The sequence below is a fragment of the Pelodiscus sinensis genome, chromosome 19 (assembly GCF_049634645.1).
Source record: "Pelodiscus sinensis isolate JC-2024 chromosome 19, ASM4963464v1, whole genome shotgun sequence".
Lineage (NCBI taxonomy): Eukaryota > Metazoa > Chordata > Testudines > Trionychidae > Pelodiscus > Pelodiscus sinensis.
Genome location: NC_134729.1, coordinates 25,258,781 through 25,312,372, shown reverse-complemented (window position 1 = coordinate 25,312,372; position 53,592 = coordinate 25,258,781). Strand labels below are relative to the sequence as shown.

The window sequence follows — 53,592 nt, the reverse complement described above, 5'->3', positions numbered from 1 at the left end:
ATAAAAGTAAAGTGAGCCAAATGTGGTCCCAGCAGAGCCGGGCCCAGTAAGGCTGGCTAATATAATTAATCCTAGTATTTTATACCCTTAACCAAACAAGTCTGACGTCAGGGCAAGAAATCAAAATGAACTTCAAAGAAGCATTATCAGCAGAGAAAGAAACAGGTTTAGAGGGAGTTCGAGCTTCAGCTCAAAATAGTTCATTAACACATTCCAACAGCGCATCTTTCTGGCCTCTCCCCACCTCGGTGAAGGCCTGTTCACTCCCTCTAGTATACGCGCAGACACAAGAAACTGAAATGGCTTTTGTTATACCGAATGGCTTCTAGCTAAATATTAAATGGTTTCTACATAGTCAACATGCTAGTCAACTAGTCGCTTCCTCCCCCTTGCTGCCTCTGTCAGAAAGAAGCAGCAAAGGGGGAGGAGTGTAGGGGAGCTTCAAAGTGGCAGCGCTGCGTGGAGCCTGGGACCAGCTGGGAGTCCCCAGCTGGCCCGGGCTGCATGCAGCGTTTCAAAGTGGCAGTGCTGTGTGGAGCCCGGGGTCTGCTGCTTTGAATCGCTGCATGGAGCCCGGGGTCAGCTGGGGACTAAGGTGGAGGGAGCCATGGCTAAACTATTCGATTAGCCAATTAATTGAACTTTACATCCCTATTCCATAGAGATTTTGTGGCCCACTATGATTCCCACCAAAGCTTCTTTGGCATGAATGTGGCAGTGATGAAGCTGCCTTGAGTCGCTCTTCTACCTTGTATTTGGCACTGCCCAAAGCTGCTAGAGTAATGCTGTATTAGACACAGCAGCCCCAGCAGTGCATAAGAGGGCCCACTCACAGTAGTGATGTTTGGGATGATGTTGCTGTGTGAAGAGATCACCGCACTATGTAGACTGTCTACTCCAAAGGAACAGCCATGGCAGATGCGTTTATAATGCTGGAGCCTGATGTGATGGGTTGGATCACAGCAATCCTCTTGGCACTGTCACCCAATGTACTGGTCATATTACTGAGCCAGCCTGCCTGCCTGTCCTTTGGGGTGCCTGGCAGCCTGTCCCTGCTATTATTCAGAGACACAGCTCGCCTCATTGACCTGCCCGCTCTCATCCAGCCTGATATTTGACCAACAGTTCAGTGGGCACACAGCATGGCTGCATTGGAATGGCAGAGGCCTTTGAGCCTGCAGAGCAAGAGGCCAGTGGGCATGTCAGGAAATGGGCCTTGGTGGGAATGGCCAGATCCTGAAGAGTAAGCAAAGATCATGCGGGAAGGCCCAGGGCATGCAGCAGAGATGGGGAAGCTCTAGTGCCTTACCAGGAACTTGAATCCTGGCAGGGCTGGCTCTAGGTTTTTTGCCACACCCAGCAAAAAAAGTTTGCCCCCCCCCTTTTTTTCACAGACGCATGAGTGTCGTGGGGCCTAGTGAAGCAGGTGCAGAGCGTTACTGTGGGTTAACCCTAGCTTGTTCTGGTTTAGCTACAGCTAACAGGATGAGAGTATCCACGTACCACGTTGCACTAGTTTAGTGGGTTTAGTGTCACACTTGAACAAAACCTGTTCACCTCTGTGTGGAGACTCCAGCATCATTTCTCTGGCTCAAGAGTTGTGTTGTTTTGTTTGTGACTATTTCTCTAGGCTCTAGCATGGTCCTATGCTTCTTGCCAAAGAGGTTATTGTGGCTGTAAAAGTCAGTCCAAGCGCCTGACTGCCTGCATGGGGTATTTGCATCGTACTGGCAGGAAGCTAGTGTGTGGTATATAACTAAGCAAACCCCATTTCCCAGCCAGAGGCTGTTGGGGCTAGGTCAAATCTTGCCAATTGAATAGCAGGTTAAGAGAGCTCATCAATTTCATGCCACTGCCAGTCCACTGAGTGCATGGCTACCAACCCAGCAGCATTGCTGCTCTGCAGCGTGGCACCAGCACTGATCCAGCTGTGGTCTGGCACATGCCAAGCCTGTGTCACCCTGGATCGGTCTCTGGCCGCTGGCTCCAGGCCAACTTGGGCAGGTGCCTGGAGAACTAGTTTTCAGAGACACACTATTGCTCATTCTAAAGCTGAGCCAGGATTCTGTTACCCCTTTACAATGCGTGTGGGGTTTAGACATAGCTGCCACTCTGCAGCCAAGGCCAGGCACCTATCCCAAGGGAGCAAGAGTCTGTTCACAAGCAGGATGGGTGAGAAAAAAGGCAGCTATTTCCAGCAACACTTGGAGCTTTGTGCCCTCCCAGGAAGCTGCGCTCCAGGATCCAGGACCCAGGACCCTCTTGTGCTGCACAAATAACCAGGACCCTCTTGTGCTGCAGCCTGGGGGTGGAAGCTGCCATGTAGGCACTTTTCATTACTTGTCAACAGGACACAGCATCAGATACCAGGTGTTACTACAACCAGGAACTTGGTGCTGGTCCAGGACCTGGGCATTTCCCAACCACTGCAGAACAGGAATGTCAGAACCTGCCGTTTCCTGAGTAGCACTGCATGCAGTGTCCTCGCTCTCCTCACCAGAGGGAGCTCTCCCCTTTCAGTTGGACTTGACAAAAATCAGAATTCAAAGAACCCACTGGAAAACAGAGGAGGGGCGATTCCTAGGGACGTCCCATTAAGTACCTCCCGTTCCTCATCAATGTATAGCAAAATAGGGGTCTCTCTCAGAGAAAGCTTATCACCTGTCTGGGAAGCCCAGTAACACTCCTGCTTTGTGAACCATCTCTGCCTGTGGGCCTCATCCCTCCCAGTGGGAAGTGGAATGGCACCATAAGGTAGATCAGGCCCAAGGAATAAGTGAGAACGAGGATAGAATCACAGAGCACTAGAACTGGAAGGGAGTCCAGTCCAGGGCCAAGCACCATCTAGATCATTCCTGACAGGTGTTGGTCTAACTTACTCTAAATAACTTGTCATGAAGATTCCACAACCTCCAACTTAACCACCCTGAGAGGCAGGAAGCTTTTCCTAACATCCAACCTAGGGATGTGAATGAATAGTTGACTACTCGCTCTCCCCCTCTCTCCCATTGCTGCCTCTATACGAAAGAGGCAGCAAGGGCAGGGGAAGAGGACGAGATGCTTCAAAACAGCAGGGCTGCGTGGAGCCCAGGGCCAGACCCTGAGCTCCATGTGATGGTACTGCTTTGAAACGCTGCATGGAGCCCGATGCCGGGCTCCCAATGGGGTTTCAAAGCGGCAACGCCACATGGAGGTGGGGTCAGTTGGGGACCCCGGGCTCCATGCAGTGCTGCCGCTTTGAAATGCCATGGAGAGCACAGGGCCAGCAAAAGAGAAGGCACCCTTATCAACTAATCAAATAGTCAATGCAATTTGCATTGACTATTTGATTATCCCATTAACCTAAATTTAACATCCCTGGTCCAACCTAAACCTCCTTGCTGCAATTTAAATCCATTGCTTCTTGAAAACATTTTTCTCCCTCTTCTTTGTGACACCCTTTTAGGTACTTGAAAGCTGCTGTCATGACCCCTTCAGAGTCTTCTCTTTTCCAGAATAAACACCCCAGTTTTCAGTCTTCCTTCATAGGTCATGTTTTCTAGACCTTTAATCATTTTTGTTGCTCTTCTCTGGACCTTCTCCAAATTTTTTCTGAAGTGGTGACTAGAACAGGACACAATAGTCCAGCTGAGGTCTAATCAGCACAGAGTACAGGGGAAAAATAACTTCATGTCTTGCTCACAACACTCCTGTTAATACATCCCAGAATCATGCTTGCTGGGCAGGTAGCAGCTTCTTCAGCTGGCTTTCAACCTTCCCATAGCTAGAGATTGTTGTGGAAGGCTGGACTGTCTGCTGCCTTTGCTCTTTTGACTGTGGTCATGCCAAGAGCAAATTTCTGCACATTAGGCCCACCATGCCAGACAGTAGCTCACACTATGAGGAAATAAAGGTTGGTGCAGGAAATAAAGGTTGAGTATCAGTGGAGAGTAAAGCTAGAACGTGTATTCCAACCATTATAGAAAGAAATCCAAACATGAACAGATGAGGGTGCAGCCATTTCACTGTTCTTTGTATGTATAAGCATTTTACTTCAATCAACATTGCGCACAGTAGAAAGCATGTGGCCCTGACATCTTAAAACTTCCCAGGACTAACTGGCTGCGTCTAGATTGGCATGATTTTCTGGAAACGCTTTTAACGGAGAAGTTGTCCGTTAAAAGCATTTTCGGAACAGAGCATCTAGATTGGCATGGACGCTTTTCCGCAAAAGCACTTTTTGCAGAAAAGCGTCCATGCCAATCTAGATTCACTTTTCCGCAAAAAAGCCCCGATCACCATTTTCGCGATCGGGGCTTTTTTGCAGAAAACAAATCTGAGCTGTCTACATTGGCCCTTTTGTGCAAAAGCTTTGCGCAAAAAGGACTTTTGCCTGAACAAGAGCAGAATAGTATTTCCACAAGAAGCACTGATTTCTTACAGTAGGAAGTCAGTGCTTTTGCGGAAATTCAAGTGGCCAGTGTGGACAGCTGGCAAGTTTTTCCAGAAAAGCGGCTGATTTTCTGGAAAAACTGGCCAGTCTAGACACAGCCAGTTAGTTTGGAATGACTCTAATACCTTGTTTTCCCCCAGTATCTACCCAAGGTATTATTTCAGAACATGAGAGGGCATTGCTGAGGCACGTCACATGGCTTGGACACTCCAAAGGGCATTCTCCGCCAAAAAATAAAAAATTCTGCAGGCTTTGTCAATAAATAAATGTGGAGGTTCCAGCATAGCAGGGGGAGCACAGGATGCTGGCTGCACGAAGGTGGAAGGTCACTGTGCAGCAGCCCCCCCCCAGGACATGGACTCAGAAGTGAGGCTGCACCTTGACAGCAGAAGGCCTAGCCCTGCCCCAGAAACACCCTAGGGCCACAACCCTTTGTGCCAGGTGCACCAGGTTGGGGCAAGTAGGCTCAATTAGACAGGACCAACTGTGAACGGGCAGAATTCGTCTCCCTTGGCCCTCTGCTTGAGCCCCACATCTACACCCTCCTGCTATTGACTCCAAACTGATTGCACCCAGACCCCTCCAAGCCCCACTCCCCCAGCACCTAGACCCCTCTACTGAGCCCCAGCAACCGTCAAGACCTGGAACCCACCCAATGAACCTCTGCGCATCTAGATCCCTCCACCCTAGCCACCATCCCCACCCCCACACACAGCTGCCTGCACCCGACTTGTCCCACAGAGAATCCTCATTCCACACCTGGATTCTTCCCTCTCCCCTCACACGTGGGGCACAGAGAGGGGCATGGCCCCAGGCTCCGGCCTTGTGCTGTCAGGGTCAAGTGCAGCCTCAGAGTCCATGTATTGCTCCCTCTGCCATGCTGGAGCCTCCACATTTATTTATGGACAAATACAACTTGAGGAATTGTGGGCAGAGTTTTAAATGTTTGGTGCCGAATGCCCCCAGAAGTAACACTGAAGAGAACGTCAAGTGCCAATCAGCTAAACAGATCAAGCTTCATTAGTTTCACTTAGTGTAGAACCTGTTTTCCAGTCATCCTTGTAACTCTGAGCCCTCCCCAGTTTTGTCTTTAACATGCAAGCACCAGAACTGACCTAGCATAGTTGGGACCAACAGCGCACCTGCTGCCCACCCACTCCCCCACTTCCTCATTAACAGTCATCTGACAACTTGAACCACACACATACAATGTTTGTAGGGTTGGTGAGGGGTTTTATTAAAAAGACAACATCTGCAGAAAGTCAGATTTTAGTAAAAAAACATTAGCGCTGAAAATACACAAACTACGGATGATCTTTTCCAAACCCAACATTTATAAATTATACCACATTACATTTAAATACTGAAACAAATTAAACAGTCACTTCATTAAAAAGCTCTAGCATTCTACAAATAACTATTTACAGTATTCAGCAGCTAAGAACTCTAGCAAGTCAGTCAATATGACTAATAGGGCAGGATACTTGGGAACACCCAAGAGGGAACCTTGGCCTGTAACAGTTTTTCAGTGATCACCACCTTACATAAGAAGGGCCATACTGGGTCAGACCAAAGGTCCATCTAGCCCAGTGTCCAGTCTTCCGACAGAGGCCAATGCCAGGTGTCCCAGAGGGAATGAACAGAATGGGGAATCATCCCTAAGTCCTCTATTACCCATTCCCAGCCTCTGACAAACAGAGGCTAGGGACACCATTCCTGCCCATCCTGGCTAATAGCCATTGATGAACCTAGCCTCTATGAATTTATCTAGCTATTTTTTGAACCCTGTTAACATCCCGGTCTTCACAACATCCTCTGGCAAGAAATTCCACAGGCTAACTCTGCACTGTGTGAAGAAATACAACTGAGGCACACATTCCCTCCTCCCCGCCCCTCCTCCAGCACACCTGCACCCGTCTTTTAAGACTCTGGGAAATCCCCAAGTCCAGTCTCTGAAGAGGTTAGACTCATCTGTGCAATATATAGGGGCAGCATCTTAGGTGAGGTACAGGAGAGTTCCCCCCTTCAGACCATTGTTTCAACGTCAGGCCACAGCCAGGAGACAGAGCTTTCTCCCCACTGGAATTCTGGAATCTTTCAAGGAAAAACAAACCCTTCCGGAGAAGATGAAGGAGCAGCACAACTCTTGCTCAAGGGCAGAGAGGCAGGGCTGTGCCTCATATCATTCTAGAGGCAGTTCTAGCTGATTGAGCACCACTACTAGGCCCCTTCAGGATTCACAGAGCCCACCTGGACGTCTAGGATCCAGTCTGGCTTCCTGGTCACACAGGCGATGAACTACTGGGTAGAATCCTGAGGAGGAACCTGTTCTTCCTAGGCAGGGAGGCCAGGAAGGAGGCATTGCATGTGATCTTTGAGGGTGAACAGAGCTGGATGGACCTCAGTCCTCATTCCTCAAGGGACCCCCAGAACCTTCCCCGGGGAGGACACAGTCCACTGATGTCTAGGGACCTGAGGAGAAGGGGACAGGGACAGCTAGGCAGGGGTCAGAAGAAACAAGGGGTCAGAGAGGAGTTGCGTTTGCTGCCTCCTTCTTGCTGCTACTGAGCAACTGACCAGCCATGGCTGGAGATGGGTCAGGAAAGGAGGTCTCTAAGTCAGCTGTTCTGGAGGGTATGGGATGGTGGTTTGGCCAAGCCTCAGACCTAACAGGGAGCTATCCTAGAAGATAAAGCTGACCGTGGCAGCAGCCTCCCAGCTCATGGGAGCTTTGTGAGCTTCCTCCTGGTGGGAATCCCAGGGAGAGGAGGGGAAGGAGACATGGGCCCCCGAGTACAGCTGTTGTAACTATGATGGAAAAGCACCCCATACACTTCCCCTTTTCCCAGCATCAGCGCTGGAACCACACATGCTCTTATCAGCAGAGTTAACTGATCAACAAAGATGGACAGAAAGCTTTGGACACCATTGACTAGGGCAGCAGCACAGATGGCCTGTGACTGCTCCCCCAGCTTGTGCTCCAGAGTGACCCTTCTCCCTGTTCAGCATTACTCCCCTCTCCTCCCCCCCCATTCTGGGAGCTCCCATCCTTTGTGTCCACTAGACCCCAGTAACAGAAGTGGCTGTATGTACAGCAGGAGCCAGCTGCTGCATTGCTCCATGCTAGACTCTGCCAGCTACAGAGCTGCTAGTGTGTGGGAAAACTCCTTGCTGGACTGTCACAGAGGCTGCATTTCTGGTTTCTGTAAACATCAAGTGACAGATGTACATCTGGGCTCCTTTGAGGGAGCAAAAGTCGTCAAGTCTTTCATGTGGCAGCTGGGTTAGGATTCTGTCTCCAGGTCTGCAGGCCGGATTTTCAGGGTGGTAGATTTCAGTGGGTAATATCTCCCTTTCCACGTCTTCCAGAAGATGCCCTGTTTCCTCTCGTGCCTCTGGCGGGGGATGGAGCGGAAGTACTTGCCATTGAGGTTGGCGTGGCCACAAGTGCTGAACCACCAGCCTCCTAGAAGGAGGGAGGGAAGAGGCAGATTTCAGCCAATGGGAATTTTCACAACTAGAAAGTCCCATAGTAACAAAAGAAAAATCACCCCAGATTCAGAGCTATTGCTGCATCCTCCCTTCCTCTTTGAGCACAGCCTGCTCATCATCACCACCCTCAGGGCTTTGGAAGGCTAAAAGACCGGATGTGACAGGGATTTCAGAGGGTCTCTGGTGTGTCAAGAATTCGAGCTCAACTTCCAGGCTATATGGCCATCAGAAAGGCCAAATGAAGGCCACTATTTCTGTAGCCCTGTGGCTGGCCTACGGAGGTCAGGCAGACCCATCGACATGCTACAGCGGGTTCTTTGTGCCATTTGACACTCCAGGAAAAGAGGCTGAGGCTATGTCTATACTGCACTTCTTTTTCAGAAAAATGTACGCAAATTGCGCTCTGCAATTTGCGTACCTTTTTCCGATTCTTTTTTCGGAAAAGGCTTTTCCGAAATTTGGCCCGTCTGCCCTATGCCAAATTTTGAAAAAACCTCCTCTTTTGGAAGAGCCCTTCTTCCTCATGAAACAAGGTTTATAGGGCTTCCGAAAGAGCGTGTCTGCGCTTCCAAAAAAGGGAAGCGCAGACACATTCCCTGGACACGGCATAGTTTTTCCAGGAAACCTTAGGTATCCCAGAGAAGCTCTGTAGTGTAGACATAGCCTGAATTGCAGCAGCTTGCCCAGCATCATCCAGGACAGATGAGGGCACAAACAGTCCATGCACACTTTGAATGGACACCCCATGTCCCAGGCAACCACTGTAGCCTCAAGACCATTTCACTCACATCCAAGAGCCCATATGGGCCGTCTCTGGCCACATGGGGTGCAAAAGCTGAATGGCTGTGAGCCAGGAGCGGCCCCAAGAGTAAGGAGCAGACTCTTACAGACAGTGTAGGTGTTTGCACTGCTAGCACAGCTATCCTTGTGGGAAATGCCCTGGGCCTGGTTCATATGGGCTGGCCGTTTCATTTGTATTCTGGTTACAGTTAAAACAAGCCAAACTTTCAGCCACAGGTGAATGCCTCTGGCCTCCTCCTTTGCCTGGAAGGTTTGAGTCTCAGGGAACACGCTGGCACAGTGAGGCCAAGTTATGACTTTGTAACAAAACCTGGAACTATGAGAACATCATCAGGTGTCACACTTGACCCCTGGAGTCACAGTCCCATCCCAGGGAGGAGGAAGGTGAATCAGGAAGAGATCGGAGTCCAAATACCCAAAAGGCCATTTTTTCAGAGAAGGGGGGGGAAGGTGCCTTTTGCTGCAAAGGGAGGACTGGGCTTTTAGCAGCCTGGGGCAGATGGAGGAAGACGGCTGTCACCGGCTTCCCTATTGGGAGAAATCCCCAATGGGCTTAAGAACACAGCACCCTGCCTTTGCTAGCACTGACCTGACAGGTGCTTGGCACAGTTGGTGTCAGCTTTGAGATCATTGTCTTGATCCCGTGTGGAGAAGGGCAGCTGTCTGAAGTCCCCCAGGGCATTTTCCAGCTCTCCTGAGAGAGGCCCTAGGAGACTGAGTGTGTAGGCTGTGTTCTCCCCAGTCAGGCTGAAGAGGAACTGAATAAGATGAGAATTCCCTTCCCAGTCTTGCAGCTCAATCAAAAGATGGTACCTTCCCTCTTGGACTATGTGATGTATTTTCTCCAGGCCCAACCAGAAGTCACCTGAAACACAAAGAGCTTTGCATTAGCTGACATCACACACAAGCACTAGGCAATCCAAAGCAGATGTTAGCATGCAGAGTCTCTGGTGTCCAGAGGGAGTCACAGGGTGTGTGCACCCCTTTCTGGCGGACTTCCTCAATCCCATGTCAGGCCAGCCAGACCCAACCACTCCAGCATGTGTCATGCTGGCTGGAGATCTTTGCTCTGCCTCCAGGAATGGCTCAGCATTGGGATGGAATTTGCTTGCCATCCACCATCTGCTTACCGCTGAGGTCTCCAAAGCCATTCTTGTAGGCTTCCCAAAGCTGGTCGAAATCCACAGAGCCATCCAGGCGCCTCTGGATGACTGTCCAGCCGCCTTCTGTGGGTGGAAGAGATTGTTCACTTTTTCAGGTCTGTTGTTAAGTTCTGCAGACCTCAGAAGGGCCCATGGTGCTCCCCTCACTTACCAGCAGTCATGTCACAGTAGACTTGGAAAGGCTGTGACCCCAAGGGTTGGATCTCAAACACACCACTGCTCCTCTGCCCGGCCAGGAAGAGCTGCTGGCAGCCCAGCGGGAGCTCTACAAGGAAGCAAAGAGGGCCTTGAGAAGATGCTGTCTTGGCACGCTGCTCTCTGAAGAGGTGCGTTAGCACCACAGTTCTAGTGGCAAGGCCCTTGTCCAAACGAGCCCCGCTGGATCAGCGCTTTGAACGCTAACGCTAGAGACAGCTTATAGCGCACCTGCTCTGTGACTAGTGCCCAAAAGGCACGATGGAGATATAAGTAACAACAAACCCTAATGTTTCCCAAAGTACCTCCCTCTAGGCCCCACAGCTTCTGCCTCACCTTGTGCAGAAGTTAATCCAGGAGAACAGACAGCTACTATCCTACCAGAGACGTGGGCCCAGAGCAAAAGCCTGGAGGAGGAGCTGGTGAGGAGGATCACATGAGCTGTGCAGAGCAAGGGCAACCAGGCTGCAGCCCTGGGCGGCTTCCAGACACTAACTCTGGGTAAGCAGAGTCAGGACATGATGCAGGCAGATGGTGGGAGGGGGTAATGCCTCTCCCCGCAGCAGAGGGCAATGGTTGCGGATATTGTCCTGACTTACTCCTGGACCACCACTATTGCACGAACCCCATCTCCCTCACATTAGATGAGAGACGCAGAGCTGAGCGCCGTCAGCATATGGGGACCCTGTTGTCCAGAGCCCCTCATAAGAGCAATGCCCCCAAATGCAATGATTGGGAAAGGGGGCCCAGGCCTAACTCTTTGGGACTCCCCCTGCCCACACCACAGGCCAGGAGTAGCTCAAACAGAGAGCTGCCCCACCAGGCTGCCACTGGCCGGAGGTTCTGGCCATTCCCTGCAGGGCACCAGCAAGACTTCACTGTAAAGCGAAGGGGTGTTTTGATCCTTTCCCCAGGCGCCTGGACTTTGGCCTCAGCTTTACTGTAACTGCCAGCAAGGCAGCATTTCAACAGAACTGGTGAAAGTCCACAGGGAACAATCCCCAGGCCTAGGAAGAATCCTGTTCTAAATCCTGCAGCACAAGGACAGGAACCTGTCAGGACACAGAGGGACTTCACCCAGCTTTGCAGAGCACCAAGGAAACAGGCGCAAAATCAAGCGGCTTTTTGTCTGCCAGCAATAGGTGGCAAGAGCCCTTTCCGGGCATCGCCCCTGGACAAAGCAAGGCCTGTTCCCAGCGTGGCTGGTCGGGGGAAGCTGGGAGAGGGCCCTTTGCTTTCTGTTTTGAAACATGTTGTCTGTTCCCCCCGAGCTGCTGGGAAATCCAGGCAGCCCCTCCTTCGGGCTTGTCTCACTGCACAGGGATTCTTGTGCAGCTGCCATGAGCAGGAGTTCAGGAGGAATCACAGGGAGCTGGGAGTAAACATGAACTTTCCCCCACTTCCTAGGCCTGGGCCCTCCACTGGGGAGCGCAAAGACACAACCGCGACCCGCCCCGTGCGAGGCTGGAGGTGGAGTTTTAATGCAGAGTGCGGGACAGCCAGGCTGGCCCAGGCGGAGCAGCTGAGCGGGGGTACGTGCCGCTGATCACACAGGAGATTGGGTTGCAGCAGGAAGCTGCTCCGCCAGCACCGTGGTGACACTGGCCTAGGCCCCGAGGCACCACCACTGTCTCCAGCCCACACTGGGGCTGTCAGGCTTGGTGCAGAGAGCTCAGGGAAGCGAGGGGCTGAAGGGGGCACGCTCTCAGCAAACTCCCCCCCACTGCTGCAGGAAGGAGGGAGGCAGGCGAGCAGGAAGGGCTATTCTGGGCAGGCAGGAAAAGATGGAGCTCTTTCCCCAACAGTGCAGGCTGGGTGGAAAGTGGGGGCCCCCCTCCATTCCCAGCTCACAGGGGTGGGGGTGAGAAGATTCTGTTGCTTCCCCCCCACAGGAGTGAGGTGTCCAGGATCTTCTCCCCCACCCTCACCCATTTGCTTAGCTCTGCCCAGTGGCGCTGGAACATTTTTAATGGTGGGGGGCGCTAAAGCCAGTGGTCCGCACACTTCTCCCCTTAGTCCTGTCGGTGTCCCACCACCCACCAGAAATGAGACAGCAGCAGAGCTGTGGCTCGGGCCGGGGGAGGGGGAGGCACAATGGACAGGGTTAAGGGGGCCATGGTTGGGCTCCTGCATGTGGGAAGGGGAGCAGAGCCTCGGATGCAGGGCTGGTGGCAGTAGGGACCCCACATGCAGAGCCTTGGATGTGCAAGACCAGGAAGAAAGCCTCAAGCACAGGTCCTGTGGCAGCTGGGGCTCCTCGGCCCATAAAGGGCTGGGAGCAGAGCCCTGGGCATGGGTCCTGCAGCCAAGACCACAGGAGCCTTGGGACCTGCACAAAATCTGGGGGTGCTGATTCTCCCCCAACCCTCAATTTGCACACATCAGCCGAAAGGAGGCTACGCAGAGCACTGCAAAGGCTTCTCACTTTGGTTTCTGGGCAGCAGGGCCAATGGGACATGCAGTCGGGGCACTCAGTGCCAGCCACACGCCACGTGGCCCCAGCCAGCAGACAAAAGGGCCCCCCCCAGGGCAAGTGGCACAGCGAGGCAGCCGGGATGGAAGTCAGGCAGGAAAGGCAGGCGCTCACATCAGCAGGCTGTGAGCAGGCCAGTCTGCAGGAGGGGAAGGGAGCCCAGGCTGGGAATGTGCAGGGGGAGGAGGGGTTCATCCCAAGACAGCAAAGCAAAGGCTGCTCAGGGGGAAGGGAGAGCCAGAGTTGACTGTCAACTTTCACCTAATTTCCTCCCAGCCAATCAGGGGCTGCCCCCTCCCCCAGCCAGCATGGGCTGCCCCCGAAACTGTCATAACAGCTGTGCTCTGGCAAGGGTCTGAACTTCCACCTACTTGGCTCTGAGCCTGTTCTCTCCTCTCCTCCCCCCCACCATGCAACCAGATGCAGGGAGCACAGGCGAGTGGTGGGTTAGCAGCTGAAATCACTGTCCCGCAGGGTGACTGTGGTGACTGCTGGTGCCCCACACCAGCCTGCAGATGCTAGCATGAAAACAAGGGGTCATTCATGCGCTGGCCTCTTGAACTAGTGGCACCCCTTGGGCTGCACCATTTGTGCTTTAGGAAAAGTCTGAGTCCCACCGAGTCCTGACCAGACAGGCCCAGCCAGAAGCACCAGGAGCCAGGTACCTGAGGGGCCGTGTGAGCATGTCAGGGCCATGACAAATGGCACCAAGCCAGCCAACACCCTTAACACACTCACCACCCCATCCTGGGCCCTGCCCCAACTCCCTCCCCTGGGCCTGGAGGGAAGATTCAGACGGGGGCTGGGAATCTGAGCATTGTCCATTACTTGAGCTTGCCATGGGGCTGGAAGCAGGCTCATGCTAGCCTCTGACCTGCAGGATGGTGGCTGTTTGCTGGGACCAAGAATCCCCAAGCGGCTCCTGTTAAACAGTCCTTCATGCTGGGCTTTGCCACATACATTACTCAGCTCCTCCTTCAGTTCCCTGACTGCAGCAGCAGCAACAGTCCAACTCAGTTAGGTGCCACTGGCCCCGGAACCTCCACTCATCTTACTTTAGAAGGACCCTTCAGGTTTTCCTGACTCAAGTTTTTTCGGCCTGGTCAGTTGCAGCTCTAAAGGGCAGGCACCCTCACGCAGATGCAAACAAAGAGCAAACCTGTTTATTTTACTAAATCCATCGAGGAACGTTAACAACAAGGCCCAGCTGAATTACCCCAGACTGCCTCCTATTTATGGAACGCGAAGGTCACCACCAGCACGCTGCGAGGAAACACGGTTCCTTGAGCGCAGGGCTGCATTCCAGGCTCTGTTGTTCAAATGACTCTTTCCCTCCCCTGAGGAACAGCTCGACTCACTTTCCCCACCCCGCCCACCCCAGCCACATTCGTTTGGAATCCCAGCCCTGCTGGGAGACTAAGGCTCAACTTTCACCTACTTGGCGAGCTGCCGGAGCGAGTGCCTGCAGGGCCTGAAGACGCGATCCGCCTTCTGCAAGCCATTAAGCCGCTTGCTCCAGAGGGGCTTCCAAACCTTCCCCTTTCACACAGCTGGCCAAGCGCCAGGCTGAGGCTAACTGGTGTACCCAGGATGTCACTGCAAGACCCATAAGAAGCCGCCTGAGCCCTCATGGTCCACCCGACCCCCAGGGTAGCAGAAGCAGCTCTGAGCAGAGCCCTTCAAGGGACTGGCTGTTGGGAGGGCAGCAGTGAGGATGCTGGGGCCAGCCTTTGCCAGAAGGTTCCCTGAAGACGGGGGTGATTAGGCAAATGGAGAACTTAAGGTTTGGCCTAGAAGGGGAACCAAGTGGCCAGCTCCACAGGGAAGAGACCCAAGTTTCTGTCTCCCCGAGGGTTGCTGACCAATCTCTGCTACCAGCATCAAGGGGGGGGGGATATTGGCCTCATACAAACAGCCAGGCGTGGTCAGAGCAATGGTCCATCTAGCCCAGGATCCTGGCTGCTGACAGTGGCCAATGCCAGCAATCCCTCTCCTGTTGCCCATTCCCAGCCTCTGACAAATAAAGGCCAGGGACACCCTCCCTGCCCAGTCTGTGGAGGCGAGGGCAGAGGGAGACTGAGCAATGGTTTTTAGGAGCACAGCTCTCCAGTTTGCTCACCATTGTCTTTGTAATGCCCCAAGAACCCAGAGCAGCTGATGGCTGGCAAGTCAGCTAAAAGCTGGCAGGAATCTCTCACACTATTTCTGTCTCTCCCCATCTGCACTCCCCTCCTGTCCTCTGTTCCCTGCCCAGCCCCACGACCTTTGTTTTGCTCTTGCAGGGGCACCAGCAGCTTTCTCTCCATGTGCTCGCAAACCACTTTCTGCAGCCTCTCTGGAGAGCCTCCTCTGCTTGACACAAAGCAGGAGGGACCCCACTTGTCTTCCAGATTGTTCCCCTTTGGGTTGGACCCTTTATGCAGCCAGCTAGTCACCACAGCTGGCTCCATCCGCCCCGAGCTCCTAACTGGGGAGCAGCCTCGGCCCAAGCCACCCACTCTGGGCCTGCTTCCATGGACCTCTGATGGGAAGAGTGAGGCTCTTTGGTACGGTCCAAAGGAGGATGCACCAAAGGTCTCAGGGACAACGGAAGGGGATGCACCCCAGGGGGATTGTCCAGCTCTCCAGGCACAGACACAGCACTGCCCTGGTCATGGGGTGCTAGATGGGGAGGTGTTGACACACCAGTGACGCAGGCCTAGGAGAGACCTACAGCTCCCCATTGATTTGCTGTTCCTCACCCAGCCCCACACTGAGGGACACAGGCTATGGGAAGAGCTACCAGCTGCATTCCAAGCCCCAGACTCCTCTGCACGAAACCAATGATCACGTGCTGTAACTCCAGCCTGCCAACCTCATTCTCCCACTTTAACCATGTAGTGCCATGCCCTCTCGCGGGTGGCCTGCAGCTATCTGCAATGGGCATGCACCACAGGAGGCTGTAAGACTCTTGCAAAATCCTCTCTAAGGTGAGGTCCCGGAGGCCAGACCCTGCCTACACTCCCTTCCACTCAGCTCCCAACAGCCAATTTCACAGGCGGAATTAGGACAATGGACCCTTTTGTTCAGACCCATAGCTGGACCCGCCGACAGGACTCTGCTAAAGGGTGGGCAACTCACAGATACTCACTTTGTGGCTGGGCAGGTCCCACGCTGGCATTTTGGCTTTGGTTGGAGAGGCTGATGCTTTTCTTCAGGTTGATCCTCCACTTCAGACTCCGCGTTTTGTTGTCCTTCAGGTGCAGTGGCATCAAGAGATTGACCTAGGCCAAACCCATGGAGGTGTTAGCAGCTCTTCCTGAGCAGCCCCTCTACCGTGACCCACAGGCAGGCTGGTCTGTACTGGGGATACTGACAGCTCAGCACTGGCTGGAGCAGGAGCGACTGGTTCTGAACAGCCTCGTTATGTCGTGTGTTTGCAAACTACACACCTGGCTGGGGCAGGGGTAGAGCATCTTGGGGTTACCCCCCAGTCTCTCTGATCCCCCTGTTGCAAAGGGGGAACGGCTGGATAAAAATTTTGAGCCTCTGGGCCATACACACAAATGGGGCCATCGCTTTCAGAGCCCTTTCGAACTGGATGACTCCTTCTCCCTTCCTAGGGCAGCAATGAAGCCCATGGGCCAGGTGGGAATTATTAGGTCAGACTTGGGCTCTGCAGAGGCCCTGCACGCCGGGCGTGGGCCAGGAGCCATGTCAATGCGCCCGATGGGCATTGCCATCTACTGGTGTTAAGGGAAGCTGGGGAAGCGGGGGGGGGGGGGGGGGGGACTCACTTTGCTCTGCAGGCTTTTAATCTGCAGGTTCTGCTTGTCCAGCTTGTATTGCTGCTGCTTGAGCTTCTGCGCCAGTGCCTCGATCCGCAAGTTCTGTGCCGTCACCAGGGACTAGTAGGCAGAGGCAAAGATAAGCTCTGGGAACCCCTATGCTGCGCCGGGCCAGGGTCACTGGGGGCTGGGCCCCCAGCTCAGCCAGCTCTGCCCCCTTTGCCCAGCCCCAGAGCCTGAGGCTATTGGGGTGGCTTGACCAACATGGTGCACTGGATGTAGGGATGTAAATGACTAGTTGCCTCCCCCCCCCTTGCTGCCTCTATCAGAGGCAGAAAAGTGGGGAGGGGAAGCAGGAGCTGGTGCAGGATGGAGCCAGCTTAAAAGCCGGTTTTCAGCACTGTCTCCGCAGGGAGGCAGAGGAGTGAGCAGGAACTGAAGCAGTCCCCCCTCCCGCTGGGTCCCACTGCTGTGCCTCAGCCGTTTAAATGTAGTAAGAGTACTAGTTTAGAAGGCAGAGCTGCAGCAGGAATAGCGAGTGCCTTATTGACTAATCCAGTAGCCATGCAAAATCCATCCACTACTCCATTAGCGGATTAGTGGAACTGCAACATCCCTAGCAGGCAGCCCTGTGCTGTCTGACAGCGCAGCCCAGCGTCCTGGGGCAGCCCCCATGTCTTGGCACAGCCCCCCCGCTGTGTTGCATGCCTAGCGCGGGCGAAGCATGGCTGAGACTGGGCCCCACATCGCGGCACTCCCGGAAGCCCCCTCCCAGGGAAGGCAGCAAGCCACAGAGGAAGGGGGCGTTCAAGGGGAGAACGGACAGATCCCCCTTCCCGTACCGGGGGCAGGGCGCTCGCAAGGTGGGGTGGACGGATTACCCCCTTCCCGGAACAGGGGGACGCATTCACCTGCAGCGGGCTCAGCTCCGCGGGACTCTGGTTCTCCGAGGGCCGGCCCGGCAGCACCTGCCGAATCTTGCCCTCGAGGTGCTCCAGACGGGCCCGGATCTCCGCCTTGTTCCCGGCCAGCTGCAGCAGCCGCTGGCGCAGCGCCTCCGACAGGTTGAAGAGCTGCTGGTCCGCGCCCTGCAGCTCCTGCACAGCGGCGCGCAGCTGCGCGCCTTGCTCCTGCGCCTGGCGCGCCTGGCGCAGCAGCAGCCCCAGCGAGCCGTTGTGCGCGCCCAGCCGCCCGCCCAGCTCCCGCAGCTGCCCCTTGGTTCTGTCCACATGCTCCTTGAGCCCGTGGCCCAGCTGCAGCAGCCCGTGCGCGATCACGTTCACCTCATCCCAGGAGGCGAACTGCGCCTTGCGCTCCTTGCCGCCCGCCGGCCCCAGCCAGGCCGCCGCGCACAGTAGCAGAGCCGCCGCCAGCCGCATGGTGCCCGGCGCGGTGCTCGGGAGCGCAGCGGAGCGGGCCCGGACGGTGCAGCGCGCAGCGAGGGGGCCAACTGCCGGGGAGCGGAGCGGAGCGGAGCGCAGCGCAGCCGGGCCGCAGCAGGGCGCAGGGGCTTGGCTGGGGGCAGCGGAACGCAGCGCGACTCCCTGATGCTGGAGAGCGCAGCTTCGCTTGGGCGCCCGGCCGTGGTCCCTCCCCTTTTATAGCCTCCCGCGCACCTCGCCGCGCTGCTTTGCATAATGGGGAGGGAGTGCCGTGGGAGCGGCTCCGCTTTCCCCTCCTGCCCAGCCGGGCACAGGGCGAGCGGGACTGCGCCGGCTCAGGAGCCCCGGCTTGTCCTGTCCTGACAGGTTACAGCTCCGGGTCCCCTGCGCCCCAGGAGCTCGGGGTCGGGTTTGTCTTGTGGAGCTGGAGGAGGCGCGGGGGGAGTCCCCGGCCTGGCGCGGGGGGTGTTCCAAAGCCCAAAGGAGCGGGGGAGGGGGACAACCGGAGTTCCCATATGTCCCTGCCCGCCAGGGGCCCACTCACCTTCCCCAGCCTTGCATATGTGTAAATAAATTATCTTCATCAATCAAGCTTGAATCCGAGGCAGCCCAGGTTTTCAAACGGGGAGGGGCATGGCGCCTAGGGATGATGAAAGAATATTGGGGGGCCAGTGGCATTATCTGGCAGCCGGGACTTGGGTGAGGAGGCACCTCCACCCTGGCTCACTTCAGGGGGTCACCCAACCTGTTGTTCAGTGTCAACCACCATGGTCGCACCAATTTCCACTCCCAGAAGCCCCTCTGCCTGGCCATGGCTGCCCCAGAGACCATCGCATGTGCCTTGCCCCACCCTGAGCCACTGAGCGGGGAAGAGCCAGTATTGTCCATTTTTGTCTGGTTATGTGAGGGGAGCCACCAAAAAGTGTAATTCACAGGAAGTGGGGAGGGACAGCTCAGAAGGTTTGAACCCCATTGAGTCAGCCAGGGTTGAAGGCATTGCCTGGTTATTTGGCAAGAGGATAAACTGCTGACTCAGGCATTGCTTCCACATGGTCCTATTTGTTTACACTGTTCTAATTCAGTGTTTCTCAACTTTTTTTTGATAAAGTACCCCTTTTTAAATAAACAAATTATAAGTACCTAGTTTTCAGACACACACATTTTTTTTCTACCATTGCAACACATTTGTTTAAACAACTTAATCGTAGCTGGACAGGCGATAAAATTTTTGGGTGTAAAAAGTACAAAAATAATAAAGCTCTGTAAAAACTTAATACAAAAATTCAGTTTTCTCCAAATTTCAGTTGTGTTGGCATACCCCCCCCAGATTTCTCTAGAGTAACCCTATGGGTACTCGTACCACTGGTTGAGAAACACTGTTCTAGTTCCCTGCACACAGTAGAAACAAACAACAGCAGCAGTTTCCTTGGTTGCAGTCTGACTCTACAAGGAGTCCTGTGCCCAAAAGACACTCTGTCTCTGTCCACTTCCTCCAGTGCCACTCACATCTGCTTCTCTTACTTCCTGCTTGTTTAGCATGTGCAGACACACACCGCTGCCACCAATACGTGTCCTATCCCTGCAGTTTGCCATCAGCTTGAGGACACCTTTCTAATTTTTGCTGGGTTAATTCTTGCTCAGTTCTTGCCATCTGACTCGGTGCCCTGGAAACCATCTCTCCAGATCCCGGAACACTTGGAGGATCTGAGGGGTGGGCCAGGACAAAGGAGGAGATGGGAAAAGAAAGGAGACAGCAGAAGGAAAAGAACACAAAACAAATGCCTCAGAGCAGAGTGGCTGTGTCTAGACCGCATCCCTTTTCCGTAAAAGGGATGCAAATTAGACATATCGCAATTGCAAATGAAGCGAGGATAAGGGATCTTTCGGAAAAGGCTTTATTTTCTGAAAGATCTGCGTCTAGACTGGCGCTTTTTTCCAGCAAAGCTCTGAGCCGGAAAAAAGAGGCAGCCATTTTTATGCTAATGAAGCGGGGGGGATTTAAATCCCCGCTTCATTTGCAATTGTGATGTGTCTAATTTGCATCCCTTTTATGGAAAAGGGATGCAGTCTAGACACAGCCAGTGGGTGGTAATGGGATGGAGAGAGACAGAATGGAGGGGCTGGGTCTGTGGATAAGAATGGGGTGCAAGAGAGCAGTTTCCCGTTCCAGTCCCCATTCTTTACTGGAATGCACCTAGGTTTTCCTTTGGGGGGCTGTTGGGCTGTTGGTTGAGATGAGGAGTGGAAGGAATGAGCCACCAAGTCTGCTGCCAACATCCAACATGTAAATAAGAAAGGAGTCGGGGAGGGGAAGGGAATGAAATTCCTGGCTCTGAGCATTGGTGAATGTAGTTCTTTATTTTGCTCAGCTGTGAGTCTCTGCATCTATGTTGTGGTCTCCTATGCGCGATGACTTGGCTGTCTAATCCAGGGCTGGTTTCTTATCCATTCGTTCACAGATGACTAAGCCACCATGGCTGAAATTGTGAGTTTCAAACTGTCGTACATCCAGCTACTCCTGGAGTTGAGTTCAGCCCAGGGTGAGTCCTGGGGCCTGCCCCTCCAGCCCCTGGGGAGGAGATCACCAGCAAGGTTTTTCCCCATCCCACTGTCCGGGGAAGAGGAGCCCTGCCCCAGCCCCTGTGAGGTCTCCAGTGGCTGGCACTACCTGCCACTGGGCCCTCAGCTAGCAGCCGCCACTCTCCAGCCATCCAGCGTGGAAGGCCACAGCGCAGGCATAAGTGTGGCATGAGATGGTGTTGCCAACCATACTTCTGCACTGCTGCTGGTAGGGTGCTGTCTGCAGAGCTAGGCATCCAGCCAGGAGCTGGTGCTGTCCAGCCACTCAGCACAGGCGTACAATCCTAATATTGCAGTGCCCCTAAATAACCTTACCTTGTAAGAGCTTAACTGGTTACCTGATAAGCTCATGCTTATTGGTTCCAGTTAATAGTTAAACTCCTGCAGCACCGGCAGGGCCAGGAGATGCTGGAACCCTGTGAGGCCAGAGGCACAGTAGCCCAGGGGTCAAGAAGCTGTAGCGCCAACAGCACCGGGAGCCTGCAGAACCCGTTTACCCATGCAACAGAATCGGTTACACGGTTAGTGTTTTCTAACCATTTTTACATCCCTACTTATGACCCCCCTGCAACTCACTTTTGAGAACTGCTGGTCTCCCCTGGGAAATCTGTAAAGCATCAGCTAAAAGCACACAAAGGGCCAGATTTCACAGGGCCACATGAGATTTAATGGTCCATGATGCATTTTTCATGGCTGTGAGTTTGGCAGAGCCCTAAATATCAGTAACTGCGTGGATAGACAGCCTCTTGTAAACAGCATTGGCTCCCTCTTGTTGCATGCAGCAATTTTGCAGCAGGTCTCTTTGCAGAGCTTTGGAGGATAGGGTCATAATTCGAAATGACCTGGACAAATTGGAGAAATGGTCTGAGGTAAATAGGATGAAGTTTAATAAAGACAAATGCAAAGTGCTCCACTTAGGAAGGAACAATCAGTTTCACACATAGGCTACGTCTACACTGGCATGATTTTCCGAAAAAGCATTTTCGGAAAAGCATGTCTAGATTGGCAGGATGCTTTTCCGCAAAAGCACTTTTTGCGGAAAAGCGTCCGGGGCCAATCTAGACATGGTTTTCCGCAAAAAAGCCCCGATAGCCATTTTCGCAATCGGGGCTTTTCTGCGGAAAACAGTACTGTGCTGTCTACACTGGCCCTTTTGCGCAAAAGTCTTTCAGAAAAAGACTTTTGCCCGAACGAGAGTAGCACAATATTTCCGGAAAAGCAGACGATCTTACGGAAATTCAAGCAGCTGTAGACAGCTGGCAAGTTTTTCTGCAAAAGCAGATGATTTTGCGGAAAAACTTGCCAGTCTAGACACAGCCACACAGAATGGGAAGCGACTGTCTGGGTAGGAGTACGGCAGAAAGAGATCTAGGGATCATAGTGGACCACAAGCAGAAGATGAGTCAGATGTGTGAAGCTGTTGCAAAGAAAGCAAATATGATTCTGAGATGCATTAACAGGAGTGTCATGAGCAAGACATGAGGAGTCAGTCTCCTGCTCTACTCTGCGCTGATTAGGCCTCCGTTGGAGGATTGTGTCCAGTTTGGGTGCCGCATTTCAAGAAAGATGTGAAGAAACTGTAGAGGGTTCACAGAAGAGCAACAAGAACGATTAAAGGTCTAGAGAACATGACCTATGAGGGAAGGCTGAAGGAATTGGGTTTGTTTAGTTTAGAAAAGAGAAGATTGATGGGGGACATGATAGCAGTTTCCAGGTATCTAAAAGAGTGTTATAAGGAGGAGGAAGAAAACTTGTTCTCCTTGGTTTCTGAGGGCAGGACAAGAAGCAATGGGCTTAAACTGCAGCAAGGGAGGTTTAGGTTGGACATTAGGAAAAAGTTCCTAACTGTCAGGGTGGTCAAACACTGGAATAAATTGCCCAGGGAGGTTGTGGAATTCCCATCTGTGGAGCTATTTAAGAGCAGGTTAGAGAAATGTGTATCAGGGATGGTCTAGACAGTATTTGGTCCTGCCATGGGGCAGGGGACTGGACTCGATGACCCCTCGAGGTCCCTTCCAGCCCTAGTATTCTATGCTTCTATGAGCTGGGGCTGGCTGTGTGCTGGGCAGGGCAGGAGCAGTGCTCAGGGGTTCTGGTCTCTGTTCTGATCTTTTCTCCATACAGTTCCTTCTCATGCTGACCCTGATGATTCTTGTGCAAGATTTCAGCATGATCTGAATGTGAATGAATTCCTGCAGCTGCCAAGCCTGCTGACCATGACTCACGTCACCCAGTAAGACGGGAAACATGCTGATTTAGAGGAAGGCTAATCACAGCACTGCTTTATTGTTAGCAACAGCCACATGTACCAGAGCAGATTAAAATAAACGGGGGAGAGGGTTTTGTAGGGTGGGAAGATAAATTCGTATCTTTTTCAGGAACAAGTACTACTGAGTGTGCGAAGCTGGGTCCACATGGAGCACAGATTTCTCTTAATTGGGCCTAGGGGAAGCTTCCAAACCCCTTCCTGGTTGGCTCCCATGGGAACCAAGCAGGGCTGACAGAGCTCAAGGCCTGCTGTACATGAAGTAGGGTGACCAGGTGTCTGGTTTTCAATCAGAACAACCAGTCAAAAAGGGACCTTGGCAGCTGTGGTCAGTACATTGCCCAGGCTGTGACTGTCCGGTTGTTGGTGCCACACAGTGGGGCTGGCAGGCTACTGGCCACCTCACCATGTCACTCCCAGAATCAGTGACGTGTTCCTTCCCTGGCTCCTACCTGGGGGGGGGCAACTAGAAGGCTCTACACGCCGCCCCCACCACTCTCATTGGCTGGGGATTGCACAGAGCTGTCTGGCCATATCTCTGCCTAGGAGCAAGAAGGGGGAGATGCTGCTGCTTCAGGTCAGCACTGCCCAGAGCCGGCCCCCCTGGTCTCCTTCCAGGCGCCAATCCCCAACTCCCGCTCCAGCCCTGATCCTCTCCCCCTCCAATTCTCCCAAAGCACCCTCCTGCCCAACCCCACCCCTCATCCCCAGTCCCACCCCAGCGCCTGCACCCCCTCAGAGAAGGGGCGGGGCAAGGGTGTTTGGTTTTATGTGAGGAGAAAATTGACAACCAAATCCGTAAGGGGTGTGAATTTTTTACCCATGTAGTGATGCTGATACAAACCCTAGAAGGGACGCAGTTATCCTGGAACAAAGATGCCATGTGCTGAGGATGTTTAATCTCCTACCCTGACAGGAATAGGTGGTGTCAATAAGCATCTTCATACCTGGATAACTCAGTCCACAGTCGGGAACTGAACCACTTCAGCCCAGTGGGGCCACTTTTGTGTACAGCCAGGCAGACTTCACAGGCAGGGGTTCAATCTAGCCCCAGGTAGCATTGGAAGCTGCTGCCATCAGGTCTGTCTTTGGGGCCTCCATCCTGAACTGGTTGGGCACTTCCATGGCACAGACTCCTTAGCAACCTACAGGTGAACCAACCGGCCTACATACTCATCCCCCACTTGCCCTAGTAAAGTGTCTCCTCCAGCTCAGGGTGAAGGCCATTGGCAGGCAGAGCAGGGCAACAGGGATGGGGTCCCACAGGAAGTAAGGCCCATCCCTCCCCTTGTCCTAAGAGCAGGCCAGGGAGCAAGTTTCCCATCCTGCAATTTTTTCCTCTTCCTGGTTTGGGACCAAAAAAACCCAAATCAGAATCTCAGACATTTTTGCAAACCAAGCCCCCCCCCCCCAAACCAAAAGCCAAAATGATTCAGCTCCATGAAAAAATTTTGTTTCATTTTCAAGAGAACAACCCTCCTGGGCCAGACGTGGCTCCATGCCGGTGCTGTAATGGAATAAGCAGCTGTATAAAGTACACCTAGTCTGTGAAAAGTGGGGCCAGGCTGTGAGGCCAACCCTTAGCACCCACAGTGCAGAGAAAGCAAACCAGCTCCAGTGAGCTTGGCTGAGGCAGAACATGGCCACATCACCTTGTAAACAGGCTCAGACAAGATTCTGAGCAGCGTAGGTGATTCCAGGGCATCCACATGGCTGCATCCAAAGGATAATGGTTAGGTTCTTCTGTCCTCCACTCTGGCATCCTCCTGCCTCGAAGCTGCTGTCCACACTCAGAGCCTAAGTGTAAATGAGCAGGACACCGAGGGTGTTATTTTGTTAATAAGGGCTGATCTTTGGCAGTTTTCCTGTGAGGACTGTGCATACACCTTGAGCGGACAAAGGGAATGTCATTAGCCTGCCACTCAGCTGACTTGCCGCTGTTGTTCGTGGGAGTCAGTGATATTGTGACTTTGTAGCTGCTTGCCTCCCAGTTCCCATCCCACATCTGCTGCCCTGGTTTGTACATGCACTGGGTTTGGTGCCATGACTGTAATGTCTGAGCCTCCCCCCACAACAGGAGCCTGCTGGGTCCTTCCTGGACAGATGGGAACTGAGTCACAGAGAGCCTAAGGATACGACTCTCAAAAGCACAGAACCAACCTACGTGCCACATCTCATTGTCAGAAGGGATTTAGGCACTTTGGAGTCCACATCCCAGAGATTTTCAATGAGCTATAGTCTTAAGTGACTTAGGTGACACTGTTGCAAAAAAAGCAAACATCTTTCTTGATGCATTAACAGGAGCATTGTGAGCAAGACATGAGACATCATTCTTCCACTCATGTGCTGATTAGGTCTCAGTTGGAGTATTGTGTCCAGTTCTGGGCACCACATTTCAAGAAAGATGTGGAGAAATTGGAGAAGGTCCAGAGAAGAGCAACAAAAATGATGAAAGGTCTAGAAAACATGAGCTATGAAGGAAGACTGAAAGAATTGGGCTTATTTATTTTGGAAAAGAAAAGACTGAGAGGGGGCATGATAGCAGCTTTCAAGTACCTATAAGGTGGAGGGAGAAAAACTGTCCTTCATAACCTCTGAAGATAGGACAAGAATCATTGGGCTGAAATTGCAGCAAAGGACACTTAGGTTGGACATTAGGAAAAACTTCCCAACTGTCAGGCTGGTTAAACACTGGAATAAATTGCCTAGGGAAGTTGTGGATTCTTCATCATTGGAGATATTTAAGAGCAGGTTGGATAGACATCTATCAGGGATGATCTGGATGGTGCTTGGTCCTGATGTGAGGGCAGGGGACTGGACTTTGTGCCCTCTCAAGGTCACTTCCAGTTCTAGTGTTCTGTGAAATGTGACCCTTACTGAGTAGCTCCAGGTGGCATAGAAAGCCTATGGTGGAGCAGGAATTGGAGCCAGGTTTTGGCAAAGCTTGACCATCCTTCCCCTCTTGCCTGTTACACTGGACCAGGCTGGCAGTGTGCCAGGGTCTGTACATAAGCACATGCCTCCACGGCGTAAAGGAGCCTCAAGTATTATGCTGCAAAATGTTTTGTCGTTTAGGTTTGCTTTGTGCCTACTGTACTGCCAGGCTCTCACATATCCATTGCCAGGGCCATGGAATCACCCCTTTTTGTAATCCAGCCACTGCTCATCTCCTCAGGTCATGGGAGGACGGACACGGAGAACACACTTTGCCATGCAGTGACGTAGTCACAAGGGGCCTCTTCTACTGCATGCAACAAGTTCTAGTGACAAGCACCTGAAACAAGAACCCTATGTGGCAAACACTGAGAGCTCACATAAAAAGTGCCCATTACACCAATTCCCCTGTATTTTCTTGGCTGGATTGAATGGCAAATTGTGCAGGTTTTAGCTACCCTTTATTCTTCCTGCCCTCTTGTCTTTGGACTCCCTTTGGGACTCTAAGGTTACTGTGGAAGAGGTCGTGTTTATCCGGAAGACAGACAGAGGTCTTCAGTGAACGTGGGAAGCTTGGCAGCTTGAGAATTTACTCCTTTATTTTCACAATCGTCTTTCAATTTAAACAGCACGCGTTTCAGATTACCGGCTCCTGCTGAGTTGGATGCGGAGATTTTAAGGCCTCCCTAGGAGGAAGTGCCTCCTCAGAATCCCTAGCCCTCTGTGTGCTTTGGAGACACTACACACAGAACCGACTGAAATACCGCTTGCTCTTCTGTTTGTTTGCTGAGTTTTGAAAGGAAACAATTGTATGCCATTGGCTTTGGCAAGTGCCCCCTAAAAGTGCTTGATAAGCCCTTCCCTAACCTTGACTTCTTCTTCACCAACCCTGTTGTTGCAACCGAGAAGGACTTAGACTGAAATCCAAGCAGAACAGAGGGTAAGGAGACAGTTCTGTATTTCTGTGGGAAACAGGATCCATCTTCAAGAGCCAGGCTGAGTACAAGGGGATCTTTTGGGCAGGATCTTTCTTTGAAAGAAATGCTTTCCCCAGCCTGCTTCCCTGCTGGAAGCACTGTAGAACATGAGAGCAATTTACACCACTTCCGCCTGTCTCACACTGCCATAAGAGATGTCCCCCAACTGTTCCTAGAGTTCAGTGGATGTGCTGCCCTTTGCATTTGGCCTGACTTGGAGCACGGAGGTTTGGGGAACCAAGTGTCATTCTGGGGCTACTGTTTTTCCAGGCTCAGGTCAGGGCTCAGCTGGTGGCGTGACCCCCCCCCCATGACATATCTATACCACTCAACCCCTCCCAATCCTTCCCCCCCCCGTGTGCACAGCACAGTCAGCAGGTGAGCATCTCTCCCCAACATCACTAGCTCCCCCAATGGGAGAGAACTCACCGGCCGCTTTAGTGCATCTTCATTAATGCGCTTCAGTGGTGCCAGTGCCCCGAGGCCCCACTCCTTCCCAAAGCTCCACCCACTCACTCCATCCCCCCCCCTCTGTTGCTTGTTGTCCCCACCCTCATTCACTTTTGCTGGGCCAGAGAGGTATGGGTGCTGGCTTGGAGAGGGGGTCAAGGCTGTGGCAGGTGCAGGAGAGGATTCGGGTGCAGGGGGGTAGGTGTTCTGGCTGTGGAGGGGGGTTAGGGTTGGAGCAGGAGGTTGAGGTTCAGGAGGGGATGTGGAGGGCTGGGGGGTGCAGCAGGGGGTCCTGGGCATGCATCTGCAGCATCTCCATCCCTGCTACTAGTAGGCTTGTGCGACCCCAAGCAGGAAACGCAACTGCAGTAGGGTTGAGGGTGTTACAGCTGCATGGCCAGGAGGCACTGCCAGCATGGGGCACTGGCTCCTGGGAGCTCTGACACAATGTCTCCAGGTAGCAGTGAATACCTATGTCTGTCTGTGGGGAGACATTTGTATCTGCGCAGGGCTCCACACACTGCTCCTTGAAGGGGCCAACAAACCTCTGTGGCTCTGGAAGCGAGGAGAGGGGACACATGGAGCCACACACTGCTCCTTTCTGCCAGCACCGCCCATCAGCTCCCATTGGCCACAGTTTCCCATCTCAGCCAATGGGAGCTGAAATGGGTGAGGCTTGCTGAGGCTCCTCCCCCCTGATGGGGCTACACTGGCCACCATGTGGGTCAGGGCAGGCAGGGAGCGGCCAACTATCTAAATCAATCATGATGGACCAGTTGGTGATCACTGAGTTTGAGCACCAGCCAGGCAGGCCAGGGGAGAGGCTGGCCACCCCCAGCATGCAACAAGCATGTCAGGCATGTGATCACAGCTGCCCTTTCATGTCAGTGCTCTGCCACCAGCCGAGCTAGCGTGGGCAGGGCTCTAGGAGGGGGGCAGACAGGCCTAGTGCCAGCTGCGTGGGCCCAAACCAAACCACAGCATGTCACACCTTTCTGTCTGCCGGAGGAAACAAACCACACAGGGCAGCTGTCAGTCAGGCCTTTCCTGCAGCCCTGGGAGGTGCTGAGCTCCTGAGATATGAACGTGGGCAGAACAGAATGGATTCATTTAGTGGGAGCTGTAGTAACTGCTCGGCAGGGACCCCAACCTGGGGTGGAGCTGGTCACAGAGATGTGCCACTTCTGGATTCCTCATCCACTGTCTGGACAGAAATTCCGTTCTTTGTTTCCCCTCCCCACCCTTCTCCGTTCCTGGCTGCAGAACGGTTCAGCCTGGGACAGTGTCCCCTGTGGTCTGGGCATATTGTCTCTGCCCCAGGTTCACAGCCTAGCTTAGCACAAAAGCTGGAGCCAGCGCTCTAGCTGAATGCCCTGATGTCCTTTCTGTGTGAATCTGCAGGGCGTTCATAGACTCCTGCATCCAGGGCTTCTCTGGTATAACGAGTCGAACTGCCGGACCCTGGTCATTGGTAGCAGGGCTTGAACCTGCAAGTGTGGGGCTAAAGCCAAGTGTCTCTAGCATGAGCTAAAAGCAGCCGTCAAGCTCTCTTGGCAGTGGTCAAACGGGGATTTCCCCTGGTCTATCGCTAGTAGTCAGCATGGGCCCATTTTATAGCTTTGATTGTACTACACACACACAGAGACGCGCGCACACACACACATGCCATCATCACAACCGTGCACATGCACACACACACACACCATCAGCAGGCACACAGTGCAGTCCCCGGGGCACGGACTGACTCATTCTAGCTTGTTCAGCATCTAACCCAATGTGAACAAGCCCTGCACTGAGCTTTTGTGAGATTCCTTCCTGCAGATACTTAGTAATAAAGGGAAAGGCCCAATCGATGGTGACAGTTACTCTGCTGCCCAGCTGGAGGGGCAGCACGAGGCAAACGAGCTGCCCTGGTTGGACAGGCACTAAAAATAGAGGTGTTTGCTTTATTTGACATTTCTGGGAAAACAGCATTTAATTGTGCATTGATTTTTCAGGCTGTGGGACTTTGCCCGGCGGAGGACTGTGATGATGAAAAGGTGGATCAACCCTGGGGTGAGCCTCATAAAGCCCTGACCTTGCCAGCCCCTGGACTGGTATGTCTTGGAGTTGCTCCATAGGTTTGTGATATATCCCTCTTCTCTGACATGGAGAAAGAAACCATGGGCACTTGGGCCCAGGCCTGCAATTAGACCCCCAGCAGCCCCGGGATCCGCTCAGAGATCTCAGTGGGGTTCTGGGCAGGCAATGCAGAGCCAGTTGCAGACATAAGGCCTTGTGTGGTTACACAAATGGAAACCTGGCACGCAGGTGGCAGTAGAATAATGTATGGGCCGAACAAGATGATGTGAACTGGGCCTGGCCTTCTTCCAGTACTGCCAGCTCCTGCACTTGCATTACAGCCCTCAACTTTGGGGTGTTTCCTTCTGTAGAGGATCACCTGCGTCCGTGTCCCCTATTTCCCGGATGCACCCCTTTGTGCTTATTTGAAGTTATTTGGTTTATTACAGGCTATTGCCTTACAAATCCCGTAACGCGATCGATTGCCCTCCACACGCTAGGGAAGGGGGTTCGGGCTCACCCTTGCTCCGAACCCCGACCCAGGGCCCTAAGGTCAGGACTCACATCCCCACCTAGCGGAGGGGGTTGAAACCCCTAAACTCCCTCGCTCTTGGGGTCCACGCCCCCATCCTGGGCCACTTCTTCCCTCGCCTCTGTCCGTCACTAGCCAGGGGACCCCGGGTTAGGACTCTCCCAGGGTCTCCAGAGCGCTGGCCCGCCTTGCCTCTGATGCTGGGCTCCGGCTCCCCGGGGATCCGCCTCCCCACCCTCAGGCATGGAGCCTGTTTTTAAATTGCCTGCCGGACGCGGGGGGATGACGCCCCCCTTGACGTCATCCCACCGTGCCGCCTCCGAGTCTCAGAAAGATGATGTCACCGTGGACGTCATCGCGGCCGGCCCCCAATCCCCGCGGGTGCGCTCACCCGAGCCGCTGCTCACACGGAGCGCCACTGCTCCCCGCCCAGGGCTCTCCGCGGCTTTCTGCCCCGACGCGGCGCAAACCCGCCTCCCGGTCTCTGCGGAGACACGGGGGCTTTAGGAGGAGCGGGGCCGCCCCTCCACACCTTCCCTGGCTCATGAAAATGTGACAAAAAGCACCAACTCTGGAACAATCCCTTATTCCCAATTGGACCCCCTCCCCCATTCCTGCAGCCAGCACAGGGCCTGCCGTGCAGGCTAGCTGCAGGTGGGAGTTGGCTGCCACCTCCCAGTCAGTGGCTCATGGCACGTGGCCCATGTTTGTTCTCTGTCTGTGCTCAAAACACACAGGACGTTACCCACATGCTGGAAGTTTCAAGCCAGGTAACCTGGGGGGACTTTGCTTTGGCAGCCCCTTGTTCGGAGTCCTCCTGCAAACTTCTTGCTGGACATGGAGCCGGGAAACGGCACTGGAGCTGCGCCAACTGCTGCTGTGGGATTGAGCACAGAGCCCACCTGGCGCTCTCACCAGAAACAGGCTTCCACCTTCCCTGGGCTGCATCCCACTGGTTCTGTCCGTGCTCAAAGGATGGCCATGCTACTGAGTGGCTGACAGGCAGGGAATGCTGGGCCAGCAGAGGAGGTGAGGAGTGCAGAGCAGGGCAGCCGGGGCCTAGTGTGTTGTGAGTTTTGTGGAGCCCCAGCAATCGGAGGTGCACAGGTCCACAAGGCTCCCTCTCCTGCCCCACACCCAGGTACCCCAGCGCTTCCAGCCTGGCACATTCCTTCCTGACCCAGCTGTGAACAAGCGCATGTTCCGCCTGGGAGGCCGTGCATCTGCTCCAAGCCCGGAGCCTGACTCACTTCCACCCACGTGCTGGGGCTCACGCCCTGTTGGGATCGTCAGCCTGAGCAAGGCTGTGGAGATGTGCGCAAGGCCAGGCTGCCTGCTGAGTGGCAGGAAACAGGGCAGAGCTCAGGTCAGGGGAAGGCCAGAGGTCTCCCCCACATTTCTCGAGAACCAGAGATAGTCACACACTCTTGTTAATATTAATGGCAGCCACACGCCAGACTCTAGAAATCACATCCCTGGGGCTCCTGAATATCTCACCTTGGCAGATGTCACCAGCATCCCACACGTCTTCCTTCGCGCCCCCCTCCCTTGCCACGCTTAGGATCAAACAAGGGCAGGGGGATGCAGCCCTGCAGGAGGAAACTGTGGAAGCTGAAATCCCAGGTGTGTCTGCAGCCACTTAGCCCTGCAAGCCAATTCAGGAGGGTTCTTGCATGCTAAGCCCATGAAGCGCCATTCCTTAGGGTTCAGCCCCACACAGTCTTGTGCTGAAGGGGAGTTGTTGTTTGTCTCTTGAGTGGTGAAGTGAAGAGCTCCAGATGCAACGGGCTTTGCCCAGAAGGGAGTGTTAAGAGCAATGTCCGAGAAATGCAGAATCCCAGACCAGTCTCAAATGTGGTTCATGTAAAGCACATGCCCTGAAGAGCTGGCAGCGTGTCAGTCCCCGGCCTGTATTTGATTATGTGCAGAAAACACATAACTCAACACAAACTGATGGGCTGAGGAAAGGAGGTCAGATTTTAGCAGCATGCAGACATACAACTATAAACCTGTCACAAAACAACCTTGCTCTCCTTCTCCAGGCCTTTGTATGCTCTCAACACCAGTGTGTAGGGTTGCCAGATGGTCTCCCAAAATATACCGGATACACAGTATTTTCTGGTCGAGCAAAAAAAAAAAAGAAAAGAAAAGGAACGCGGGATAATAAGCCCCCCCCGTTCTGGGACTCCCAGGCTGGGGGGCAGGGCCACAATTGGCACTGGGAGCCTGTGATTGCGCGGGAGCCTGGCGGGAATGCGGGGGGATTGGCTGGGAGTCCAAGCCACTCCCCCCACCAGGCTTCTGCGCAATCACAGGCTCCTAGTGCCGATCGTGGCCCCGCCTTCCAGCCACTCCTCCCATCCACGCCAGACTTCTGTCCGGTGCGCAACTGGAAAAATCAGAAAATACCGGACATTGCACATGTCCAGTATTCTCTGATTTTTTTACCAGACAAAGAGCGCAAATACTGGACTGTCGGGTAGAATACCGGACACCTGGCAACCCTACGTGTGTCTGCGTTTCACACTAAGGGGGGTTTGTATTCATTTCCTTGATCAAATCATAGACAGTGAGATATTGGATCAAAGTAGGCAAAGCTCAAGAACAAGCAGAACAAATCAAGTCTGTAAACCCTTTTCAGAGCATTCCCTGGAGTGGGCGGGGAAATCTCTCAAACAATAATATTCCCTGTGACTAAGGCTGGGTTTGCATGGCCTGCGTGCACAGCCGTGTCTCCTTCCCTTTGCATGAATATTCCAGCCAGCCAGTCCACAGGAAAACAAGTGCATTCCTTGGACTATGGCAGGGTAGGCAGGTGAAGTCTGATGTGCCAACTGTGAGTATTTGCACCTGATCCCTGCTTCCCAGAGATTGCATCATTAGAAATCTCCCGTTGTAGGCCAAGGAGCAAAGTGGCTTTGTGATCAAATGTGCAGCTGAAAAGCCTCTTTTTACTTTTTAGCAAATTCAAATCTTCCCTGAGCTCTTGAGAGACGCTGGCCTGGAGAACATGCAGGGAATGCTCAGAACATACTGCAGTGTAGACGCCAATGGTTCTTTGCACACCTGATACACGGCAGGTTCCCACCCAGATCCCTAAGGGTATGTCTACACTACCCTCCTAGTTCGAACGAGTGGAACGAGGTGTACCGGTAGTTCGGAATAGGAATCCTAGTCCGAACTACCTAGTTTGAGCCCCGTGTAGCCGCGCTGCACGGGGTTCGAACCAGCGGGGTTTTAAAAATGGCGGCTCCCCGCTTATGCAAATGAAGCCCGGGAAATTCAAATCCCGGGCTTCATTTGCAAGTGCGGTATGCCTACATTACCCCGCTAGTTTGAACTAGGAGGGTAGTGTAGACATACTCTAAGACCCCTCCACGACCCGAACTCACGCCCAGAGCCTGTACCCTGAATCTCCTACATCCCAATCCCCTGTGCCATCCTTGACCCCGCCCATAACCCAGTATCACTGCAACTATTTTCAGAATGCGGGTGCTGAACTGCGCTCCCCTGACCTGTTCACACCCCTCACTGCTTCAGGCTGGGGTCACACCAAGGGCTGCCAAGTCTCCTGGACTGGCTGGACCGGATGCCTTTACCACAAATGGTGTTCAATATGTCTGCTGTGGGAGAGCTGGCAAGCAGGCCCCAGCTGGAAGCAGCTGTGGAGACCCAGGACAAGGCCAGGAGCAGAGTCCCAGGCCGGTGGTGGGAGCCCCAGTGGCCTAGAGCTCCACTCATGCCAGCTGGGCTTGTCGGGAACAGAGCCAAACCTGAGCAGTGCTGCCAGCCTGGAGGTTGTAGTGCCCAGAGCAGAGAGCCGAGCCCAGCCAGCCCTATACACAGGGGCTGCAGCTGCCACTGCGGGGTGAGCCTGACTGGATCTGCCCCAGGGCCTCCCCCCAGATTATTTATGGGAGGCCATAGAGGGGTACTGAGCCCACTGGTCTGAGGTACCCAGGGGTCCTGGAGTGAGATCTCTCCTAGCCTGCCCTTGCTACATGACAGGACCCAACAGAATGGCCAGAAAAAGCAGGGAGGGTCCCAAGAGCTGCAAACACTGACCCTCCTGCATTGTGCAGGCCCCTAGAAAGGGGTGACTCCCTGCCGGACTCTTGGCCAAGCTGCAGGAAGCCAGCCGGATAGGGAATGGTAACCCGGGGCAGGAATGTTGCCTTTCCAGAGAGAGCAGCAGAGCACAGCCCCGGCACCCACGGCCCCCACTCACGCTCCATAAATTTGCTCTGACAGCTCCTCCCTTGGCCCACAGGACAGGAGCTGCTCCTCCAGCAAGGAGTTTTCAGCTGAACCAACACAGGCACCAAGGGGAAATTCTTTGCAACCGTTTGCCCTTCAGTCAGCAGCACAAAGGAACGCAGCAAAATCCTCCCGTCACCCCAGACCCCAGTTTGAGCTGTGACCTAAGAGAGCTTGGGCCCATTTGCTCAGTTAGTTTTTCTGCTTTGGCCAGTAACACCACTTAGAGCTGCCCTACCCCATCCCCATCAATTCAGTCCCCATTCATCAGGGTCCATTGTGTGTTGGGCTCGGGGGGAGCGCTCCCTGGACTGGGGAGGAGAAATCAAACTCGCTCTGCAGGCAGAAACTCAACTGAAGACTGAGCAGGACTGGGAAGATTCAGGGTGACTTTAACAACATAAAGAATAAAGAGTTAAGAATGGGCTCTGTGATGGAGCAGGGACAGGTCAATGGCCAGACCAAGTCAGACTGGAGAGAAGGTGTATGTTGTTAACACCGAGGGTATGTCTAGACTGCGCAGGCAGTCTGGACGCGCTGCGGTCGACAAGGGAAGCCTTTGTCGACCGCTCTGGTATGCCTTGTGAAATGAAGTTTACCAGAGCGGTCAACAAAGGCTTCCCTTGTCAACCGCGGTGCGTCCAGACTGCCCCGCTGTGCCGCCAAACAGCTGATCAGCACAGCGCGGTGGCCATTTTGATGTAAATGAAGTGGCGATTATTTAAATTGCTGCTTCATTTTCCTATATCTAGTAAACTCATCTACATGGCTCTGTCGATGGAGCCATGTAGTCTAGACATACCCTGAGAGTAAATCACCATTGGAACAATGTACCAGGGGCGAAAGGGGGTATAGCATGGAACCTACCCCTCAGCCCATCTGTCCTCACCACCACCACTGTCCCCCCCACTTGCCATCTGCCTCCACACCTCACAATCAGTCTGGAAGGGCATATTGAGTGGAGCCCTGCAAGGATCTTTCCTGGCTCCAGTTCTAGCCAATATCTTTATAAATGATTAGGATAGTGGCACAGAGAGAACACTTACAAAGTTTGTGGATGATACTAAGCTGGGAGGGGTTACACACACTTCGGAGGGCAGCATTAGAATTCAAAATGACCTTGATATATTGGAGAAATGGGCTGAATTAAATAGGGTGCAATTCATTAATGTCAAATGAAGAGTCCTACACACAGGAAAGAACAATCAAATGCACAGAGTGGGAAATGAATGTCTAGGAAGGAGTACTGCAGAAAAGGATCTGGGGTAATAGTGGATCACAAACTAAATAGGAGTCAACAATGTAACACAGTTGCAAAAACAGCAACCATAATTCTGGGATATACTAGCAAAGGGTGGACAACCTGCAGACCAAGGACCACATGTGGCCCATCGGAGTTCTAGTTGTGGCCCATGAGACATTGTGTTTATTGTTGCCCACGTGCAGGGTTGCCAGGTTCTGCTGGTTTTTGTCTGTGTTGGGTTTTTCCTACAGGTGTTGCTAAAGTGACATGCATGGAGAGCAGGGGTACGTAATCATTTTTGATGGGGAGTGGCACTCCAAGATTTTGGTAAGTGGTCAAGGGCTGCACTTTTCCATGGGGATGGAGCTTGAGTGCAGAAGGGAGCTCAGGGTAGGAGACTGGGATGCAGGAGAAGATGTGGGGTTTTGAGAGGGAGTTTGGGTGAAGGACGGGCTTGTGACCGGGGGCAGAGGATTGGGGTGCAGGGGTATGGGTCCAGGAGAGGATTCTGGCCTGGAGGAGGAGTGCAGGAGGGAGTGCAGGGTCTGTGAGGAAGCTGTGACCTGGAGGAGGGGGTGCAGAGAGTTTGGGTGATGACCTGGGGTTGTTGGGGGGAGGGTGGAGCTGGGGTGCCAGAGGCAGGCTCTGATGGGGAGGTGCTTACCTAGACAGCCTCAGGATGCTCAAAGTGACTGTTCCCTATGCCTCATGGTGCTGCGCCGGGGGAGGGGAAGGGGACTTTGTGCTCTGCCCCGAACCCCAGCACAATCATCACAGCTCCCATTGGCCAGCACGCAGCACAGAGAGGCACAGAGAGTAGCTGGCTGCTTTGAGTAGCCTGGGACTGCGGCTTCAAAGGCGTGGTGGGCTGGATCTTCAACACCCCTTACATAAAAGCCAGGGCACATGAAGTGGGGTGCATACTGATTGCACACAACATTGGTTGTGAGAGCTGTACGCCCCTTCTGCTGCCAATCAAAGCGATGCTCTGGTTCAGTTGGCACACCCCACAAATTCTAGGTGTGCAAGCGCAGTTAGCAAAACTGCTCTAGCCCAGGAGAGAGGACAATCTTGGTTATGACAATCTTGTGGCCCCCTGAGATGAAGGAGGCCGCTCATGCAACCCACCCGGTAGCCTGGATTGCCCATCGCTGTACACGTGGGAGTGTTGGATGCCAGACATGCAGAATAATTCTTCTACTCTATTCAGCTCTGATTCGGCCTCAGCCGGAGTATTGAGTCCAGTTCTGGGCATGTCAAGAGAGATGTGGACAAACTGGAGAGAGACTTGAGAAGAGCAGAAAACATGATGAAACGTGGCCTATGAGGAAAGATGGGAAAAATGGGGGCCGGTTAGTCTAAAGAAGAGAAAACTGAGAGAGGATGTAATAAGTCTTCAAATACATAAAAGGTTGTTAGAAAGAGGGAGTGATAAATTGTTCTCCTTAACCACCAAGGACAGGAAAAGAAATCCTGGGCTTAAATCGCAGCGAGGAGTAGACATTAGCTGCCTGGGTAGGCTGTGGAATCTCCCTCCCTGGAAGTTTTACAGAACCGGTGAGACAGACACCTGCCAGGGATGGGCCAGGTAATACTTAGCCCTGTCTTAGTGCAGGGCTCCCGGCTAGAAGCCTATTGCACTTCCTTCCATTTCTGTGATTTCTGAGATTGCAGGGCTTTGCCAGCAGGTCTCAGTCTGGACCCACAAGCACATTCTGCTTTTGTTCCAGCCTTGGCCCCCTGCTGATTTGCCAGGAAACCCAAATCGCAAGCTGATCTGTTGTTCTAGCCTTGGGCCTTCCGCAGCTGAGAGGTGCCATCTCGGCGCTCACTTCCCACCGTGCCCGAAGGGGGAAGGGGGTGAGAACAGACACGCTCCTCCCGTGGTGTGAAAGAGGCTGTGAAGCAAGGTCCCTAGAGGAACTAGGCTTCTGCACCAGCCCACCTGCTCCCCACACAGCCCCTGCTCTTGGGGCCAGGAGGGTCACTGATTTTTTGTTTCATTCATTGTGATGATGAGGTTTCCCGGAGCCTGCTGGGGCCATTTCTGGGCAAGTCCTGGCACTGCAACTCACAAGCCCTTGGACTTTAGTGTCCAGGACAAAAATAGCTCCCAACGAGAAGTGACCTTTGCCAGTCTAATAAATATTGACTTGCTCAGGATGAGGTTGGGATGCTCTCAGAAACCAGCAAAGGGCCCCGGGACTTTACTCCTGAACCAGGTGCCTGTCCCACAGGCAGCAGCCAATTGCACCGAGCTCCTGTCTGCCCACCCTCGTTCCACACTGCCGGCACCCAGGAGAAGAAACACCTGGGAGTGAACAGGCTGTTGGTGCCACTTCCTCTCTCTGGCTGCTCAGAACCCCCTTCCTTGCTCCAGGGCAATGGGCAGGTCCCATAATTCCCCTCCAGCTCCTTTTCTAGGGCACGTTCCCCCCCGTGCAGAGACTCTCTGGCACATGAGAATGCTGGCACATGGGCAGGAGGCAGCGGGAGCCATGGAGGCTGCTATCAGGCAGGCCCCTGGTGAAGTGAGCAGCAGCTTCCCATTGCTCGCATGTGGCCCTTGAGCACGCAGAGCTATTGCCTTCAGTGGAATCTTTGCTCAATTCAGGATCACTGCCCAGGTTCCCTGTAAGCTGAGTGCTAGGTGGTGCACATCCATGCATGCCTTGATGCAGACAACAACATTTATTCCACACATGGGTGGAAATAAACGGAGGGAACATTGATCATGACCCTGGCTTTGTGGGATTGTTCAGGGACTCTTTGTGTCCCAAATGTCACTGTAGATAGGCATTGCAATGGGTGTGGGGTGCCCCAGGAAAACCACATGTGAGCTGGAATTGCTGAACCAAAGTGACCATGGAGCCCTGAGCGGTATTTTACAGTAGCCTGTTCAGTGGCAGGAGAGCCCAGTGGTTAGGGCAGAAGCCTGGGACCCATAAGACTGGCATGGATCCCTTTCTCTGCTACAGACTCCCTGTGCAACCTTGGCCAAGTCACCTAGTCCCTTGTTACTTGGTTCCCGCCTGTGCGGGGTGAGGGATAAACCTAGGTAGGTAGGGGCCAGCTCAGCACCAGAGCTAGACAGTTGCAGTCACTGCACCAAGCTGAGTCATCCCCTCTGACCTGGCCCCTTTCCCCCACCCCCTACATCATTGGCCTGAGTCTCATTATAGGCCATGATGGCTGCTACCAGCCGGGCTGGGCTGGGCTGCTCTGTACTTGCCATCCCAGAGCTCCTGCTGCCTGGTCACTCACTTCATTTCTGACTCGTGCACCTGGCTGCACCAGAGGCTTCTGTGGCTGGTGTCTTTCTGGCAGGGAGGAGCAGCCAAAAGGGGGTAATCTCTGTGGCCAGGAAACCCTGCTTTCTACAAATAGCTCATTCCACCACAAACTCCCAGCCACGGCACTGCATGTGACTGGGTCTGGGGCCTGGTTTAAACACCTTTGCCGTTAAAGCCCTCTTGCAAACTCCTGCATGGACCAATTTGTGTCAATTTCCAGCCGGCTTATGTCAGTTTGTCTCCTCTGGAGCTTTGCCTGTTTGAAGGGACTTGCCTATGTGCACTTTGAAAACAACAAAATTAGAGGCAATTAAAAATGAACCTTGGCAGGTGCCCAATGCAAAATTTCCACCCATGGCAGCTGTATGGGCCTTGAGATTCCCCCCAGAACGGTGCCATGCAGGGTAGAGATCTCTGCTCGTAGAAGGCACTTCAGTGGCTGGAAGCGGACGCTGGACACATTCAGACTAGAAATAAGATGCAAATGTGTAGCAGAGGAGGGGCATGGAGCATTGAAACCATGTGCCCTGGGTCACTTGGAGCCTTTACATCAAGTTCTCCTCTAGCTCAGCAGAACGTAAGGCCTGTGGCAGAAACTACCGGGTGTTCTGCATGAGCGACTTGTGGCCCCTCAGTAACACTCGGGGTGGAGGTGGGGTGGCTGGCCAGTGTCCAGCACCAAAAGGGAGGGGGAAGTCAATGGGAAACCACCCCCTAAGACTGACAGTGCCCGGGAAAACGCGGAGAGGCCAACAATCCAGGTTGGCCTGATTGACAGGGTGGGCAGGCTCATGAGTGGTCAGGAGGCCAGTGGTGTGTGGGTTTCCACTCTGCATGGGAGCTGGAATGGCCTGGGTCAGACAGAGAGCTAAGGAGAGAGCAGGGGCCCCAGAGTGCCAGACAGGGAGAACCAGAACCCAGAAAGCAGGTCAGTGTTGGGAGCAGAGCCACAGCAACCAGAGGCAGAGGGGCCAGGGAAGCAGCCCAGGGGCTGGAGGAAGAGCAGCAGAGAGTGGAGCTGAGGCTGGAGCGTCCGGATCTGGTGCCATGAGAAGCTGGGCAGAACAAGGGGGCCCAGGGCAGAAGCCCAGCACCGGGAGACACCATCATCCAAGGGTCCTTGCAGGCCAGACCTGGAGGGGATCACAACCCCAACTGCGGGATGGGAGGGCTGACATGGGGAGAAGGTCCCTGCCCCCCCAAAATGCAGGGGTGTGGCTGCTAATAGAGTGAGTATCCCTGCAGCACAGACCAGCAGCATCTCTGCAGCATGGACCCGCAGCACAGACCGGTAGCACGGGCCCGCAACATCCCCGCAGAACGAACCTGCAGCATAGACCTGCAGCATCCTTAGACCATAAGAACATCAGAACGGCCGTACTGGGTCAGACCAAAGGTCCATCTAGCCCAGTATCCTGTCTGCTGACAGTGGCCAGCACCAGGTGCCCCAGAGAGGGTGGACCGAAGTCAATGATCAAGCGATTTGTCTCCTGCCATCCTTCTCCAGCCTTTGACAAACAGAGGCCAGGGACACCAATTCTGTCCCCTGGCTAATAGCCTTGTATGGACCTAACCTCCATGAAATTATCTAGCTTCTCTTTAAACTCTTTTATAGTCCTAGCCTTCACAGCCTCCTCTGGCAAGGAGTTCCACAGGCTGACTACACGCTGTGTGAAGAAGAACTTTCTTTTATCTGCTCCCCATTAATTTCATTTGGTGTCCTCTAGTTCTTCTATTTAGGGAACTAATAAATAACTTTTCTTTATCGGCCCTCTCCACACCACTCATGATTTTATAAACCTCTATCATATCCCCCCTCAGTCTCCTCTTTTCTAAACTGAAAAGTCCCAGTCGCTTTATGGACCTGCAGCAACCCCGCAGAATGAACCAGCAGCATGGACCCGCAGCATCCCCGCAGAATGAACCAGCAGCATGGACCTGCAGCATCCCCGCAGAATGAACCGGCAGCATGGGCCCGCAGCATCCCCGCAGAATGAACCGGCAGCATGGACCTGCAGCATCCCCGCAGAATGAACCGGCAGCATGGACCTGCAGCATCCCCGCAGAATGAACCGGCAGCATGGACCTGCAGCATCTCCACAGCACAAACCTGCAGCATGGACCTGGAGCACCTCTGTAGTATGGACCCACAGCATCCCTGCAGCACAAACCTGCAGCATCCCTGCAGCACAAACCCACAGCACAGAACTACAGCATCCCTCCAGCATGGACCTACAGCATCCCTGCAGCATGGGATGTGTGTGGGGGGGGGGGGGGCGGAGCTGGGACCTGTGAGGGACAGACTATGATCTGGACTGACATCCCAGTGATGCTGTGTGTGACATTCCTTGCCACAGAGTAGGGTGATGGGTTTTCCTTTAGCCGCACCCATTTTTTCCTTGTTCTTTTAAAAAATTGTCTGCTGTTTAATCAATCATATTTGCTTTGAACTGTAGGCAATAATCAGTGGGCCAGGGAAATGCCCAGTTCAGAGAGCACCCTGGAGTGGGGACACCCAGGCTCTGCCCCAGGTGACACCAAGGTCCTGTGCCCAGCCTTGTTGGGGTAAGGAGGACTTTGCTAGGGGAATGGGATGGGAGGGCATTGGGTGCAGGAAGTTGGAGTGGGGACTCAGATCCTGTCACTGGCCATGGGACTGGGGTCGTGTGCAGGCCAGGAAAGTCCCCCACAAGAGCAGGACCGTCCCCCACTCACACTGTGTGACCCGTGTGCTGCAGGCCAGGAGCTTGTACTGGTTCCTCTTGTCTTACATCTCCAGATCTCTGGCTGCAGCGAGAGCAGGGCAGGGCCAGGCACTCTTCTGTCCCACATCAGCATTTGCTAGGTCTGTGACCCTTCTGGGTTTCTAAACAAATGGCCTTTTGTCAGGAAGCCTCGTGTGTCTGCGCCTGGAAAGTCCGGAATCCCAAGGGGCGGAGGTTCCAATCCCAAGCAACGGGAGCTCAGCAAGAGAGTTTGCCTGGTTTGAAAATGTTAAGCTTTTGTTTAACGAAAGGATCCCCTCCTTTCCCTTGCTACAGCCCTCCGGCTAGTCCAGAGGTGCAGACAGGTGTCTGCAGGCTGCAGCCACACGCCGGCAACAGGGCACTGAGGATCTGGGGTGTGGCATGGCACATGACTGCATGGCCAGGCTGGCTGGAAAGTGACGAGCTGCATGGGAAGGGCCCAGCTCACTCACTGCCTGCAGGGAGCGTTCCACTGTGCTCTTCTTTCTGTCGCAGACACAGTGTCCCCACCTACACTGGGGAATTATGTCAGCATATGGACCCAGCCCCCACCAGCCCTGCCTTTCCTGCTGGGGCCCGCTCCCCATGGAGCCAAGCCGCCTACTCACCCTCCTCCCCACGGGAGGCATTCTGGGGACGGAGTGTGGGCGGGAGCGGGCTGGTGGTTTGGGAAGGCAATGCCTTCCCCTGCCTAGCAAACCCGCCACCCATGCATCATCACTGTTTCACTCAGTGGGCTTGTCATGGGGCATCTGCCCTGAACTGGCCCTTTAAGAGTTAAAACCCAGCCATGGGAGAACTCCGAGATGGTGGAGCCCACAGCTGTGGCAGATACAGTCCTGGGGCTGTGTAAATGAGTGAACAGGAGCAGCTAACAGGGCATTTGGAGAGGAAGTTCTCCAGGTAAAGGAGGAGGAAATACAGGACCCTTGAGGTAAGTGGCTGCCTGGAGTGTGTGTTTGTGGGGGTTATTTGCTGTGTGCTGAGCTTGTCTTTGTTTGTTTGTTTGAAGGAGCTTCTAAAAGGTTTGAAATCTAGAAGCTTCTGTTAATTGGCTGAGCCTCAGTCAGGGGGAGGGGCTACCAGGGCTTTAAAAGCTGTGAGTCAGTGACTAGGGAGCTTGTGAACAGGAGCAGCTAACAGGGAGTTTAGAGAGGGAGGTTAGAGGGTGCTAGTGACTTCTGACCTTCTTTAAACAGAACTTTTATAATAACTTATATTCCAGACATTTAATAAGAAGCCCAGTTTATGCTTAAACTTATTCATAAGAAAAATGGAGACAGAAGCCCAGAAGCAGAGTGGGGATGTGATGGCGTGTTGGGGTTTTCCTGTCTCCTACTGGCTGGCGGAGTCTGTTCGTGCCATTACAGGGGTGCAGAATAGAGGGAGTTTATTGCTTCTCCAGGATACAGCACAGCACAGATGTAATCTGGTTACAGGGCAGGCCTAGGATGCCTTAGCCCCCCTTGAGATGGGGGAGACTGGGCCCCTAAATTCCAGCCCCTTTCCCTAGGCTGTCTCCTCTATGCTCCCAGACAGAAACCAACTCACTCACTTCCAGCCCTGCCCCCAGGGCTCCACTCCCCTTCTCCCCATTGTTCTGCTTCCTGGGAGATCACTGGTCAGACAGGTATGGAGCCCCCTTTGCATAATGACTCATCCCCTGCCCTGCTGGGCCGTGCTACAGACAGCAGCCAGTGGAGGTCACCCACTGCCCAGCATAGCAACCAGCAAGGTACCCCCCAACTATGTCACAGTGTATGTAACATGTATGATTACCTGCTCTGTGGGCGTATGGCATATGTGTGCACCTGTTGCAAGGAGCTCCTGGCCCTCAGAGACCGAGTTCGGGCTTTGGAGGCCAGGGTGGCTGAACTGGAGGAGCTAAGGGAGGTAGAGAGCTACGCTGATGAGACTTTCCGGGACACTGTAGTACTGTCCCACCTCCAGTCTGAGAGCCCCAGTGCTCTTAAGGAGGACGAAAGTCTCAAGGGAACAGAGCATTTAATGGGAGCAGAGGGAAACCATCCTGTACTTCGGACCCTCCTTTCAGAAGATGTTGCGGTATCCTCTCGCACTGAGGATACCTCTGAGGGGGAGGGATTGCCAGTTAGGAAGAGGCAGGTGTTAATAGTCGGTGATTCAATCGTTAGAAACATAGATAGTTGGGTTTGTGATGACTGGGAGAACCGTATGGTCACTTGCCTGCCTGGTGCGAAGGTTGCGGATCTCTTGAGGCATCTAGATAGACTTATGTGTAGTGCTGGGGAGGAGCCGGTGGTCGTGGTACATGTAGGTACCAATGATGTAGGGAAGGGTAGGAGAGATGTCCTGGAGGCCAAATTTAGATTGCTAGGAAAGAGACTGAAATCCAGGACTTCTATGGTGGCATTCTCGGAAATGCTTCCAGTTCCACACGCAGGGCCAGGTAGGCAGGCACAGCTTCAGAGTATCAATGTGTGGATGAGACGATGGTGTAGGGAAGAGGGATTTGGATTTATTAGGAACTGGGGACACTTCTGGGAGAGGGGGAGCCTATACAGGAAGGATGGGCTCCATCTAAACCAGGGTGGAACCATACTGCTGGCACTAAACATTAAAAAGACCATAGAGCAGTTTTTAAACTAGGAGATGGGCGAAAGCTGATTAGTGCAGAGATGCACGTAAATCGGATGGAGACTTCCCTTAGAGGAGAATCCATTGATAGAGATTTTCTAAGCTGTAGTCAGAAAGAGAGGAGGGGAGAAGACAAACCATGGGCCAGAGCAGACAAACAACCGCATACAAAGGAATCAGGGAAGGGCAGACAAATAAGCAGTGGCAAATTCTTAAAGTGCTTCTACACAAATGTTAGGAGTCTGACTAATAAGATGGGTGAACTAGAGTACCTCGTATTAAAAGAGGAGATTGACATAATAGGCATCACTGAAACCTGGTGGAATGAGGAAAATCTGTGGGACACAATCATACTGGGATATAAAATATATCGGAAGGATAGAGCAGGCCGGGTGGGTGGCGGAGTGGCACTGTATGTGAAAGATAATATAGAATCAAATGAAATAAAAATATTAAATGAATCTACATGTTCCATAGAATTGCTATGGATAGTAATTCCATGCTCCAATAAGAAGAAATTAGCAGTAGGGATATACTATCGACCACCTGACCAGGACAGCGATACTGACATTGAAATGCTGAGGGAGATTAGAGAGGCTACCAAAATAAAGAACTTTATAATAATGGGGGATTTTAATTATCCCCATATTGACTAGATACATGTCACCTCAGGAAGAGAAGCAGAGATAAAATTTCTCAATGGCTTAAATGACTGCTTCTTGGAGCAGCTGGTGCAGGAACCCACAAGGGGAGAGGCAATTCTCGATTTAGTCCTGAGTGGAGCGCAGGATCAGGTCCAGGAGAGAACCATTACAGGACCACTTGGGAATAGTGACCATAATATAACAACATTTAACATTCCTGTGGTGGGAAGAACACCTCAGCAGTCCAGCACTCAGGCATTTAATTTCAAAAAGGGGAATTACACAAAAATGAGGAGCTGGGCTTGCGCTTTGGAAATACCAGCTGTTTAATACCAGATGGCACTTCTGTTCTTACCTCTGGCCTCCGGCTGTGTCCTGTGGCCAGGCAGCGTTATCAGAGCGTCCAGTGTCTCTGTTGCTCCAGAGAAGTGACTCAGGATTGGGGGGCCTATTTCTGGTGGCCCATTACGAGACCCCTTCAAGGGACTCGTCTGGCAGAGGGCTTACAGCTGTTGGCAGCTCAGCTCTGACCTCAGCCACCCCTCCAAAGCCTGTTTGGAAAACCTCGTCCTGCGAACCGGAGGCCTGGAGTTTTGTTATAGTGTGCGCCCCCCCCAAGCCAACTGCTGGTCTGTGCCACCCTAGAGCCCCAGCCATTTCTGCCTCCCATGGCTCACAGGGAGACAGAGCTCAGTTATCTGATCCAGCCAGGAGGTAGAATGAATTGTGGCTACAAAATGTAACGTGAGGCTCCAGAAGCCGTAATCCCCATGGAGGGGAAAAGCAGGCAGGTAGGCTGGCTCACCAGCTCTCTTGGTTGCCAGAGGATCAGATAATGTTGAAGGATTTCAGGAAACCTTTCCTGGGCTGCTGGAAGCCACTAAATCTACCCTGAAATGTGCTGATTGTAGAGCACGTCCATTTGCTGTCTCCACACTGGCATATTGAAACTACCAAGGTGTGAGAACTTATATGGACACCCACGATCTGACAAAACAAAAATTGGTGTTCACACTTGCTCCCTCTGTACACAGATTATGTCCACACTAGGGTTGTCAGGTACCCAGTTTTGAACTGGACAGTCCAGTATTTGAGCTCTCTGTCCAGGAAACAAATTGAAAAAATACTGGACATATAAATGTCTGGTATTTTCTAATTCAGTTTTTATTATTATCATGAGTATCAGTACATAGTTGCATACTGCCTGGCTGGTAGACACGCTCACACTGCATGAGCATGTCTACCAGCCAGGCAGCACGCAACTATGCAGTACAGAGGGAGGATGGGGGCAGGGCCGGGGTGGGATTAAATCCCTGGGGCCAGACTCGCCCATGTGCCCCACTGGGACTGTGCACAGGACAAGTAGCACCCTGGGATCTGCGTGCACCCGGGCCGGGCCAGTCCCACTCCCCGCCGGCCGGTTCCTCCCACTCCCCTCCCGGCCAGCCCTGCTCCCCAGCAGCCAGTTCCCCCCCGGCCAGCCCCACTCCCCTCAATCCCCTCCCGGCCAGCCCAGCTTCCTGCCAGCTGGTTCCCCCTGCCATCTCCTCTAGCTAGCCCTGCTCCCCCTGATCTCCTCTGACCAGCCCTGCTTCCTGCTGGCTGATCTCTCCCTGATCTTCCCCAGCCAGCCCCACTCCCCTCCTGGCTGGTCCCACCCCACTCACCCTGATCTGAGATCAAGTGTGTCCGGTATTCTTTTTAAACCATCTGGTAACCCTAGTCCATGCTAGGGATACCATCATTGACAATATGAGCAACGTGTTGTGGGTATGTACCTATCAGGGCTCCTTCCCCAGTCTGGCACGATAAATGCAGAAGTGGGGGCCAGCAAGTGTTTCCCAAAGCCTTATGTACCAGGCTTTCGTATCAGACTTTCGCCAAAATCTTAAAATCCTAGATTTTGGGAATAGAACTTCCACTGCCACCACCCAAATATTAATAAAGAAATCAGGGGAAGATCATCTGGGAAATCTCACCCCTAAAATAAGAACCAGGACCCACAATTAACCAGTCCCAGGTTAATAAAAAGAAGAGAGAGAACTTTTAAGCATAATGACTAGATGGAGAGGTAACAAAATATACTCATGGAGAAACTCCATGGGCTAAAACTTAGTTAAAGAGAAAAGCCAAACATCTTTTAAGCAGTGTACAGATATTAGATCCCATACCCAAAACATAAAACAATAAAACCTAACAAATTTATCCAAGCTTTACCCTACTTACAGAAAGCGAAGAATTGTTTCTTGGAGAGAGAAAGAGATGTTTGTCTCTCTCTGTAGCTGCAGAGGAACTCAAAGGCTGTGTCTAGACTACATGCCTCTGTCGGCAGAGGCATGTAGATTAGACAGATCAGCAAAGGTAAATGAAGCCGCGATTTAAATGATTGCGGCTTCATTTACATTTACATGGCTGCCGCGCTGAGCCAACAAACAGCTGATCAGCTGTTTGTCGGCTCGCCGCTAGTCTGGACGTTCCCCCTGTCGACATCAAAGCCCTTTGTCGGCAGCCCCGTTATTCCTCGTGAAATGAGGAGTAACGGTAGTTCGAACTAGGAAGCCTAGCTCGAACTACCTAGTTCGTGCCCCGTGTAGCCGCGCTGCACGGGGTTCGAACCAGCGGGGTTTTAAAAATGGCGGCTCCCCGCTTATGCAAATGAAGCCCGGGAAATTCAAATCCCGGGCTTCATTTGCAAGTGCGGTATGCCTACATTACCCCGCTAGTTCGAACTAGCAGGGTAGTGTAGACATACCCTTAGAGAGGAGAACAGGCAACCCAGGAGTGGATGGGGTAAACTGAACGCTTATAACTCCACCCAGTTGCCCAGTCCCCCCAGCTGTGCCCTCTGTATGCAGTCCCTGTGCCTGGCATCCTCTGCCCCTGGCCTGTGGGACTCAGTGTCCTCTGGGCCCAGCCCTCTGTCTCGAGGGGTCCTGCCTGGGCTGGCTGCCCTGTGTATTCCAAACACCGGGCTTTGCAGAGTTTTATTTCTGTGCCATTCAAATATTCTCTATTTTTGTAGGACCTACAGAAAAGTGGCTGCACTCCTCGGGTGCAGCAGCAGTTCATTTGCCAGCATTAGTGTCAATGCCACTCTCCAGCCCTTGACAAGAGGACTGTGCCCTCATGTCCCTGTGCTGAGCTGGCTGGCCCCTGCCTTTTTTTTTCTTGCTGAATGGTGCCTTTCCATAGACACAGGCTCACTCTACTAATTTAGCAAGAAGAGCGGTCTTTTTAACTAGCCCCCACACCTCTTGGTCCCTTTCTTACAAATGTTCAAATGTCCTATGTGTGTGTACTTCTCCTTGAAGACAGGTGGTGAGGGAAACAGGAATTTTGCTTCAAAGAGGGGTAAAAGAAGTAGGAGGGATAGGAGGGGGGTGAGAAGTTGGCTTTAAGGTGTCTGCTTGACCCTTCAGAGCCAGGTTCTCTGACTTAAGGCAATTAAAAATCATCCATGCAGTATTCAGCCATCTCGACTGCCAACACACTAATAATAGTGTGCTGCTTCTCAGCAATCTGCTGCAGAGTTTCTACTTTACTGCTAAGATTATTAACTTTCTCCCACAAACATGACAGAACCTCACACAGAGCCTGCACCAGCACAACCCTGGGAACCTCTGGACGCTAGGGAGGCCTCCACTCACTCTTGGATGGCAGACCAATCCTGAGGAGCCCCAGATGGGTCCACATAAGGACCCCTTCCCATTTCCCCACCAACTTGTTAATAAAATCCCTAACAGCTGTTGCAGTAAAGAGCCCACGAGATTTATCCATGTGATCCATCAAGACACAATGATCAGGCACAACTCTCCCCTGGGATTCTGTTTGTGACCCCAGATGTTAGAGAAGAAACAGGCCACTCAGAATGATGGGTTGGGGGGGGCCGAGGTTAACGTGTGTGGGCAATAAAGCAGTTCCGTTTACCCCACCTGCTACTGGGTCGCTTGTTTCTTCTCTAAGGCTGTCTCTACACTGGCGAAATCCTGCACAAAAGCAGCCGCTCTTGCACAAAAACTTGCTACCTGTCTACACTGACCGCGTGTTCTTGCGCAAGTAAACTGACATTCTAATGTATGAAATCAGGGCAACATGAATTTCTTGCACAAGAAAGCCCGATGGTTAAAATGGCCATCAGAGCTTTCTTGCACAAGAGAGCGTCTACATTGGCATGGATGCTCTTGCGCAAAAGCACATGCCAGTGTAGACGCTCTCTTCTGGAAGAGATTTTGCCCAAGAACTCTTGCGCTAAAGAGTTTTTGCACAAGATCACGCCAGTGTAGGCATAGCCCATGGCCATGTCTACGCTGCAGGCTTTTGCCAGAAGAGAGTATGCTAATGAAGCGCTCATTAGCATTTGTCGCACTGTCATTTGCATATTCTCTGCCGATGCTTTTTGTGCAAGAGGTTTTTGTGCAAAAACAAGCAGTGTAGAGGGGTCAATTTTGTGCAAACCCCCCCCCCTTTGAACAAGATCTTTAAACCTCCTTTTTTGAGGCCCTAATCTGACCTCCCCATGTGTGACGGTGCTGTGCACCACACCACACAAGGGCATGTCTAGATTACATACCTCTTTCGAAAGGGGGATGTAAATTAGACAGATTGAAATCGCAAATGAAGCTAGGATTTAAATTTCCTGCATAGGTGTGTGCACGGGGTGTGCCGGGTGTGCCCAGGCACATCCTAATGTCTTGGGCCAGCTAGCGTCTGCTAGAGGAGAGGGATTTGTGACGGGGCCCCAGCCCCTCACTTTAAATTCCCCATGGCCATCTATGGGGCACTGTGGGGCAGAGAGAGCGCATGCGCGGTGTGCTCAAATGCCACGCAACAGGTGAGAGCGGAGATGCCCAGGCGTGGCGTGACATCACAGCCTGGGACTTTAAAACTGCCCGTCCCAGCTCCAGACGTAGCTGGGGTCTGAGTACAGACGTTGGCTGGCCTGAGCCATTTTTGCACCTCGGGGGCGTCTCTGCCCGTCCCGGCAGCACCGTCCTGTACCTTGGGCTGGCTCTGACTCCAGCCCCGCGAATTGGAAGGCAGAAGCTGAAGGTAAGGGAGGGGAAGGGGGAAAAATTAGAGGAAGGGGCTTATGCTGAGGGGAGGGGGGCAGGTCAGGAGAAGAAAGAGGAAGGCACCAAGGGACAGGGTAGAGGGGAGACAATGAGGAAAAAGGCAGGAGGGGAGGTGCCAGTGGGAGGGAGGACAGGGTGATGCTGAGAGAGGAGAGGGTAAGAGCATTGGGGACTAGAGGGGGGAAGGGGAGGTGCTGGGAGAAGGCTTGAAAGAAGGGGTGGGCATGAGGAAGGCAGGGATGGAGCAAGGCATGTGTGAGGACACAGGGGCATGAGGGGAATGGGGGCAGAGGGTGGTGAGGGGGTGGGCATCAGGGAAAAAGAAGGCAAAGGGGGCAGGGGCAGTGAGGGAAGGGGGACGCACCAAGAGGGTGCAGAGGGAAGGTGCAGGTGCCAGGGGATGAGGAGGGGTAGCTCACATGATCAGAAAGGGGCTACTGAAGGAGTGGGCACAGTGGGGAGAGAAGGGCTGGTGGAGGGGGCCAGGTCTCAGGAAGGCTGAGGGCAGTGAGGAGGGCAGGAGTCAGGACAGCAGAGGAGGGTGAGGGGTTGGGGGGCAGCAGGTGCCAGGGGAGCTGATGGAGCAAGGGGAGGAGACATGGCAGCAGAGGGAAAGGGTAGAGGTTTATGAGAGATTTATTAATAACTTGGGTGCTACAGTGGCACATGAACTCAGTACTGGTGCACAACACAAAATTCATTCTGTTCATGGGAGGAAACTCTTAGAGGGAACACTTCTCCCAGCCCCCGAGTTAATGTCACACACCTTGGGGTAATGCAATTGCAGGATAGTTGCATGAGGGAAGTTTGGAGGGGCAAATTAATCCCTAATGGTAGGAGGATGGTGGGAAAAGTCCTTTGGGGGGGTGTCACATGACACTTTTTACTTCTGGTCATGTGTCCATCTAGCCTGGAGAGTGTTACCTCCAGAGGTGTGGCCAATGGGGGCCAGGGGCATGGGTAACAGAGGTCAGGGGTGTGGCTAATGGGGGTCAAAGTATATTTTAAAAAAATTCTTTGGGTGCACACCCTAATGAAATGTGCAGTGCACGCCTATGATTTCCTGTGCTTCATTTGCATAATGGTGGCCAAGTGTTGTTTCGAAAAAGGGCTTTTCAAAAGTAAAACCGCCATCTAGAAAGAACGTGTGGCCACCATTATGCAAATGAAGCACAGGAAATTTAAATCCCGGCTTCATTTGCAATTTCGATCTCTCTAACTTACATCCCTCTTTTGAAAGAGGGATGTAGTCTAGACATGCCCAAGGTGACCACTGGTGATTGCTGCCTTATGGCCCTGCAAACTCCTCTCTGCATGGCTCTCAACCCTATATCTGTCTCTCCCTTGTTCCTAGCAGGGCTGGATTAAGGGGGGAGGGGGCTAGCTGGGCAGCTGCCCAGGGTGCCAACCTATAGGGGGTGCCTGATGGCAGCTTTAAGGGGCTCTGTGCAGCCGATGCCCCTTAGAGCTGCAATCAGGCGCGCAGCACGCTGGGGGGCAGGGCCGCACATGCACCCTGCACCTGGGGGCGGAGCCGCGCATGCATCACGCGCCCGTTGCCTGGGGCGCAGGAATGGCTCGAGCCGGCCCTGGTCCCTAGCCCTAACTCCTTTAGATCACAGTGTTCAGAGGAGTGGCCACATTCAGCAAAAGCAACAAAGAGCCCAGTGGCACTTTAAACACTCACAGATTTATTAGAATCTTGGGGCCTAAGCTTTTGTGAACCGTATCTTGGACTCCCTGTTCTCCGTGCATTGCCTCTGAGAGAGCATGTTTGCTGGCTGACTCACGTCTCATTTCCTGTCCTATCTCCAGCTCCCTTTGATTTTTATTTTCTGTCCCCACGTTACCTCTCACCCAAATGGCATCTGGCCCTTCTCGCCTTGCTGAGGATTTTGCTCCGACTCCTGAGGAGCTCTGAAGAGCACTGGGGCTGGCTCCCTGTCTGGGGCTGCCTTTGAAGAGTGTGTCCCAGCTGGTAGGGAATACCCCAGAGGTTAACTTACCAAATCGCAGGGCTTTGGGTGACAACTAGTGCAGCCCTTCAGAGCAGCAAGCCAGGGGTACAAAACTGTCCATGACAAGGGCCCCATTAGCTGAGGGTGTGTCCACCACAATGGGGAGGGGAGCATGCAGAGGGATGGGAGAAGGAGCAAGGGGAGCTACTGGGACTTGGAGGGCAGGTGGCTTTGGGGGAGCAGACTCCAGGAAGGGAAGCATCTCCTTCACTTTCCTGCACACGCCCTGGAAGGAAATAAGAACCAGGGGCCAGAGGGATATTATTAATGATGTGTATTACTGCAGTGCTTCAGCTTTGTTCTGTGTGCTGTGCAGAGGGGGCGGCCAGTCCCCACAGCAAAGGTCTGGGGGGAATCAAGGCTTAGGGGGAAGTGGACAGGTTCTCCCCAGATGGCTACGCAGGTTCCCTTCTGCCAGAGAGGCTGAAGCTGAGTGCAGGAGACAGCCAGTTCTGTCTGTCAGCAGCTGCTGCACGTCCCATCCTCTCAGCAGGGAGGCTGACTGCAGTTATTCCAGGACCTGGACCGGGTCTCCTTTCAACCAGGCTTTCCAGTCAAAACCAGACACCTGGCAACCCTCACCTCAGGCCCCAGCCGAGCGTGTCGGGTCGTGTACAAATACAGCAGAAGGGAGAGGCCCTATGCCAGGGCACTAAACAGACAAGAGTGGAGGGCAAACGCAAGCCCAGCGAGGGGTGTGACCTCTCCAGGGTCACCCAGTTGATAAAAACTGGTCTAGTAATTCTTTACCAGCAGTGCTCATTGCAAGTGCTGCCCCTTTGCAGTTAGTGATTCCCATAGCAATCTGCAGGAAGTTGGAGAGAGGAGCACAGGTAGGGTGGCCAGGTGTCCGGTATTGACCTGGACAGTCCAGTATTTTCGCCTCCTGTCCGGTAAAAAAAATTCAGAAAACACTGGACACCTAAAATGTCTGGTATCTTCTGATTTTTTTTTTTTTTTTTTTCCCAGCCAGGAGGCGAAAATCCCAGGTGCTTATCTGGTTCTGCAGAAGAGCTGTCTGGCCCGAAACAGGGCAACAAGATGGCAGATGGCCACCGGCAGCCTGTTCAGGCCAAAAAGCCTCAAAGGCATTTCTTAAAGGGGCCATGCTGGGTTTTTTTAATTTATTTCATTTTTTTTGCTTAATAACTCTCGGGGTCCTCTTTTTTTTTTTTTTTTCCCCCCCAACAGAATTTTTCCCCTGGTGTGTTTTTTTTTTGGGGGGGGGGGGGGGGGGAGGTGGGAGGAATGTTCGGTATTTTTGGTTAAGCCATTTGGCAACCCTAAGCACAGGTTGCAGCAGGGAGGAGTTTGGCGGAAGTACCAGTAAGCCAGTCTGTGTGCGCATGGCTGGAATGCTCCCTGAAGTTGCAACATCTCTGTAACTAGATCTTTTAATATGGAGTCAGTTTAGTTTTACAATCAGGGAGCCCTCTTGTGTTATTACCCAGCAACAATTTGTATTTTGGACTATTCGTTGTGTGGATTAATTATTTATACAGATTTGCTGAATATTTGCACACGTAATTTACAGCTTCTGGTTTGTTCAGAAACTGTTCACTTTTCCCTACCTTGATTTGCATTTAGAGGATGGGCTTTCCAGAGCAGGCACCATTCCTTTGTTCTGCCAGTGTAGCACCAAGCACACGGGGGCCTGGTCAAAGATGGGTGCTATCATACTCTTTAAATAGTGTATTGCACCAAGCAGAGTGCGAGGAGGGGGGCTGTAGGCTCCTAGGCACTACTGTAATATACCTTAAGTCAGTGGTCTCCAACCTTTATAACCACAAGATCACTTTTTTCAATGTGAGCGAAATGTAAGATCTAACTTAAACCCAATAATAAGCCATCTTGTTAGTCTTTAAAGTGCTACATCGTTCTGTCTTTTGTTTCAGCTGCACCAGACTAACACGGCTGCATCTCTCACAACTCAAACCCAGATAACCTTCCCCACTTTTTTCCCTGGCCTTCTTTGAGGCCCTGCCCTGCCCCACCCCACCCCTTTTCCTAGACCTCACCCTGTTCACTCCATCCCCCTTCTTCCCCGAACCTCACTCACTTTCACCATGCTGGGGTAGGGGGTTGTGTTGCAAGTCTGGTCTTCGGCTAAGGGGTTTGGAGTGTGGGAGGGGCTCCAGGCTTAGCTCAGGATGGAAGATTGGAGTCCAGGAGAGGTTTCAAAGTGCAAGCTCTAGAA

The 53,592-nt window shown here is 53.0% G+C and overlaps 1 protein-coding gene across 1 annotated transcript; it reads right to left on the bottom strand.

Moving 5' to 3' along the window:
- Positions 1 to 5,746: 5,746 nt before the first annotated feature.
- On the bottom strand, positions 5,747 to 18,263 carry ANGPTL4 (angiopoietin like 4). Its single transcript, XM_006125522.2, has 7 exons — positions 17,235 to 18,263; positions 16,333 to 16,443; positions 15,687 to 15,819; positions 10,040 to 10,153; positions 9,856 to 9,951; positions 9,315 to 9,590; positions 5,747 to 7,898 (listed from the first exon to the last, which is right to left on the bottom strand). Exons 1-7 carry the CDS (start codon positions 17,700 to 17,702, stop codon positions 7,717 to 7,719), a joined length of 1,380 nt encoding a protein of 459 aa, XP_006125584.2. The 5' UTR covers positions 17,703 to 18,263; the 3' UTR covers positions 5,747 to 7,716.
- Between the last annotated feature and the right edge of the window lie 35,329 nt (positions 18,264 to 53,592).

Excerpts from the sequence above, each read along its gene's own strand:
- ANGPTL4 (XM_006125522.2), bottom strand. The coding sequence starts at position 17,702 with ATGCGGCTGGCGGCGGCTCTGCTACTGTGCGCGGCGGCCTGGCTGGGG. Across the intron at positions 9,952-10,039 it reads CTACTGTGACATGACTGCTG|AAGGCGGCTGGACAGTCATC; the intron begins GTAAGTGAGGGG and ends TTCCACCCACAG. Across the intron at positions 7,899-9,314 it reads CTGTGCCAAGCACCTGTCAG|GAGGCTGGTGGTTCAGCACT; the intron begins GTCAGTGCTAGC and ends CCCTCCTTCTAG.